Genomic DNA, 60,948 nt, shown 5'->3' with positions numbered 1-60,948 from the left:
CCAGGCCGTGTGGCTCACACGGTCAAGAGACACACCCATATCTTAGGTCATGTCCAAAATTGGGTGCTCATTGACTTATGTCACACGGCCAAGCAACACGCCTGTGTGCTAGGCCATGTGCCACACACGGCTGAGACACACGCCCGTGTCTCTGCTCATGTGAAAATACCTGAGCATTCTATTTTGAAATTTTTAAGTTGCAGGAGACACACGGCTAAATTACACGCCCATGTGTTAGTCGTGTGTCTCACACAGTCTAGTCACACGCTCGTGTGTCTGGCCGTGTGAACTTAAAATAAACCTTAGACATCAAGTTTACCAATCCCCTGAAATCTTGAACACCAAGCAACTTTAAAATCATTTATTCAACCAATTCAAAATACGATCAAATACCTTCAAAACATGTCAAAATAATCAACCTAGATGTCTAACCAATGTACCTCATAGGTACCACAATTATATTATCAAAACATATTAATTTAAACATTTTTTCAAATCAAAATTGTAAAGATACCAAATTCATTCTTATTTGCCTATATCATATTCATTTATGCACTAATTTAAAACATGCCATATTATAGCCTTAACATAACACATACTCATATGTATATAACCAACCAATATTAACTTATAATCTTATTTACAATCAATCCACAAAATATTTAACATTTAGACGCCCTAGGTACATGCCGACACAAAAAGAGATAAACATCACCACGTTTTGAGTTCGGGATCGTTGATGAATACTGAATCGGTAATCAAACTTAAGTACCTAACCCGCGCATGGAAAACAAAACCATACGCTGAGTATAAACGCAGTGGTATTTCTATAATCCGAATAATTTAAAGGCAAGATATTACAATATATACATTTAATCACACCGCAACATTAATCATTCAATTAATCAATTTCATAAACTCATCATTCATAACATATCCAATTCTCTTCACTTGCTATTTCAAATATCATATTTTCTATTCAAATAGCTTTTCATAATATAAAATACAATTCATGTGTCTCATTTTCATTTCACATTCAATGTTTTCCAATACCAATCATAGTATCATTTCATTTAATTACCCCTATTAACACGACTCGGACTCTGACGGATACACAGACCCAACCAAAACACACTAGTTTGGTACCCAATACCTCATCGGATAATTTGAAGAAATAAATTGACACCCAGTGTTTTATCAGCTAAACTAAAGTAAATCGACACCTAGTACCTCATCGAATTAATCTGAAGTAGTAAATTGACACCCAGTGTCTCATCGACTCGAAGTCGAAGAAATCCCTAAACTCGTCCAATCCTATGGCATGCCATCTATATCTGACTCTGCCCGATACAGTTAATAAGGTTTAATTTCGCATTTCAGATATAATCAATATCCAATACTGATTTTTTATATAATCACATAATTACACATATAATCATTTCAATTAAAAATTAATCTATTCAATATATATCTACCAATTCAATTCATTCAATCAATTATCAAAATATCAATTACTTACCTCAACACTTACCATATACATTAAATGAAAATTACAACAATTAATAACTAGTTTCGGATTATAGAAATACAAACCAGAATTTCCGAGCTATTCCTCGTTGACTTTATCTTTTCCATTCTTAGTCGAGGTTTCCGGCACAACGTTAGTTGCAAAATTAAAACAATTAAAATTTACTAATACAATACAATTCAATTTCACATTGAATATTTTCAATTTTTATTCAACATTTGCTTAAATTCCAATTTAGTCCCCAAATCGAGACTAACTTTATTTCTTCACAATTAATTATATATTTTCATTTAATTTCCACTTTAAACTAGATTTAATTCTCTAATTTCACTTAAATCCCTAAATTTCACAATTTTCACAATTTAGTCCCTAATACTCAAAATTTATAATTTATTCTACAATTCAATCCTTTTTCATTTCTAACTTAAAATCATCAATTTAATCCCCAATACTCAAATTATTCAATATAAAAACATTTAAAAACTCAATAATTTTTAAAATTTTGACATAGGTTGAGTAGTATTTAATACCGGGATTTCAAAAACATAAAATTACAAGAAAAGAAACTAAATTAACTAACCAATTGAGATTTGAACCCTTGAAACCCTAACTTTTCTCCTTTCTTTCTCTTTTCTTTTCTTTCTTTCCTTCTCTGTTTCGTTTCAATTTTGTTTCTTTCTATTCTTTTCTATTTCTTTATTTGTTTTGTTTTAATTACTTATTTATTTTGTTTTATTATTATTTCATTTACTTTATTATTATAATAATATAATATATATACTTAAATATTAAGTAATACATATTTTATTATTATATACATATGTATATTATTTTTACACATGTATTCACCAACACTATCCACTTGTTGGAATAAGGTTTAATTGCTTATTTAGTCCCTTTACTTTTCTTTAATCTATAATTCAACTTTCACCCTATATACAATTTAATCCCTATACCTAATTACTCTTAATTTATACAAATTCACCTAACCAAAACCTAATTAACCACACAACTAATAACTTCGTAAATATTTTTAATAAATACTTATGAATCCGTTTTACGAAAATGGAGACCCAAAAATACACTTTTCGATACCTGTGACTATCGGGTCGTTACATTTCAATGAAAAACAAACCTCCTTTTAATAGAAACTAGTATAATTGTTATTCCGAACAATAGAATTTATACTTAGAAAATAAATTCTCACTATTTTTGGGCAGAATAACTATATCTCAAATTTGTGTATTTAACTCTATCAGTGCCATCTATTTATACAGAGAAAAAGTGAAGCCCTTGTTGAATTAGTAGAAATCTATTTCAATAGAAAAATAAAATCCTAATTTAACTAGGAGAGAGAGGGGTGATAACCCTAGTTAAATAAATTAGGATTTGCCATCCCATGTATCAACATGGGGGGGGCTTTTGGGCCTCTTCCGTATCGAGTCTAATTATAAGTACTTCTTGGACATTTAATCCAGTATTTTATAATTCAGTCTAATCCAATACTTGTTTTTCTATTTCCTAAAATAAACATAATTAATTAATTTAAATTAATTAATTAATTAAATTCTTAACTAAATAATTTTATCAACCCAATTCTAATTTCATTAAAATAATTGCAACTTTACCGTAAAAGAATCGTGAGAAAATATATTTAATATTTCAACATTCAACGAATTCACAATGACCAATTAATTTAATTCTATTTTGAACTTCAATTATTTAATTAAATAAATAATAATTCAAAAACCATAAATTAAATTTTAATTCATTTTCATTTAGAGAAAACCACATTCATTTCCAAATATTTTCCATTTTTCTAACTTTACCATTTTTATTTATTTATGTTTATTTGATTTTACATGCAATTTATTTTTTTTTGTTTCAATGAGCTAGCGGAGACATCGATTGGATATATCTGATTAGGACTCAAATGATTTATAATTAAGTTCAAACTTTTCACCTATTAATTATAAACTCATATTGTCACGAAGTCAGTCCACTATAGTATCGCGATTGAGCTCTCCCTAATGACAAATTGTTACAAAAGCAACTCGATCAGTGCTTGTCCAATGACCTTGTCATAAGCGTGTTACCCTTATAGGATATTTTTAATCTCTTTGGGGTAAATCTGCTCTCCCAATATGACTCTACTTTATCTCGTGGTAACCATTATATCTTCTTTCATGAAAAGTCAATTACTATCAAATAGTAATCAAGTCATTCATAACAAATACGAACAACTCATGGTAATGTTTACTTTTTGTCAAAACCATTTTTTTGAAATCAAATTTTTATTTAAAAATGAAAATGGGAGTTGCCACTAATCTTTTTTTATGAGGTGTGATCGGATCACCTCATAATTTGATCATTTTGATAAACGGTTCGATTTACTAAAACAATACTTTTAAGTCTACTAAAATCTAGAAAATGAGTTAGAGAGTCGGTTATGCACAAGGAAGAATTAGCACCCTCGTTACGCCCAAAATTGGTACCTAGTTGATTAATTGGCATCTTTAGTGTCGAGAATTGAAAATTTGAGGAGATTTTAAAATACGATTCCTTTTTGCATAATGTTATTAAGATACGATTTAACTAAATTAAATTAAATGAAAAATGCCTTATTTTGAGTTAATCGAAAAGAAAGACCATGCCCCGTAAGTTAGGACACAATACCTTAGATTTTTGAAAATATCTTAATTAAAATCTCATATGTTTTAATTTTAAAAGGAATGTTCGGTTATCTTGGTTCAAAGAGAAAGTCGAACCCTGTAAGTTAGGGCACGAGTTCCCGGATCTCCAAATACGGAACATTGCCTTAATTTTAAAATTTTCCTTTTTTTTTATGTATTGGATAAAAATTAATATGACACTTAAAATGATATATATTTAATTTATTCGGGTATGATATAAAAAAACGACTAAAAAGTAAGAAAGAAAATGTCATGCTTAGCGAGTAATGATAATGTGACAAAAATTTGTAGTAATAATGGCATAATATGTATAATAAAATATACAATATAATAACAATAATAAATCATGATACTAATATGCATAATGAACAATGATAATAATGAAAATGATAATAATAATAGTAATAATAATATTAATAATAACAAAATAATAAAAATAATACTAATAAATAATTTTTAGAGTTTATATACAAAAAAGTGATAAGTAAGTAAGTAAATAATGGAGTAATAATAACAATAATAAAAGATAAAATAATATAAATAAAAGAATGCACAATAAATGGAAAATACAAGCCAATTTGAAATTAAAAAATAATAAAGGAGATAATAAGTAAATAAATAAGTGAATACTAATAAAAATTTGATTAAAATTGAAAATAAATAAATAAATAAATCAAACAAAATAATAAATGAAACTGTTTAAAATAATAAAAGTTGAACTTAAATAGACTAAAGATTGAATTGAAATCGGAATGAAATTAGGGGTACAAATTATAAATCACAAAAAAATTAATAAAATAGAAATAAGGATCAAAACAAAATGCGTGAAATATAACAAGGGCTAAATGGGAAATTATTCCCTGTCCCCAAAATGGCATCGTTCATTTAAGGACTAAAATGAAATAAAAATAAAATTATAGGGTACGAATTAAAAAACAAAAAAAAAGACTGGATTAAAAAACTAAAAAAGCAAAAGGGCTAAATGCGTAATTAGACCCTTCGTCTAAAAACACGCGGATCTTAGGGGTCCTGGGTCGGATCTCGGGTTGGCCCTCCAAAACAACGTCGTTTTGGGTGTTTGGGGGGCTGAGTGAAATGGCGTCGTTTCACTAGGTTATTTAAGCCAAAAATTCTTCAAAAATTTTATTTCTCCTCTTTTTAAAAATACTGAAAGTCTTCCTATTTTATTCTTTGAACCAATCCTACATCCGATTGTCGGGGTAGCGGGCTCATGTGACCGCCATCCACGATGGTCGACAAAATAAAAAAAAACCCTTTTTATTGTTTTTCTACCCTCGACCCCGATTTAAAACCAAAATGCCCAAAAACCCACCAAAATTTTGAAAGAGAAAGAAAAAAAACGAAGGGACATTTTGGTTCCCAGTGGCCGCCGACGAGATTTTCAGCGAACCACAGACTCGGCCACCCTCCAGACTGGAGAAAACTCCGACTATGGCGATTAAGGTAACCAGTTTCCTTTCTTTTTATTTACTTACTATTATTTCTTTACTTCAAAAACAAAATTGCTACCTTTTGAAATTATCTGTTTGCTTTTGATTATTCTCATGTGTATATCTTGTCCCCAAAATATTACATGGATTCGTGGCTTTTTATAGCCGATTGATACATGTTTTACTTTTTTTTATACTACTGTTTGCTACTACCCTTGCTACTTCTGTTTGTCTTTGCTTCTTTTTCGTTTATTGCGCTGTTTATGCTTTCTTTTCTGTCATTTTTGCAAGTGTTGACGGAGGCGGAGAAGAGGCGCCTTTGTCGTTTTAGTGTAAGGCAGCAAATGAAGGGTTAGGCCTCGGGACGAGGCGCGAGCGGCGAGACCGAGGTGAGGGGTGCGGCACGCATGGGGAACTTAGGGTTTCTGAATTAGTTTAGGTTGTGGGCTTGTAATTGTTTGGGCTAGGGTTTTTTATTTTAGGTTTGTAATAATTTTTCTTTTGGGCTTGTAAATATTTTTGGACTTTTTTTTTATTTCTTGGTTTATTTTTTGATGGGCCCGGGTAAAATTGGGCATTTACACTTTTCATTTACCATGTAATGCCTATAAAAGGATATCATTTACCAATATCTCGGGCTATGAGTTCCACTGTTGTGAATGACACTATATACTGCAAAAGCCGTATACCCAACACACCAACTTTTGATTCATTATCTATTTGAACTCAAGCTTTTACTTACATTAAAGTATATGAGTCACGCATACATAGTCCATCATCCATTCAGGATTAAGGTATCTCACACTTTGAACGTCACAAGTGAATAAATCCATAAACAGATTCAGGGTCAATTATTCTTGGGTCCAGTTTCATGTATTGTCAATCTAGTTAGTTACATCTATGTCTCTATCTTCTAGGAGTCATTCGCTCCGATGCCTAAGACAAGGCATCTCCCCAATTGGACTTGATTGACGACTTATTAGTCTTTCAATCGCTTTGCTCATTACGATTAAATTAAGAACATGTTTAGGTTCAGGTTTGTCTGTTAATACAAGTTATCTTTCTGTATTATGATCCAATCACATAATACCGCTTAGTATTAGTTTAAATATTAGACAACCAATGAGCCAATATTTGCTTCTATTTTACTTTGCATACAAAAGTCACATAAGGACATTATACAAAGTATATTAATGTAATCCATGAATTGTTTTATTAACCAATTTGTTCAAAAAAATACAAGTTTACAAACGTATATATTACACTTAGGGCACCATATCAAACATGAAGTTCATTGTACACACATCTCAATCACCATACAATTGTTCCATCGCCATCTGTTTATCCTACCTTGCTTTCCTGTCTAACACTCTGTATTGAAATCGAGATTGCATGTCAGCAATCAAGACCGATTAAAGGTGCTCATGGGTCGGATTGAGCCATGTTTAAGCATGATATTAACATATTTTCTGTTTGCTCAAGTCCAGCCTAACTCGCAATATGGGCTTAAAATTTTGCCCAAACCTATCCATATTTACAAAAGACTAACCCAAGCTCATTCTAGGCTCACCCATATTATTTTTAAAATTTTTAAATATTTATATTATATTATTTTAATATTTAATTATTTTATATATTATATTTTTATGTAGTCATCTTAAAGTTTTTTTAATGTTTACATTAGAGTAGTATTATATATTTAGTATATACTTATTTTTTTAATGTGTTCTAAATAACATAATATAAATAATTATAAACTTAAAAATGGACCAGGCTTGAGCCTAAAATGTCCAAACCCTAGTTTGACCCATATTTTAAATGAGCATATTTTTTTTTGGCCTAAACACATTTTTCAGGCCTAATATTTTTACCCAAACCCTCCCAAATTTCGAGAGGACCTACGGGCCTGGACTGGTAGCCCGATCCATGAACAGGTCTAAGACCGATATAGGAATAGTGGGCATGTCTTTCACCAGTGACATGATGCAGTTATAGATTATTTTTGCATCAAGTTTCCTATAATCTTGTGTCATTTGTGCAGCAATGCATGTACAAGGCCCTACATATTTCTAAATCTCCCACAATTGTGACCTCTACATCAATACAACTCATACCTACCAGTTGCAACCTTCTACAAGCCTCCAACATTCCCCGATATATAATGTTAGTTTAGATACAACAACTTTGTAGTCCATCGACACTTTCATGTTATACTTCTTGATGACAAATACACATTCCTTCTTGTTTGGGAATTGTTGACCTACAACCAACTTTTTTGATTCGGGATTTGGTGCCAACCTATGGAAAGGTATTATATCTGGGTATTCAGGGAACTCGGATGCATACACAACATCGGGATCTACGCTCAACATGTGGCCTAAAGGATCATTTTGTATAACAATGCCATGTGTCAGGTTCTCGAGCAGAAGGGCGTATACATTATCATCATCGTCTGCGCCTTTGTCGTTGATATCATCTAGGACCTCATCGAGATTGGGATCACTAAAATCTTCACCCTAATGATCAAAACCACCATCATTATTGGATCCATTTTCACATATACATCATACCAAACACTAATGGATGTATCCATAAATTTGAAAATAAATAAATAAATAAATCAAACAAAATAATAAATGAAACTGTTTAAAATAATAAAAGTTGAACTTAAATAGACTAAAGATTGAATTGAAATCGAATGAAATTAGGGTACAAATTATAAATCACAAAAAATTAATAAAATAGAAATAAGGATCAAAACAAAATGCGTGAAATATAACAAGGGCTAAATGGGAAATTATTCCTGTCCCAAAATGGCATCGTTCATTTAAGGACTAAAATGAAATAAAATAAAATTATAGGTGCAATTAAAAACAAAAAAAGATGGATTAAAAACTAAAAAAGCAAAAGGGCTAAATGCGTAATTAGACCCTTCGTCTAAAAACACGCGGATCTTAGGGGTCCTGGGTCGGATCTCGGGTTGGCCCTCCAAAACAACGTCGTTTTGGGTGTTTGGGGGGCTGAGTGAAATGGCGTCGTTTCACTAGGTTATTTAAGCCAAAAATTCTTCAAAAATTTTATTTCTCCTCTTTTTAAAAATACTGAAAGTCTTCCTATTTTATTCTTTGAACCAATCCTACATCCGATTGTCGGGGTAGCCGGGCTCCGCCGTGACCGCCATCCACGATGGTCGACAAAATAAAAAAAAACCCTTTTTATTGTTTTTCTACCCTCGACCCCGATTTAAAACCAAAATGCCCAAAAACCCACCAAAATTTTGAAAGAGAAAGAAAAAAAACGAAGGGACATTTTGGTTCCCAGTGGCCGCCGACGAGATTTTCAGCGAACCACAGACTCGGCCACCCTCCAGACTGGAGAAAACTCCGACTATGGCGATTAAGGTAACCATTTCCTTTCTTTTATTTACTTACTATTATTTCTTTACTTCAAAAACAAAATTGCTACCTTTTGAAATTATCTGCTTGCTTTTGATTATTCTCATGTGTATATCTTGTCCCCAAAATATTACATGGATTCGTGGCTTTTATAGCCGATTGATACATGTTTTACTTTTTTTATACTCTGTTTGCTACTACCCTTGCTACTTCATTTGTCTTTGCTTCTTTTTCGTTTATTCTTATTGTTTATGCTTTCTTTTCATCATTTTTGCAAGTGTTGTGAGGCGGAGAAGAGCGCCTTTGTCGCTTTAGTGTAAGGCAGACAAATGAAGGGTTAGGCCTCGGGAGACGAGCGAGCGAGACCGAGGTGAGGGTCTGCACATATGGGGAACTTAGGGTTTCAATTAGTTTAGGTTGTGGGCTTGTAATTGTTTGGGCTAGGGTTTTTATTTTAGGTTTGTAATAATTTTTCTTTTGGGCTTGTAAATATTTTGGACTTTTTTTATTTCTTGGTTTATTTTTGATGGGCCCGGTAAAATTGGGCATTTACACTTTTCATTTACCATGTAATGCCTATAAAAGGATATCATTTACCAATATCTCGGCTATGAGTTCCAATTGTTGTGAATGACACTATATCTTTGCAAAAGCCGTATACCCAACACACCAACTTTTGATTCATTATCTATTTGAACTCAAGCTTTTACTTACATTAAAGTATATGAGTCACATACATAGTCCATCATCCATTCGAGATTAAGGTATCTCACACTTTGAACGTCACAAGTGAATAAATCCATAAACTGATTCAGGGTCAATTATTCTTGGGTCCAGTTTCATGTATTGTCAATCTAGTTAGTTACATCTATGTCTCTATCTTCTAGGAGTCATTCGCTCCGATGCCTAAGACAAGGCATCTCCCCAATTGGACTTGATTGACGACTTATTAGTCTTTCAATCGCTTTGCTCATTACGATTAAATTAAGAACATGTTTAGGTTCAGGTTTGTCTGTTAATACAAGTTATCTTTCTGTATTATGATCCAATCACATAATACCGCTTAGTATTAGTTTAAATATTAGACAACCAATGAGCCAATATTTGCTTCTATTTTACTTTGCATACAAAAGTCACATAAGGACATTATACAAAGTATATTAATGTAATCCATGAATTGTTTTATTAACCAATTTGTTCAAAAAAATACAAGTTTACAAACGTATATATTACACTTAGGGCACCATATCAAACATGAAGTTCATTGTACACACATCTCAATCACCATACAATTGTTCCATCGCCATCTGTTTATCCTACCTTGCTTTCCTGTCTAACACTCTGTATTGAAATCGAGATTGCATGTCAGCAATCAAGACCGATTAAAGGTGCTCATGGGTCGGATTGAGCCATGTTTAAGCATGATATTAACATATTTTCATTTGCTCAAGTCCAAACTTAACTCGCAATATGGGCTTAAAATTTTGCCCAAACCTATCCATATTTACAAAAGACTAACCCAAGCTCATTCTAGGCTCACCCATATTATTTTTAAAATTTTAAATATTTATATTATATTATTTTAATATTTAATTATTTTATATATTATATTTTATGTAGTCATCTTAAAGTTTTTTAATGTTTACATTAGAGTAGTATTATATATTTAGTATATACTTATTTTTTAATGTGTTCTAAATAACATAATATAAATAATTATAAACTTAAAATGGACCAGCTTGAGCCTAAAATGTCCAAACCCTAGTTTGACCCATATTTTAAATGAGCATATTTTTTTTGGCCTAAACACATTTTTCAGGCCTAATATTTTACCCAAACCCTCCCAAATTTCGAGAGGACCTACACTGGACCGGTAGCCCGATCCATGAGCAGTCTAAGACCGATATAGGAATAGTGGGCATGTCTTTCACCAGTGACATGATGCGATTATAGATTATTTTGCATCAAGTTTCCTATAATCTTGTGTCATTTGTGCAGCAATGCATGTACAAGGCCCTACATATTTCTAAATCTCCCACAATTGTGACCTCTACATCAATACAACTCATACCTACCGGTTGCAACCTTCTACAAGCCTCCAACATTCCCGATATATAATGTTAGTTTAGATACAACAACTTTGTAGTCCATCGACACTTTCATGTTATACTTCTTGATGACAAATACACATTCCTTCTTGTTTGGGAATTGTTGACCTACAACCAACTTTTTTGATTCGGGATTTGGTGCCAACCTATGGAAAGGTATTATATCCGGGTATTCAGGGAACCGGATGCATACACAACATCGGGATCTACGCTCAACATGTGGCCTAAAGGATCATTTTGTATAACAATGCCATGTGTCAGGTTCTCGAGCAGAAGGGCGTATACATTATCATCATCGTCTGCGCCTTTGTCGTTGATATCATCTAGGACCTCATCGAGATTGGGATCACTAAAATCTTCACCCTAATGATCAAAACCACCATCATTATTGGATCCATTTTCACATATACATCAGTACCAAACACTAATGGATGTATCCATAAATGGGGACCTAAATGAGGGTTATTATACACAATAAGAGCATTGTGTGGATTGTCACCCCATGTCGATGTTACTCCATAATCGCATGATTTTACCTACCCAACATTCAGATCAAAATCAAACCCATGTACAGAAGATTGCCTGTTGACAAACACTCTCAAAACATCTGTATACGAGGTCATGAACTCTATATTATTGATTTAACATGGTGACATTTTGTACGGGCTCAACATCCGCTAACTCAGCAAACATCTCAACTAGTTCAATGTTACCAGGAGAGCAATATAGTGCGGTCATAGTCTCTACGTCATCATCCTTTAGAAGTTCCATCTCCCTCTATTTGTACGGATTGGATGAAATTGGAAATTTGTAGAATAGTCTAGACATCCTCCTCCCACAACATCGAGCAATTTTTGCACTAATCTTTTATTTGATTTCATTAAGTTTTATAGTCTTGTTAAACCTCGTTTCTATTTGATGGCGTGATTCAAATATGAAACCAACTTTTGTTTGAAAAATTACCCTATCAAAATGGACGTATACGAAGAATTAGTTATTCATCTTCGATACTAAATTTATAAAATAAGTTAAAAATAAAAATATATGTTAGTTCTTATTAAAATTATCATACAAATTTAAAGCAACAAAACACTTTTTATCAAACAATATAACTTGCATCTCATATCAATATATAGTCACATAATTATACATAATAGTAAAATAAAATAAAATTACATAAAAATAATTACAAACTGACCTTATCAACTCAAACTTGATTTTTGAAAAAAAAAAACTTAAATTCTAAAATGAAAAACAAATATTGTTGATCTTTTATTTTGATTTCTAACAACTCGTTTTTTCTCTCCCGTTTTGTTTGAAACCATAAACAATCGAAATTTACTTTTTATTTGGCCGAGAAGGGGTATTTATTGGGGTTTTGGTGCCACCACACTATTAGGCAATATCCATTAAAAGTCACTTTTCATCTCTTTTTTTTTCTTTTCACAACTGTAATTTTTTTTTTAAATTTTAAATCGGTGCCACCTGACATGTTGGCAGGACCCTTTGACATCAACTCTTTTTTTTCTTTCTCGTCTTTTTTACCCCTTTTGCCACATTTTTTAAAAAAATCACACCGGTGTTGTCAATGTATTAGGCGACACCACAAAAAAATTAATTTTTTATACCCGTATATTAATTAGGAGAAAATACATGTATTTCTTTAATTTCAAACCAATGTCGCCAATGTGTTAGATGATACCACAAAGTTTTTTTTTTTTGAACGACATAATTGGTTGATCATTTGGGGAAAATTTAGAGCAGTATCGCCTCATAGGTTGACGACATCCAATAACATAGTAGAAAACATCCGATTTTCGTAGATAATCTAAACCCTATATATTTTTGTAATTAATTTTTTAAAATATTATTTTACTTAACAAAAAAAGGCACATTTAAAAGAAAATCTCCACCGGCCATTGTTTAAGAAATAAAAAAGTAGTAATTATTATATAAAATTCCCTGAAAAAAGAATGTAAATTACCTTTCTCTTTCTAAAAGTGCAAATAAATAAAAAACTAAAAAAAGCAAAAATAAAATAAAAAAGACAAAACAGCCACGGCCGGCACCCGCAATTCCATCTCATTAAGGAACCTCAATGTGTGAGTTAAGTAATAAAGCCGAACTTTGGCATAAAAAGGTAATTAAGGTAAATGAGATTGAGTTCTATTTGGGTAAAATATGGACACGTGCAATGTTACATTTGTACCTCCAATTTTATTATTTATTGTTGTTTTATTTTATAAATATTTATAATTATATTATATTAATTAGGGAATTTTTAAAAAAAATGTGGAAAAAGATAATAAACTATGGTGTAGTGTTGGTTGGTTAAGAGGGTAGTTAATGATAAATAGGCGGGAGCTGGTGGTCATTTCATAAAGTCCGAATTCGTGTTGGCTAAGTTTCCAGCTCTCTCGTACAAATTACAACCTTATAAAAAAGGGTAAAATAAAAACGAAAAAAGAAAACATACAAAAATTTCCCCTATTTTCCCCGAAGTTAGTTTCCTCCTATTTAAGTCGCTCTTTGTCCCTAAACCAGAAAGGTTAAGGCAGAAGAAAAAGAGGAATAGAAAAGGAGAATCTAAGAAGCAGTCGTGTTGGATTCTTTCGCTTTTACAATCAAACCCAGCTACAGTTTACAGTGTTATCTAAGTTTCAATGGAGGACGATACTTGGAGCTTTGCCTTCTCAGCTTCATCCAGGAGCTATCAATCCACTGTTAAATCCCAAAGTGGTTAGTATTTTTTTTTATATTTCTTTTGTTTTCTAGGTTTTACGTGGTTACTGAATGTTGAGTTCTTGATTTTGGAAGCAGATCTTTGTATTGATTTTGAAGAGATTGAAGAAGATGACGAATTGATGACGGAATACCCCTGCCCGTATTGTTCGGAGGATTTCGATTTACTGGGCTTGTGCTGCCATATTGACGAGGAGCATCATCTTGAAGCTGGATATGGGGTATGCTATGCACTCCCCTTCTGGATTTTTGTTAGGCATAAATATTTTTTTTGAACCATTGTTAGAATTGATATTTAGGGAATGTTTTTAGTCTTCCTGGATATGCTTTTACTTTGGTGATCGTGGATAATGGTTAGAAAAGAAGGCATCCTTTAGTGGCTGTTTGCTTTAGTTGACCCAACATAAAGAATCCCTTGGAAGTTAAACTCGGTCAACGATATAATATTCTACTGTACGGATCCATGTTTTAGTGCTATCTATGCTTTTGCTATTTGGGGAAGAAGAATGATTCTTGATGGTGTTTGGTAATCCAGCTGGAAACTTAGATTCATGAATACACTTTATCCCCAACGCCCTTCTTATTCACCACTATATCTCTAGTGTCACTCATTTTATCCCCAACCCCCTTCACATTCTGACTCGTAGAAGCTTTAGAAGTGATCATTTGCTTCATCCACCTTTCCAAATTATATGACTTATAATTTCTTCTATCACTGGTAGTGCATAGATGATTGCTAAAGCCACTGGACAATATTTGTTCCCACCTTCATCCATTTAATGGTGAAATGTCTTTTATTATTGGACCATAATGGCCACTTTCTTATGATATTTGTAGAGTCCCTTTTGGTATATGTGCTTTGGTTTAATTTACTGAAGGTGGCAGAACCCATTCTCTCTCCTTTTTTTGTGTACGTGTTGGCTAGTTGGCAGGAATAAGGGCTTTGTACATAGTCAGGGTATATTATAGCTTACAGAACTTTCATTAATATGTGTCCATATATTATAGTTGATGCTGGTCTTACCAGACGGAAGTGTTCTTATTGAATCTCAGAATAATCAGGGCACTTCAAGATAGCTTAGTTTTAATTACACTTTTGACATAAAAGGAGTTTAAAATCAGTTAATCAATATTGCTTATAATTGCAGGTATGTCCCGTTTGTGCTCAGAGAGTAGGGATGAACATGGTTGACCACATAACAGCACAACATGGGAATATTTTCAGGATATCCTTTTATTTCATTTGAGTAGGAGATTTTAATTATTCCTTTCTTTTTTTTCCCCCTTTTATTTCAACTACCTGTTCTAGATTATGTCATTGTGCTTGAATTGTTTCTCATGACATCCTCTTTCTCTTAGTAAATAATCTCTCTGAAAAACTCCCTTTTATGTTTCTGAGACCTTGTGATGCTTTGAGGTTCATGAGTTGTGTTCCTTGACCAATGATTACAGTAACCACAAATTAGATTTTGGTAAAGGCGACTCTTATTCAACTCTTTCTTCCTTGAGGAAGGAGTTGCATGATGCACATTATCAGTCTCTTCTTTCCAGGTCGTGGTCTTCACTCTCTTCGTCCAATACAGCACCCGATCCATTGCTTTCATTTCTTTACAGTGCACCTCCAGCTGATTCATCCGAAAGTGTACAGCCTGTCACTCCTACTGAAGTGACCATGGAAGAAAAAGGCTCCAATGAGAATATATTAGAAAAGTAAGTTATTTTATCTATTTTTAAGATTTTTTCTTCCGTGGTTGAGCTAAGCTACACCCTTTGGAAACCATGCTGCAACAGCATGATTATGTTATTCTCTTTCAATTGTTAAAGAGGTATGATACATGAAAAAATAAGAGATAACTTTTGGTTTTCTAAATTCTAGAGCTTAACCAAATTGCTACACACCATAACGACATTGACTTACATGTTGAGGAAAAAGAAGGGACTATAAAATCCAGCGATGGTTAGTGGGAAACTAAGAATGAGAACAGTGTCTTATGAGGCTTTGCTCCCATTTAATCTTCTACTTAATGCAATCCTGATAGCAAGTTTAAGCTCCTACAGTCAAGTAGATGTTTCATTTTTCTAATTGATTTCCTTTGATTCACCTCTTTTGGGACATACAAGGTTAATGTTGTCTTCTGCTGTTAATGGTACCGGGATATGGTTTTACCTTCCTGTTTTTCTACCGGTGGTTATTACTTTAAAAGCTTTTTTCCCCTTCACCGAATACAAATTCATGATAGTTCTATGGTGTGCAGAGATGCTCACCCGTCGCCATTGTCAGATAAGGAGCACTCGGAGAAGGCAAATAGGTGTGAATTTGTACAAGGGCTATTATTATCCACCATCATTGATGGTGGCTTATAATCAAGACAGAAAAGAGTAGACGGTTGGTGACTTCAAAATTTTTAGCGCACATGCCGTTGCCCGTCAGCCATGTTCTTGCATTGAACATTCTGATACTTCAATATAGAAGCTAGGATAGATTCAAGAATGTAATGTAATTTATTTAACTGGTTGATGCTTATCAATTAGGCTACAACAGAGTTCAGACTCTTGTATTTTTCCCGTTTAAAGCATCGGTTCATAAATGCCAATAGCAGCTTTGTTTAAACCTTACATTTGCTAGTGAATGTAAAGCTTCATAGGTCTTAACAAATTGAACAATGTGTTTCAGTAATGGCACGTGCCTTAATAATATATGTGCTATGGTGTGTTTATGTTTCTTCATATTTGTAATTCAAAGGTCTTCCGTGTCCGATCTGATGCAATTTGCTCATTTTAATTAAGATTTGGTGCGGGTTCAGTCAAGCAGGCTACGTATCTCACATGACCAGGAATAACAATAACCAGTATTCCCTTCATTACAGAACTAAAGAAAGCTTTATAAAAAGTTATTAAAAAAAAGGGTGATAAGTTATATGAGTATTTCCTTTTCTGGGAAGTACAGGTATGCGTATAAATCTGCAAATACAGGACAGGCATCTCAACTTTTGTCGATATTTGTAAATGTTCATTAGAGAATCATGTTGATGCAGAGAAACAAGGTTACATGCTTATGATTCACAACCATACCATGACAAAACTTGAACCAGCCACACAGCAAAACAATTGAGTGATGATCAAGATTCCAATGAGCAAATCATAGTTTCTTGGATCCTGCCAGTAAATATTGCAAAACAGCTGTCTTGTACCCATCGTTTCCAATGCCTGGGAATCTCGATGAATGCTATCTAGTAGCAGAAGCTGATCTCCTCCTCCACATCATGCAACCACAAGCAGTCTGTATCAGGTTTCAAGTAAGTTCATATCAGCCCTCACCAAATATCATTCCAACTGAGCTTTAGGATTCTCCCGACTTACTCAAATGTTCAGTTACAGAGAATTAAGGTACCTTTGTTATCTCCACTGTGAGTTATGTGATAAAAAAAACTGGAAATCAGGATGTCGGACTTGTAAGCATTGCAGCCAATTGTCAGCAGCCTGTAACAGAGAGCTTGCTTGCTGCGATTCTTGGATACCACCGGGAGTCAAAATTGAACCTCGCAATTTATAGGAAGCAAGACCAAAAACAGGTAGAGAGATATTTGAATAGGGATCAACACCACAGGCTTTCCTACTGCTAGAAGCAGAATACTCCAGCTGATTTTTACCTGTTCCAGACGTAAAATAATGGGCAAAATTAACTCAACAAAATATGTACTATAGCCCAGCAATGCGGGTTTAAGCCCCATGATCTTAAATGAGAGAGAATGGGGTATACTTTGAGAACGTGTTGACAAAGAATGGAACGTCAAGAAAGATGCATCCAGATTTTGGAGGGTTGGACCCATAGGTATTCTGTATATTGGGTACCTAGACCAAAAATAATATAACCAAACAAAGATAAAGTTTAAAAAAACAGTGACTTGGCAATCTTTAGAAGTATAAGATGTTCTACCAAGCCACCGATATCCAACTTGCTGGCAATAGTTCACAGCTCCTGTACATCCTGATCTCTGGAAATTGAGATGCAAGACTTGAAATCTGTTGGGTCAGAAAAAGGTGCCACAAGCATCCAAGTAAGGACAAACAAACAGTTTAGGAAAAAGAACTCTAACATTGTAAATCACCACCATGTGAACTTGCCTTGTCATATAAAGGTTTCCGATGATGTGGTTGCTCTTGTTCAAAGTATTCAAAAACCAGCTGCCCATTTGACTTGCCAACCTCCACTTCATCACTAGAGGTACTCATAGGAGATCCATTTGTCCTCTCGGAGTTGTGATGCGCCCAAGCTCCATCAATACCACCTTTCACTCTCCTGTCTGTTTCAGAGTCGCTAGTTCCAGCACTACTAATTTCTCTTGAAGACTCAGCATCACCGATGTCACTAGTCCTCCTGATAGTTCAGCACATTGGCAAATTTTTGCAGATTAACAGTAAGGCAACTCAATAGCTCCATAGTTTTTTACATGCGTATCACCTAATATCAGGTATGCTGCTCAACTAGTACCCAAAATAAGATTTAACAGACCAAGTATAACAGAATCAATGCCTGGATGTAGCAGGTAATTAGTCACTCATTTGCACAAAGTCAATGATCATTCTCCTAAGCATACTGTCACAGTTACAGTTCTGTCAAATAATAGTCATAGTCCAAGAGAGAGAGCAAAGCAAGGCAGTGGTATTTGTGCAGATCAGATGTAACATCATAAATTAATAATTTAACAATTAAGGAACCATTATTTTTCAGGTGCATTTCAGTATGTATAAAGTATAAAATCATGTATGGGAAGCATATTCCCTGGTTGATGACAGTGCAACTAGAGAACACGTCAAATCAACATTATCTGTCAGCAAATAATATTGTAGCAATGGATGCATTATGTAGGACAGCCAACCAACCATTCCAAAACAAGTTAGGTGGTTTAAGAGAGAGCATTCAAGGTTTCTTGTCGCCAGATAATAAGGAAAAAAAATCGATAAAGATATCAACCATCAATTTAACTTACTACATCGTTGCAATATCAAGAGGAAGCATAAGAACCAATAATGTATAAGAATCTAGAATATTCATCGCTGCCACATAGTTAAGAGAGCAATCTGACATGACAAAAAACAATAAATACAACTACCATACTAACGGGAATTTATGAATAGGGAAGAGGAAAATTTAGGAAGGATATAGCAGCAAGAAGCTCACCTCGGCTGATGTGGATCTACATACAATTGTATGCCTGACAAGTAAGGAACATAGTATTGCTTAACAGAATCACTCCCATTCAACAATAGCGGCACTCCGACTCCGTATACACTCCACTCGCTAAAACATTCCCAAAGATCACCGAGCCAATAATATAAGCGTAAATCCACTTCACGGGTTTCCTTTCCCCTCAGTTGTGCCTATCAAACCAATAAACAGAAGGAAAAACACAAATGTTGAAATGAATGCCGTGAAGTAAGAACTTAAGATTCCTGATCCCCAACAAATTGCTAAGAGAATATATAATGAAACCTCTTTCAAACTCTCCCTTAAATATAGCTTGAACCAATTAAATCAATCTACTTTTTGATCATTAATATATGAGAAATATAAATCCGCTGTTTTTATTTTCATTAACAAGACGTAATGTTGATTCGAACCAGATAAATCTAAATCTTTCATAGACACACAGTAAAACCCCCAACACCATTAATTAGCATAATGCAGCTAATTCTCACAAGTTGGAATTTGTACCAAACTTCTGACCATTACATTTTAAATTAGAAATAAATAAAAAAACATTTGCATTACTTTCCCAACATAAGCTCTTCTTTTTCTCAGCCAAATGGTAATTAGCTCTCTTTTCTTTGTTCTTGTATAGCCATTAAAAATTTCAAAAAAAAAAAAAAACCTCAAAATATAATTCTCCAGAACTATGTTTAGCTACGACGAAAGTCTTCCACAATACCTCAGAGAAGCAATGAGCCGGGACAAAAGGGGTGACTGATTCCATGAGCCTATCCAAATTGGTCAATTTAGCAATATTCGGCGAAGAGTAGCAGACCGAGTTAGGCCTCGACAATGTAGAGTCGTCAGAATCTGCCCGAGTCTCAGCCACTGAATCGACTGAGTTGACTCGGCTCTCCTTATCCGACGGTTTCCGTAGCTCACTCAGCAACGGTCTGTGTGTGAGTTGCCTCCTCTGCAACTGCTGATGTCGCCTCAGCGCTGGCGGATTGTAGAATCGGTCCCTCGTCTGAGTTCGGGCTACCGCGTACCCGCCCGAGTTTGACATGCTACTGCTATGGGGAGAAAAAATTAAAAGTCTTAGCTCCTTTTGCCGGAGTAGCGTTGAGAGGGATTTTGGAGGGGTTTTAAATTTGAAGAGGTAAAATAATGAGGACGAAAGTGAAAAGGCAGCCCACGTACGACCCACGAGTGTTTTTCTCTTTGCGGCGTTGGTTTTTTTCTTTAAAAGATTTGAAGAAGGAAATTAGAAATAAAAACATGTAAAAGAAAAAAAGGTTTGAGCAGAAAAGGGCTTTGTCGTCCTGAATTCTGATTTCGCTTGCGTTTTCAACGATGGTTATAGCGTGATTAAAAACGACCGAAATGACGACGTTGACCCTCTCTTTCCTAATTAATTATTGATCTTTCTTTTTTTTCATTGCATGGTTATATTATGAAACAAATACATAAATGAGACCATCAATGACGCTGAGCTAAATTTGATGCATCCATCACCCTCCGATCTATATTTTTTTTTCTTTTTATTGTGTGTTTGACTTGAATTAGTATTAGTATTTCATATATGAAATAATATAACCCACCAAATAGCAATAATAATTTGTGCTTTTATTTAGGGGAGAGGAGATTTACGTTATCTGGTGTCGCAACAAAACGAGTATCACCAAACACTGGAAAAAAGTGCTAAAAACCTTGGCGAAAAAAGGTATGGAAATAATGAAAGCATGAACAAAATGTGAATCGCTAAGCGCTTCTCTGCTTGCAATTACTGACGTTTAATTTAGTATTATTTTTTAAAGTTATAATTTTTTTGTTCTCCTTCCTTCTAGTTTAAAAATTATTTTTACAAAGTATCTTTTGTCTTAAAAGTACTTTTTAAAGAGACAGATTATATGAAATTATGATTTCACATCATCTATATCTTTTTTTTAATAGGAAAATGACAAATTAAATTTTTTTTCTGATTTTTAGCATTTTCAATTGGATTTGAATTTTTTCAGGAGAAAAAAACATCTTGTTTGGCAATGCTTTTATCTCAAAAGTATTTTTGTCCCACAAGTTTTTTTTTTGTCTCAAAAGTGCTTCTTAGAAGCAATGCTATATTGATCCTAACTCTTTTTTAAACTAAGTTCAAATTCTTCTTTCGTTTTCGTTTCTTGAAACCTTATAAAAAAATTAATATATTGTTTGCTCCCTTAATTTATTTAAAAGCACCTAATTAATACTTGAATTATATTTCGTTATTTAGGTTGGTAACTTCACACTAACGTTGTTAATTTGTGCTAACATGGCACTGATAGCCAATTCGATAGTGACATATGGTAACCTCTCAGTATGTCATGTGTAGAGGTAATCATGGGTCGGGGCCAGGTTCTGGTCGGACCCAAGCAAAACAAATAAGCTCGTTTGCTAGTCCTGGGCTTGACTCGAAAAAATGCTAAAACCTAGGCCTGACCCGGCCCACCCATATTATTATTTTTTACATTATATTTTTTACATAATTTTTAAATATATATATATAATACATCAAAAATACTAAAAACATTAAAATAAATATTTTCGAACAATTTGAAAATAAAATTTACAAAAATTTATACTTAAATAATACTAAGATAGATGTAACTTAGCAAGAAAATGTCTTTAAAATAATAACAAAATTAACAATAAAACAAGTGTTATACAATAGCCAAACAATAACAACAAAATAGTAGCAAAATAATAGTGAAATGATAGCAAAATAAGGAGAAAAAAATAAGAAAATATCATTAAAATAATAAAAAAAAGAAAAAGTAGATTTTTTTGTCATTTAGCGAATTCGGGCAGGGCCGGGCTCGGGACAAAATGTCTTACTCGATACCTGTCTTGTTTTTAAAAGCAGGCTTTATTTTTGCCAAGTCTATTTTTCGGGACTATATTTTTGCCCAAACCCTCTCATTTCTAGGGCGGGCCTTTAGGCCAGGCCGGGTTGATCAACCCATGAGCAGGTCTAGTCATGTGGCAGGTATAAAATAAAAAAATTAAAGTCTTTAAAATATATAAATTAATAAAACTTCAAAAATATTTTTTTAATTTATGCTTTGCCACATGGCATATTGAGAGGTTGTCATATGTCTCCATCGAACTCGGTTATTAGTGTCGCGTTAAGCTAAATTAATTATGTTAGTGACTTGGATAACGAAATACAAGTTTAGGTATTAATTAAGTTTTAAAAAATTAGATTCCAATTAGATACTTTTAAACAAGTTGAGGAGACAAATTATATAATAATTTTAGAAAATATTTTATTAAAATAAATTAAAAATTCAAAGTTTATGAAAATACCGAAAATCAAATCGTTTGAAAATTTCTAAAATGGACTAAATGGAATTTAAAATTAGCATTTTACCTAATTTTGAAGAAATTAAGTTGGAGGAATCTGTGAGGTCGAGATCTCTTTCTTCCATTTCTTTATGTTATTATATATTAAGAAATGAAATCACGTGTTAATCTTATCTTACTTAAAATAATTGTGGATTATTAAAATACCTTGACAAAAGAGTATAGATAACACTATCCTGCTGAGTGAGGGATAGGGACACTTCCAAATATATAAAGGATTACAAGCTGTTTATGCATGGTGGTTGGCTCCTCTTTTGCAAAAATAAAAAATCACTCCAAATAAAATATTTATAAACTTTTTTAAAATATGTTTATTTACTTGAGAGATTGATATTTTAAAATATTGATGAAAAATATTTTGATACTTCATCAAAATCGTTTCGTTAATATAATTTTAAAAGTTAAACCCTAAAATTAATATAGAATATTGAAAATGAAATTTAACTGAATGATTTAAACAAATAAAAAATGGAGGATGCATGAACAGGACAGGACGGAGGGGTTGCAGCACCGCTTTGGCTTTAAGGGAGTTGAATGTGGAGGCAGCTATTTTCACCTATTTTCGTCACGATAGCTTTGGTATTTGTGAGAGTAAAAAGTAAAGATAATTGCACTGAAACTAATGGAAAGATGGGGGGTTATTTGGACCCTAGGTGCGTTGCTCCGTTGTTTTAGTTGGTGAGGAGTACAGTCTCTACAATTCGGTCAAACCTCGAAGTACGTAAAACTTTGTTTGGTAACGAGTAAATACTTCTTTTAATTCATAACTTGACTATCCATGTTTAAGAAAAGTGGATGAGACATCAAAGTTAGGGTTAAGTGAGTTGACGCGCAAAGCCATCATTTGGTTTGTTCTCAGAGTGAGACGATTGCCATTGTCGTTTTGAACTATTTTGACAAATTAATTTGAGGTCTTAAACGTCTTGAATACCACAAAAGTTTTCACCGTACTTTCGAGTTATGGAGACGGATATTAGCCCATTGCCTCTGAGCTAAATTTGATGCATCCATCACCCTCCGATCTATATTTTTTTTCTTTTATTGTGTGTTTGACTTGAATTAGTATTAGTATTTCATATATGAAATAATATAACCCACCAAATAGCAATAATAATTTGTGCTTTTATTTAGGGAGAGGAGATTTACGTTATCTGGTGTCGCAACAAAACGAGTATCACCAAACACTGGAAAAAGTGCTAAAACCTTGGCGAAAAAAGGTATGGAAATAATGAAAGCATGAACAAAATGTGAATCGCTAAGCGCTTCTCTGCTTGCAATTACTGACGTTTAATTTAGTATTATTTTTAAAGTTATAATTTTTTGTTCTCCTTCCTTCTAGTTTAAAATTATTTTTACAAAGTATCTTTTGTCTTAAAAGTACTTTTAAAGAGATGATTATATGAAATTATGATTTCACATCATCTATATCTTTTTTAATAGGAAAATGACAAATTAAATTTTTTTCGATTTTTAGCATTTTCAATTGGATTTGAATTTTTCGGAGAAAAAACATCTTGTTTGGCAATGCTTTTATCTCAAAAGTATTTTTGTCCCACAAGTTTTTTTGTCTCAAAAGTGCTTCTTAGAAGCAATGCTATATTGATCCTAACTCTTTTTAAACTAAGTTCAAATTCTTCTTTCGTTTCTTTCTTGAAACCTTATAAAAAATTAATATATTGTTTGCTCCTTAATTTATTTAAAAGCACCTAATTAATACTTGAATTATATTTCGTTATTTAGGTTGGTAACTTCACACTAACGTTGTTAATTTGTGCTAACATGGCACGATAGCCAATTCGATAGTGACATATGGTAACCTCTCAGATGTCATGTGTAGAGGTAATCATGGCTGGGGCAGTTCGCTGGACCCAAGCAAAACAAATAAGCTCGTTTGCTAGTCCCGGCTTGACTAAAAATGCTAAAACCTAGGCCTATCCCACCCATATTATTATTTTTTACATTATATTTTTACATAATTTTAAATATATATATATAATACATCAAAATACTAAAACATTAAAATAAATATTTTCGAACAATTTGAAAATAAAATTTACAAAAATTTATACTTAAATAATACTAAGATAGATGTAACTTAGCAAGAAAATGTCTTTAAAATAATAACAAAATTAACAATAAAACAAGTGTTATCAATAGCCAAACAATAACAACAAAATAGTAGCAAAATAATAGTTTTTTTTTTTTTTTTTTTTTTTTTTTTTTTTTTTTTTTTTTTTTTTTTTTTTTTTTTTTTTTTTTTTTTTTTTTTTTTTTTTTTTTTTTTTTTTTTTTTTTTTTTTTTTTTTTTTTTTTTTTTTTTTTAAAAAAAAAAAAAAAAAAAAAAAAAAAAAAAAAAAAAAAAAAAAAAAAAAAAAAAAAAAAAAAAAAAAAAAAAAAAAAAAAAAAAAAAAAAAAAAAAAAAAAAAAAAAAAAAAAAAAAAAAAAAAAAAAAAAAAAAAAAAAAAAAAAATATTTTATTAAAATAAATTAAAAATTCAAAGTTTATGAAAATACCGAAAATCAAATCGTTTGAAAATTTCTAAAATGGACTAAATGGAATTTAAAATTAGCATTTTACCTAATTTTGAAGAAATTAAGTTGGAGGAATCTGTGAGGTCGAGATCTCTTTCTTCCATTTCTTTATGTTATTATATATTAAGAAATGAAATCACGTGTTAATCTTATCTTACTTAAAATAATTGTGGATTATTAAAATACCTTGACAAAAGAGTATAGATAACACTATCCTGCTGAGTGAGGGATAGGGACACTTCCAAATATATAAAGGATTACAAGCTGTTTATGCATGGTGGTTGGCTCCTCTTTTGCAAAAAATAAAAAAATCACTCCAAATAAAATATTTATAAACTTTTTTTTAAAATATGTTTATTTACTTGAGAGATTGATATTTTAAAAATATTGATGAAAAATATTTTTGATACTTCATCAAAATCGTTTCGTTAATATAATTTTAAAAAGTTAAACCCTAAAATTAATATAGAATATTGAAAATGAAATTTAACTGAATGATTTAAACAAATAAAAAAATGGAGGATGCATGAACAGGACAGGACGGAGGGGGTTGCAGCACCGCTTTGGCTTTAAGGGAGTTGAATGTGGAGGCAGCTATTTTTCACCTATTTTCGTCACGATAGCTTTGGTATTTGTGAGAGTAAAAAGTAAAGATAATTGCACTGAAACTAATGGAAAGATGGGGGGTTATTTGGACCCTAGGTGCGTTGCTCCGTTGTTTTAGTTGGTGAGGAGTACAGTCTCTACAATTCGGTCAAACCTCGAAGTACGTAAAACTTTGTTTGGTAACGAGTAAATACTTCTTTTAATTCATAACTTGACTATCCATGTTTAAGAAAAGTGGATGAGACATCAAAGTTAGGGTTAAGTGAGTTGACGCGCAAAGCCATCATTTGGTTTGTTCTCAGAGTGAGACGATTGCCATTGTCGTTTTGAACTATTTTGACAAATTAATTTGAGGTCTTAAACGTCTTGAATACCACAAAAAGTTTTCACCGTACTTTCGAGTTATGGAGACGGATATTAGCCCATTGCCTGTCTGTTTTCGTTGGCTTGCGAGATGGAATTTGGAAATCTATTAGCATGGAGGCATATATATCTTTAACATGATTGTAAAACGTTTGACCACAATGCACAACACGTTGTCTGACTGCGGCAACATCTACTCCAAATGGATCATGTCACTGTTCCTTCTTCTTGTTGCGCGAATAAAGTGTCTTGCTTTATTTTTCAGGACTAAATTAATAAATTTGGTAAATTCATTGTAGATCTTTGGAAGGAATGATATTCATCCCATCCCACAAACCAATGCATTATGGAACATATATATGTGTTTAAAATTTGAAGACATTACGGATGAAATATTAGTATTCGTGACGAATAAAGTGATTTATAGTAATATTAACGAGTTTATTTTTGAATTTTATAATGTGTAAAGGCTTCATTTTATAATTGAATTTGGATATATTTTAGTTTTATGTAAAGTTAATTTTAATTATAGTTTGCTACGATGCATTATAATGACTGTTTTATTTGATAATGGCTAAAAATATCATCAATCCAAATGACTGTTCCAATTTCTAATGTGGGATTTGGAGTCGGCAGTTTGCTTAACTTCCCATTACCAACAGGGAAGCCTATTTTGCGTATAAAATGGAAGCGTCAAATCAAGGCTGTATTGATTGGGTAGCGAATTGAAAGCCTCCCTCGTTTTGTGAGGAGGGAAAGTTCAATGAAGAATAAAAGAGATGACAACAAAACGTGATTGGACCTGCACCTTATGAACAACCTTATCTTTCTTTTCCCTTCATTTGTGATACAAACGTACTTCTTTACAATCATTTCATTTCTTTATGTGGAAGTACAAAATATGTAGATTTTTCACTTGACAAAAACAGAGAGAATTCATTTGAAGAAACAGAAGGACTAAAAAGCTTCAACGGGGTTCTACATGGCTTTAAGCCTAGTTTTAATAGTTTTGTCACAAATCAGGGGTAGAGCTTATTCCGAGGAAACTTTTTAAGTGATAACTTTGCAATTCAACCTAATGAGGTCCCAGGTGGCTGGAAGAAGAAATTTTCTACCATTAGCACCATATGCATTATAACTAGCTTTGCTCATTTTATCCACCAACAAAGCTCCAGGATACCCTGGATAAGCTCCAGCGCCAAATATTCCAGGACAAGCTGTCACAGCCTCCAATGGTGCCAACGCGTCCCCTTGAAAATAACCGGTCTTGAAGGGGTTAGTGGTAGCCCCTGCAAGTAGGGTGGCGATGTTTATGATCATGCCATCGGTTCCAATTCCATTAGGTGCCACCAAGGCTGGGCCTGGAGGACCATAAGCCGGCAGAGCATAAGGCCAAGCACAAAGACCAGGGCATTGGACTGTAGGGTCTCCCACGTGTGCGAAAACCACTCGAGTTGATCCCCTACTAATATGCTGTCATGGAAACCGCATGATCCCAATTTTGAACAATTTGAAAATAAAATTTACAAAAATTTATACTTAAATAATACTAAGATAGATGTAACTTAGCAAGAAAATGTCTTTAAAATAATAACAAAATTAACAATAAAACAAGTGTTATACAATAGCCAAACAATAACAACAAAATAGTAGCAAAATAATAGTGAAATGATAGCAAAATAAGGAGAAAAAATAAGAAAATATCATTAAAATAATAAAAAAGAAAAAGTAGATTTTTTTGTCATTTAGCGAATTCGGGCAGGGCCGGGCTCGGGACAAAATGTCTTACTCGATACCTGTCTTGTTTTTAAAACGGGCTTTATTTTTTGCCAAGTCTATTTTTCGGGACTATATTTTTGCCCAAACCCTCTCATTTCTAGGGCGGGCCTTTAGGCCAGGCCGGGTTGATCAACCCATGAGCAGGTCTAGTCATGTGGCAGGTATAAAATAAAAAAATTAAAGTCTTTAAAATATATAAATTAATAAAACTTCAAAAATATTTTTTTTAATTTATGCTTTGCCACATGGCATATTGAGAGGTTGTCATATGTCTCCATCGAACTGGTTATTAGTGTCGCGTTAGCGCAAATTAATTATGTTAGTGACTTGGATAACGAAATACAAGTTTAGGTATTAATTAAGTTTTAAAAAAAATTAGATTCCAATTAGATACTTTTAAACAAGTTGAGGAGACAAATTATATAATAATTTTAGAAAATATTTTATTAAAATAAATTAAAAATTCAAAGTTTATGAAAATACCGAAAATCAAATCGTTTGAAAATTTCTAAAATGGACTAAATGGAATTTAAAATTAGCATTTTACCTAATTTTGAAGAAATTAAGTTGGAGGAATCTGTGAGGTCGAGATCTCTTTCTTCCATTTCTTTATGTTATTATATATTAAGAAATGAAATCACGTGTTAATCTTATCTTACTTAAAATAATTGTGGATTATTAAAATACCTTGACAAAAGAGTATAGATAACACTATCCTGCTGAGTGAGGATAGGGACACTTCCAAATATATAAAGGATTACAAGCTGTTTATGCATGGTGGTTGGCTCCTCTTTTGCAAAAAATAAAAAATCACTCCAAATAAAATATTTATAAACTTTTTTTTAAAATATGTTTATTTACTTGAGAGATTGATATTTTAAAAATATTGATGAAAAATATTTTGATACTTCATCAAAATCGTTTCGTTAATATAATTTTAAAAGTTAAACCCTAAAATTAATATAGAATATTGAAAATGAAATTTAACTGAATGATTTAAACAAATAAAAAAATGGAGGATGCATGAACAGGACAGGACGGAGGGGGTTGCAGCACCGCTTTGGCTTTAAGGGAGTTGAATGTGGAGGCAGCTATTTTTCACCTATTTTCGTCACGATAGCTTTGGTATTTGTGAGAGTAAAAAGTAAAGATAATTGCACTGAAACTAATGGAAAGATGGGGGGTTATTTGGACCCTAGGTGCGTTGCTCCGTTGTTTTAGTTGGTGAGGAGTACAGTCTCTACAATTCGGTCAAACCTCGAAGTACGTAAAACTTTGTTTGGTAACGAGTAAATACTTCTTTTAATTCATAACTTGACTATCCATGTTTAAGAAAAGTGGATGAGACATCAAAGTTAGGGTTAAGTGAGTTGACGCGCAAAGCCATCATTTGGTTTGTTCTCAGAGTGAGACGATTGCCATTGTCGTTTTGAACTATTTTGACAAATTAATTTGAGGTCTTAAACGTCTTGAATACCACAAAAAGTTTTCACCGTACTTTCGAGTTATGGAGACGGATATTAGCCCATTGCCTGTCTGTTTTCGTTGGCTTGCGAGATGGAATTTGGAAATCTATTAGCATGGAGGCATATATATCTTTAACATGATTGTAAAACGTTTGACCACAATGCACAACACGTTGTCTGACTGCGGCAACATCTACTCCAAATGGATCATGTCACTGTTCCTTCTTCTTGTTGCGCGAATAAAGTGTCTTGCTTTATTTTTCAGGACTAAATTAATAAATTTGGTAAATTCATTGTAGATCTTTGGAAGGAATGATATTCATCCCATCCCACAAACCAATGCATTATGGAACATATATATGTGTTTAAAATTTGAAGACATTACGGATGAAATATTAGTATTCGTGACGAATAAAGTGATTTATAGTAATATTAACGAGTTTATTTTTGAATTTTATAATGTGTAAAGGCTTCATTTTATAATTGAATTTGGATATATTTTAGTTTTATGTAAAGTTAATTTTAATTATAGTTTGCTACGATGCATTATAATGACTGTTTTATTTGATAATGGCTAAAATATCATCAATCCAAATGACTGTTCCAATTTCTAATGTGGGATTTGGAGTCGGCAGTTTGCTTAACTTCCCATTACCAACAGGGAAGCCTATTTTGCGTATAAAATGGAAGCGTCAAATCAAGGCTGTATTGATTGGGTAGCGAATTGAAAGCCTCCCTCGTTTTGTGAGGAGGAAAGTTCAATGAAGAATAAAAGAGATGACAACAAAACGTGATTGGACCTGCACCTTATGAACAACCTTATCTTTCTTTTCCCTTCATTTGTGATACAAACGTACTTCTTTACAATCATTTCATTTCTTTATGTGGAAGTACAAAATATGTAGATTTTTCACTTGACAAAAACAGAGAGAATTCATTTGAAGAAACAGAAGGACTAAAAGCTTCAACGGGGTTCTACATGGCTTTAAGCCTAGTTTTAATAGTTTTGTCACAAATCAGGGGTAGAGCTTATTCCGAGGAAACTTTTAAGTGATAACTTTGCAATTCAACCTAATGAGGTCCCAGGTGGCTGGAAGAAGAAATTTTCTACCATTAGCACCATATGCATTATAACTAGCTTTGCTCATTTTATCCACCAACAAAGCTCCAGGATACCCTGGATAAGCTCCAGCGCCAAATATTCCAGGACAAGCTGTCACAGCCTCCAATGGTGCCAACGCGTCCCCTTGAAAATAACCGGTCTTGAAGGGGTTAGTGGTAGCCCCTGCAAGTAGGGTGGCGATGTTTATGATCATGCCATCGGTTCCAATTCCATTAGGTGCCACCAAGGCTGGGCCTGGAGGACCATAAGCCGGCAGAGCATAAGGCCAAGCACAAAGACCAGGGCATTGGACTGTAGGGTCTCCCACGTGTGCGAAAACCACTCGAGTTGATCCCCCTACTAATATGCTGTCATGGAAACCGCATGATCCCATGCAGAACCGCTCTACTGTAACATCTTTAGCAGTCAAAACCAAGTAAATTCCATTAGGGTCTAATGGAAAGATTTTGCTCTCTATCTTGCTTTTCACAGAGTTGGCTAATTGGGCGCGCTTCAGGGTTTTCCCCGAAGAATATACATCACCAACTTGTTTGACAAGTCTAACAGTGTCGGAAACAGGTTTCCCAGTTTTATCCTTGTATGTACTGATCGTTCTCCACCATGTCGAAACCGAGGGTCCTTGGCGACGACCAGGGCTCGCGAAGGAAGCGAAGAAATCAGTTATGGAGTTTCTGTCTTTCAGAGAGAACCCTCCATACCATATGAGGTAAACGTTAATGCCATTCGGCTTGGTCAAGAGAGGGCCTCCATGGTATTGGAGTGTGTTGGATGCAGCGTCTAAAGAGGAAGGTCGCTGTTGCCCTCGGCTCATCCCGTGTGACCATGTAGCCAGGGCCAAGACACAGATGAGAGGCAATAGCAGAGATCTCAAAAACATGGTGGACATTTCTCGATTGAAATATGCAGATTGGAGATGGTGGGTTTTATAGCTAGGCCAAGGGGACGTCCTTTTTATAGATGCTAGGAAGTCCTTAGACGTAATCAGCAATGAACATAAGAGCCTAATGTTGGATAACTATTGCATTATTGCAATAAAGGGCTGCCTAATAAACCTGAACCTAAATGTTGCAAAAAATCCGTGGAATCGTGTACTGTCATGAAAGCAGTATTTTCCAAACCGCAGGAGATAGATGACAAAGACATATGAGAAAAGGAGTAGGTTGAACAAATGGATTTCTAGGTGCAGCTGGTAATTATCGTGGTTAAAGTTGACGTGTAAGCCTGCCCATTCCTCATCCTATCATTTCTAATCAATCGCTAATGGCCCAACAGTACTACTTCAGACGTTCGAGTTGGACTTTCTTAATTAGTTGGCGTTTAGACATCTTTTGATATCAACCCTTTATTATTATTATTGAAATATATCATATGGATCTTTTATTTCTCTTTTAATATGATCCAGGTCTTAAAATCACTGTTCCACTCATTGCATAATATTCTACAGAGGAGTGTAGAAGTATTACTGAAATCTTAATTTGTATTAGAAGTGAAATTATTTTTGATTTTTTACTTAAAATATGGGTAAATTTATCTCTGTACATTAAATTAATAAGCGAATGGATCATTTTGTTAAGAATTTCATCTATTTGAACTATTAAAACCGACGTGATTAATGTAATGTCGATCTATTTTATCGACCTAAAAGACTAGTTTTTAAAAGTAGAAGTGAATGTACTTTTTCACCGAAAGACTATTTTAGTCTTTTAATTCAACATATATTTTTTATTTTTAAATAAATGAGGTGAGGTGCAATTTAATTCTTAATACAAAGGGCTTATGATACTTTTTATCAACAGATGAGATATTGGACGTACATGGTACATATATAGCATACACCAAAACATTCAATCATTAAACTTCATGCATTTATCTTATGGTCGACATAAACCCTAAAAAGTTAATTAATCAAATTCCAACCTGTATTAATTTGCAACTTAATGATTAGATAGGAAATGTTAAATCATGTGGATGCCGCCATGCAAAAGATAAGGTGGTATTGAATGCTAAGATAGGCACAGTTAGCTGCCCGGGTTCAAAATTACCATTCCCTCGTATTTGTTGTTTCGGATAAAGGTGAAGACCTTGAAGCTTCATTGACAGCCTACCAACTAATGCGGGAGACGCCACTAGCTAAGTCTTTTCCAAATGAATATGATTTGCGACATCAGAATTTACTCTCCTAATCTGAAAGATTATATTCAATTTTGTCCTACTGATTAAGCGCCCTTCATCTTCAACCTTGTAATAGTAGCACAGTAGATAACCTTTTTTCCAATGGGAGTTTCAGCTTTATACATGGATTCTCCGACGTCATCAACTCCTATAATATTACATTATTTTAAGAGCCGGAGAGAATAATGTTAAAATGAATGTCTAATCTTGAGCAGCTCTAAGAAAGCTTATAATCTTTTGCATTTTATTCAAAATTATATAGTTTGTCTATAAATTCACGAAGTTGGTATATTTTAAATATAGTATAAACAAAAAATTCTACTAAAAGGAAACGAATTCATAATTTAATTTAACCAGGGAGATACTCAACACATTTTGGTCGCCTAATCTCCTCCTTTGTTTGGGTTTAACAAATCAACATCCCATTTAAAGTCTCATTAAATATTAACCCACATTTAAAGCCCAAACGTTTCAAAAGAAGAAGCCTTAGTTTTTCCTTTTACAATGATTTATTATTATTATTTTTATTTTGTTCAATTAAAAAAAACACATTCTAATTTTTTAAAACTGCTTATGAAATAATAATAAAACACTCACCTTATTATTATTTGGTTAATTTTATCTTATTATCCAAGAAGAAAAACACCTACTAAAAATCACCTTTACATGGTCTTTAGAACTGTACAAATCAGTTTGTATTGCATTCAAATAATGCCTATTAATTATTTTACCAACTAGCCCTTTTTCTATAAAATGTTTAAATAAAAGATAAGCGCATTTTAATTATGTCTTTTATATTAACAACAATAGACTTAAAGTGATACTAACCCACATTCATTTGTAAACTCTTAAATTACCTATTATTACATTCCTTCCAAATAATATGAATGTATCCTCTTAAGCAGGGGTGGATGGAGGGGAATTAGCAAGGGTCTCGACCCTTTAAAAGGTAAAATTTAATTTTTAGTCTTTTAAATTTTATATAATTTTAAGTTAGTAAATGATAAAATTAAATATAAATTGTTAAAAAATAAAATTATAAAAAATACAAATTTATTCAAATCTCTCTTCAAAATTTTCCTAACTTCCCTCGATATTTTAAATTTATTCAAAATTTTCAAAATATTTTAAAATACAAATTTAGTCAACACCTGCTATTAGCGGCTAAGTCTTCTACAGCCATGCAAAGGTTCAAAACTTGCTTCCAATACTCTTACTTGAAAAACAAATGATTTTAACTTTCAACCCGTTACAGCCTTTTTATTATTTATTATATAAGTATACTTGTAAAAAGTAACCTTTAACGTTTATAGGTTTTGGGGTTTGAGCCTTTAACTTTTTTTTCTTGGATTAACATATCAAAATTACGATTATTTCATAAATCAACCTAGGTTTAATGGAATGTCAGGGTTGATTTTGAAAATATCATAACATTAAAAATGTTAAGAATTCAAACCCAAAATCCATAACTATTAAAGTATTTTTATAATTATGCTTATTATATATAAAAACATATATTGTGAAAATGCTTGTGAAATGTTTTACAAACAATATATTATTATTTGTAATAACCCATTGCAGCCTCTAGGTCCATTTATCATTTATTTAATTTTTAATTATTATAATCAGAATGTCCAAAACTTCATTGACAGTTGTATGTTGACTTAAAAGCTTAAATCATCAATCACAACTATATATATATATATATATATATGTAGATTTTAAAATCAAATGTGACATTAGAAAATGGAGGTGTAATTGTAAGACTCCCAATGGCAATGGGATGAGGCACGTTTGTCAGGCATATTCAAATTCATTTCATCTTACCATAAGAAGTCGCTTTCGGTCTTTCAAGTTTCCGCCAATCATCGGCTCTTGGGTATGCCTGTATGTTACGTATCCTATTTTCTTTTAGCACTACCTGCACAGCTTTAGATTTTTAAGTTTGGGATCTCAAATTAAATTAATTATTTTTGTTTTAAAAATCGAAATTCTCATTTTTCCCTTGAATTTCAATCAGAATTTTATGTTATAAAATTAATATTTTGGCGGAATGTAATAGATAATATTAATATAGTTAAGGAAAATAAATCAAATAATTAAAAATGAAGTAAAATTAGTTTAAAAATGTGATATCAAAATTATCCATAAATTATGATTTTTTTTTAGTATAACAAGAGTTTGTGAAATCTTAATCTGTGTAATATTATATTATCCACTCAAAATAACTTTCTTTTTCAAAATATGAAATTACTATCATTAATTTTAAATTACTAAAATCCAACCTTGTACCACAAAGTTGGCTGTGCCAAATCCAAGACTATGGCATTCTTTGGTGAGAGATTATAAATTTGACTTCACAATTCGGTGGGCGAGAGAGAAGCCCCAATCCTCGGCAAACCATTTGACAAGCAACACTCCCCTTTCAACGAAATCGCACGCCTCCACTCCATGGTTCAGGAACAAAATAATTATGTGGCTTCGCGGTTTTTATACACTAACCATCTGATATCAGAAATTTCAGTTTAAGGTTAATTTTAATTAAATCAAATTAATTAAAAAATTGAATCAAATAAATGTGTTGAATAAAAAACTTTAGGATCGAATTTTAATGTGGAATTAAATTAAATCGGTTGTTAATTATAATATGGGACTAATTTACAAGGTGTTATAAAGAGTGAAATTTGATTAACGAAATAATTGAGGCCTTTAATTGCTATTAAACCATCTTTGAAATAAAGATAATGGGATGGCTTGATCATAACCATTATGGAAAACATATATCATCTCAGAACGACAAAAACAAAGGTTTCAGAAGTTAAGTTAATAAATACAATTAAGCAAAATAGTCTTAAAAATGTCGTTTGGCATATTATAATTTTTAGAGCAAAAATCAAGGGAAAATAAATGTACGCTAGAACACATGTGACTTAAAAGGAAATTCTTTGGCGAAGTACTATCATTCAATTAATACAAACTATTCTTTTAAGAAACATCCCAAAATAATTTATACATTGTTCTAACAAAAGAGGCTAATACTATAGGCCACCCCGTATGATATACATGTTACAAACTAATTAATGAATGGCTCACAACAAGTCCATAGGGTCTGGCTGAGTCCGCAGTTTTTTACCAAACCTGAAATGGTAAGAGGAAACTAGGTAAGTTCAAATGAACTTAATGAGTTCCAAAGTAACTGGCTGACCTTCTGATCAAGATTTCAAGAAATGAAATTAGGTTAAATAAATAAGCAATGGATATCATCAAACAGTTCACACACGGATGCAACATTATAAATGTGTACAACTCGAGGGCTGAATCATAACGTAAAATGAGTATTGTTCCTTGGCGAATACTGTCCGCTTTTAAGTACGAATTACTATAATTTCAATTTACACGCGAACATCATCTATTTCTGATTTCAAATCACAAGCAAATTTCAAAGTTCAATCAGATTTAGTTCACATGCGGATACTTATCACAATTAACACATATCACGCGGATACCCATCATTTAAGCACCATTCATGTGCAAACGCTTTTACGTAAAACATGCATGCTTTGCATGGATAGTCATGGACCCTTGTCTTAGCTTCTGATCCATTTAACGCTTTGAAAAGCTACGGTTTCATATACATGATATTGCTCCGTAGAGCCAGTATTTACATATCCAACCAAACCTCTGCAAATCCTCCTTGTTAATTTGAACACTAACGTGTACCCTTGCAAGGTCGGGAATTTGCCTTTCACAGTTTGCATTTTCATGCCCTGCCGGAGGCAAATCACATATCATTTCAAATTCTCCATACATTTCTCCCATCTCATCCACATCCCAACAGTTTCCTAAACACCAGTTTAAAAAAGATAGACTCTTAGTGCGTAGTCCTACTAAACACCAATTTTTTTTTGAAAACATCCGTTGTATGCATAATGTCCCATTCACCGCATTTCTGGCACGTTCCTAGTGTAACAATCCAATTTCAGTGGTGTCAGAAGCAATGGTTTCGGGACCACGAATCCGACGAGTGAGTTAATATTTTAATGTTTAGTTAATGTCTATAGGATTATTATAAAGTCGTATTAAATTTTTGTTAAGAAAATTTGAAGTTTAAATGGTTAATTAATTAAAAATGAGTAAATTGTAAATGTTGTGAAAGTGAGATTCTATTAGTTAAATAGGTTAAATGGCTATAGAAATGAAAGTTAATGGACTTAGATTATATTTATACCATATGAAAAGTTAATGTACCATTATGAGTTTAATTTTTTTGTCATTTTGTAAGTTATTAACTAAGGGTAAAATAGTGAATAAATAAATAAAGTTTAATCTAAATAAAACAAACCAATGCCATATTTCTAATTGTTTCTTCTCCACCGAATTTAACAACAACAAAAAACACCATTGTTTAGCTTTAGGTTCCGACAAGCTTAAATCAATTTGCATGGTATGTATTCAAGTCCCGTTTTTAGTGATTTTTATGTTTTCGAGCTTGTTTTAGCTTAATCTAGTTAGCCCGGGGGTTATTTTGTTAAGTTGTTAATGGTTGAGGGACTTGCTATGGATGCATTTTATGTATTTGGGAAGTTAATTGATAGATAGTTAAATTTGATTGTTAAATCAACATGTTTGGTTATAAGATTTTTAATGAATTTAAGGTTTTGAGATTTGTTTGTTAAAATGGTAAATTTCCATGTATATTTTGTGAATTTGGGGAGAATGTGGGTTAATATAAACCTAGAGGGAAAATGATTAATATGTGTTTTAATTAAAAATGGTAAATTTGCAAGTTATAAACCAATGGACTAAATTGTATAAAGATTAAAATATTAGGAGTAATTTGTAATTTTTGATTAATTTGGATTATAGGTTTGAATTGAATGTTTGAAGTTATTTGAAGTACTTAATTAAATGAAATATTATTTAGATCAAGATACGCAACAATCGGACTTAAATCGGGGAAAAACTAAAGCTTTGGACTAGCATTCGACTCTGTTTTTGCAACCATAGTTATCGAGGTAAGCTCGTATTATACAAATTTTTATATTAAATTCTTAGCTAATTGTTCTATTCAATTATTCATGGTGGTTGTGTTTACAATTTTGTTGATTGATGGAAATTGAGTTATATTGGAGACATGTATTGGGTTTTGAACCTAGTAGGCTTCGTGTCGGTGTAACAATTCAGGCCTTGAGCCTAGCAGGCTTCGTGCCAGTGTTGTGAATCAGATAACCGTTGTGATTCTATTAAGCTCAACAGGTAAGTAAAAGTTGAAGAAAGTCATGTTTACAATTATCTGTTGTTCATGACTTTATGAAATGTTAATGGTTAGTTTTTATCATGTGATGGAAAAGATGAATTATGGAAATTCATTTCCTATTATATGCTATATCACATAGATATTATGTTTATATGTTGGTTATTAACCATGTGGATTATGGTGGATAGGAAGGTATAATGTTTAAATGTTGAAATGAACTTGGGTGAATGGTTTATCAATTGATGTTCTGTAAGTTGAAGTTAATCTTAAGCGAGCTTACCAAGCAATTAATGCTTACATAGTTGTATTTCTTCTGTTTTGTAGTCTATTGGAAGCTCGATCAGTTGGAACCCTATCAGATTTGTAGTCTATTGGAAGCTCGATCAGTTGGAACCCTATCGGAGTCTTATCACACTATCTTGAAATCACCTTGGTAGTTTTTAAATATTTTGGCTTTGGTTATAAATAGCATGTATAAGGCTTAATATACAGGGTTTAATTTCATTTATACTTTTGTTGTGTTTTGGTTACTTTTGTAAACGGTTATATGCATATATGGTATAGTTGACTTGTACATGTTAAAATTTATATATGTAAATGGTTATTTTGGTATGCTTATTTTGAATGGTAATATGGGATGATAATGGTTTACATTAGGTAGCTATTTTACCTAAGTTTTGTGATTGAGAAGTGGCATTATTACTTTGTTCTTAATTGATTTTGTTTTGGTATGAAATAAGGTGCCTTTGATTGGCATATTGGTTAGAAGACTTAGGTTGTTTTAATTGGTATGTTTATGAATGTTTGAGGTGTGTTTGGGTCCATTGATTGCGTGTTCAAATAGAGTAGCTTTTTGGGCAAGGTTTGGTTTTGTAATAGCTTGTTTTAGAGGCTAATTTTGGAGTATATGGCTTGGGACACGGGATGTCACACGGCCGTGTGTCGCTTTTTATTTTAGGTGCAAGTTTCACACGGTCTGGCATACGGTTTGAGACACGACCGTGTGTATCAAGTCAATGAGTTGCACGGTCTAGCACATGACCTTATTTCGAATATACACACAGGTGGACACACAAGTTGGGACACGACCGCGTGACCCTTCTTTGCTTGTAATCTTTTGAATGAATAAAAAATGATGAAATAACATTGCACATCGGAAAATGCTAATTTACAAACTAAAATATACATTAGTGAGTTACAAAGAATCATTAACACATACGAATAAATTATGCCATAAGCAAAAAAAAAAAAACAATCATATTCCACATTAAGCAAATATTAACATTCATATTGGCAAGGTAAATGAATTAAAAGTTAATTAGGGAAACAAAAATATTTGAAATCCCCAGTAATAAATTATATGTATATGGAAATAAATAACAAAGATATAATAGGAAATCAACAATAAATTATGAAATATAAATTATATACGATTAGAAAATGAAATTGGTTTAAAACATATAAATAAATTTAAAAGACAACTTAAAGTTAATGATATGAAAATAAATGATATATACATAAAATAAAAGTAAATATTAATAATATTATATATAGGTGTATCATATAAAAATATTGTTGTATAAATCTTTAAAGCATAAAATGTATATAAGTGAATCTTAAGAATATACTACAAAGTAACCATTAAAGTATACATATTACATTATATTAATAATAAATAATTGAATGATACATTATAAAATTAAATGATAATATATGATAAGTAAAAGCTCAAAGTAATAACATGTCATAAAATATGATTACGTATATAAAAGGTTATTTAGGTTAATAATGCTAAATAATAATAATAGTAACAGTAAAGTAAAACTAGTAGTAAACTAATAAAAATAATAAAACAGAGGATCGATTTAGAATTAAATAGAAATTTAGTAGCAAATCTTGACATAAATAGAAAAGAAAGGACGAGATTGAATCATGGTGCAAAATAATAAGGACCTGCAGCATAAATAACCCTCCCCATACCAAAAAGCTTGGGTCAAGCTGCAAGCGGATCGGGTCATCGGGTCTGAGCCTTATACGACGTCGTTTTGAGGCTACTGAAGCAAGCCACAAACGATGTCGTTTCACAGTTGCTTTAAGACTCAAAAAGAAAGGGAAAAAATCAGTCTGTATCAGCAAAATAATAATAATAATAAGAACAAGAGAAACCCTAAGGGTTTCCCCCTTTTTTCTCTCCGCCGCTTGAAGCTTCTCTTCTTCAACACCGATTTGGACGGAGCAAAGAAGAGCTTCGACGGCTCCAAGGTAAGAACTCTTCATCTTTTCTTCTTTTTATTTATATATATATATATATATATATATATATATGCTAAAAAACGAAAAAGAAAGAAGTAAATCGGGAGATAGAATGAAGAAGAGGAAAGAAGAAAACCTTTTCTTCAAATTTTCGATTTTTTTTATTGATTCATCAATGTTTTTTTTTTCAATCAGTTTCAGCCCCCTTTTACATTTGTTTCATATGGCCTTTATAGCCGAAAATAATAATAAAAAAGATGCCACTGTTGATTGCTGCTACTTTTTTGCTCTGATGTTGCTTCTTTTTTTGCTTGTTTGCAGGTCTTTGGCGAAGGCAGAGGAGTGGCTTGCCATTTTGGTGCAAGGCTGGCTGGCGGTGGCAGACCTTGGGCGTGGTGCGCACTGAAGGTGCACATGGGGTAGCAATGGCGCAAGGCAAGGCAGGGAACCCTAGGGTTTCCTGATTGTGTTTAATTTTTGGGCTTATCGGGCTTGCTTTTTTTTTTGGGCCAGTTGTAATTGTTATTTTGTTTTGTTTGGGTTTGGGCTTTTGTTTATTTTGTTGGGCCCGGGTCAAAATGGGCTGTACACATGTCAGATATTATTAATAAAGTCCCTTATGAAAGCCCTGGAGACCCAAAACATACATTAGAAACAAATCGGGACTAAATCGAAAACTTAGAGAATTTTTCGCGAAATTTCAAAATTTTCCAAGATGCAAGGGTCACATGCCCGTGTGGTCAGGTCGTGTGGTTCACACGGCTAAGTGACACACTCATGTCTTAGGCCATGTGGTATTTGAAGTAGGGCACACAACCGTGTCTCCAGCCTATGTAACTCTCTGACTTGTAATATTTTTAAGTGCAGGGGTCACACGGCCAAGTCACATGCCTGTGTGCCAGGCCGTGTAATTAATTCTGAGCATTCTGTTTTGAAATTTTAAGATGCAAGGGACACATGACCAAAACACATGCCCATGTGCTAGGCCGTGTGTCACACATGGCTGAAACACACGCCCATGTCTCTGCCCGTGTGGACAAAATAAGGCCATTTCTAAGCCCTATTTCTCACCCAATCTTGTCTTCCACCTACATCAACACTTAAACACATTCCCAATCCAATACAAGACACTTGAATCAAACCAAAACCAAGTCATATACATGATATTTTCATTACATGTATTCATAAACTTTATCTTACCTAATTGATCAAATTCACATATATGCATATTTTACCAAAAATGCTATCTTGATCCATTCATCCATATACTTACCATTGTTTAACCATTTCAAACACACATAAAGTATATTAAGACTATTTACACATCAAAACATACCAAACATATTCCTTTAAATGGCTATTTACAACCAAAATATGTATATGCCATCAATTGCCAAGTTAACCTATAAATGCCATTACAAACAAAATTAGTTTCATACTTGTACCGAAAATGGGCCGATGGATAGTGTGAGTGATCTCCGCCAAGCTTCCAACCCAATGAGCCTCCGAGAACTATAAAACAGAGGAAATACAATTGAATAAACACTTAGTGCTTAGTAAGTTCGTATAACAGAAAATTTACTTACCATTCATTTACATTTATAGTAAACATACAATAATACATCCAAAGCAATTTGGCCATTAGCCTAACACACATAACCTCAACAAACATGTTAGTCATGTATTTCATGTAAATATCAATAACAAGGATGAGCTCATCAAATATCAGGTTTGATGCCCAAGACAAAATATCTCCCCAATTAGACTTTATAGATGACACATATTAGTCTTTCAATCGGTTTACTCATTTCCGATCAGACTAAGGACATGTTTAGGTTCGCCTACTAATATAATTTATCTTGTTGTATTACGATTCGACCACGTAATACCGCTTAATATTAATTAAACATTAGACAACCAGTGAGCAACATTTGTTTCCATTTTGCTTTGCGTGCAAAAACCATGTGAGGACAAAAATATTATACTTAGGGCACTAGATCCAACAACCAATGCTATCTTCAGTAGCAACCCTAACTCTCTTATTTACCATCATCTCCCCCTCCCCATGTATCATTCTTTCTTTCCCTTCATTTGTCCTTCCCTACCCTCCACCCTTTCTATTGCCATTGTGTCACAGATTGCTTGTTCCTTAACTTGAAATAACATGATTCCGCGCAGCATAATGATTATCTTTAGCCATGGTTAGCCTTCTCATGTCCCATTTTCTATGGACTATCTCAGTTCCCATTAATGTCTTATTGATGTCTCAAAGGCCTATCACTCGGTTCGACCTCAGTAGGCCATTCAAATCCAATTGCTTAACTTAATGGAAAACATTGACTCCCAATGCGCATTAGGCACTCAGACCAAGCTCGCTTTGATTTAAGTTGCAATGTATTTTTTCTCAAGGCTTGGTGGAACCCAATACCAAGCTCGCTTGACACATTTCAAGTGTCGTAACACAAAGTGCCATTCAATCGTTGGCCATTACCAAGAGTCATTTCTAGCCCAATAAAGCTTTTCGCACATTGCATGATAAGTAGGCCCTAAATTGTCCTCCCAAAAAGACAACGAGTATTCCACTTGCTCGATGTTTAGACACCATGGCCCCTCGCGAGCCATAGAGTAGCTCACTTGCACCAAAAAAATCCCACTAACTAGACAATGTGAGAGGGAGGTAGAGAGTTGACACCTATCACTACCCCTTAAAAAGCATAATAACTTTTATAGCTTTCTCCCATGGAATATTAAAATGTTTTAACAAGGACATTTTTATTAGCACCCGGGGCTATCTCATAGCATTCTTTAAGCACAATTGGTTCACACTTCCTCATTACCTCATCTTGTTGTATAGGATCACCATCCCTCTCGATCTCACCTGCTTATGATTCACCACCATGTTGTTTGTTTGTTGCTCGCGTGATGTTTTCCCATCTAGACTCACCATTGGAGAGCTCTCATTGCAAGGCTTGGGCCTTATCTAGGCCATCAAGTGGGTTGTCATGACAATATTGTGACACAACAATGTCAGACTATGCCACATTACCTTTAATACCTTATTGTTGGCCTAGGGTTTGGCCCTATACCCATATCATCAGGGAGGTCTTCCCAACGCGGTGAGGATTTGTAGTTTTCTCATGCCATTAGTGACTTGATTTTCTTGAGTTCATGGTGACTCGATTACTTGAGTCCGAGTCAACATGTTTTTGTCTATATCTAATATAGAAGATTTAATATTTTATAAGTTTTTACAAACTACTTAGAAAGCACAAATTATTGTTGTCGAATCTAATATACTTATCCGAATCTCTTTTGGCCACAGAAAACCCAATAATATAATTTTGTATCCATGATATTTGCATTCTTCTTGATATTTGGAGAATAAAATGTTTTTCCCATAAACATTCATACAATTTTCTTAGATTGTAACATTTCCTGTTCGAAAGAAAAAGATTGACCATATATTTTAACAAAAACCAAACTATAAAATACTAAAAGAAAAAAAGAGAAAAATCCAAATCACTAACTGCACGTGCAAAACCTCCCTTTGAATTCGTGCGTCGTCTTCTCTGTCCGTGATTCGTGAAACTTTTGCCTTGGCTTTGGCCTTTTAGGCATTGGCTTTCCGCCTCCTTCCACTTTACTAATTTGTCCACCTTCCTTCCCCCTTCTTTCTCTCCCAGTTGCAACTTGCAACTCAGCTTTGATAACATCAAAGAAAGGTGGGAAGGATAAAGGGACAGCTCTCTCGTCGCATGGACGGCTTGGATCACGCGCCTTACCTCTGCAACTAATCTCTCGCCCTCAATCCTCCTTTTCTGTCTTCACTAGCTTGGTATTCCATTTTCTTCTTATTTCTTTAGTCATATTTAATCGTAGATTAAGTTTTTGAGATTTATTTATTTATTTATTTGTTTAAGATGAACTATGTTTTGATATATTAAATCCAAGGTGAATGGGTTTCAGGCTTTATATGCTTTTTTTTTGCGTGGTTTGAGTAGTTCTTAAACCGTGTTTGATTAGAGGGATAATATTTGCATTAGACAAAATAGTTTTTCTCTAGTTTTGCTTTCATATCATTAATTTAGTGATGCGGTTACTGATTAGCTATGCAAACTTTTAGGAACACTTCTTCCCCCCCCCCCCCCCCTTTTTATTTCACGGATAAGGATGGAGAAGATGACGGTGAATATTTATGGAAATAGTATATAGTTTTTATAAAAAAGTTGTAATGGATCTTATGCTAATGTCCTCATAGGAAATTTTAAGAGTGATATATTCTGTCTAAATACGGATATATGAAATTTCGGTAGACATCCTAACAAATTAAGCAGATCTGCAGGATATTTGTGAGCAGAACAAACTTCTCATTGACTTTATTGAATTGGAAGTTATATAATCTTATTTTTTCCTCCTCGATTTTCTTTTCAGATTTAGAGCTATTGTTGTCACGTTATGGAGGCTTGTTATTGTATCGATTCTCAGTGGCCACCTGATGAACTGCTGGTTAAATATCAGTATATATCGGATGTCTTAATCGCCCTTGCTTATTTCTCAATTCCTCTAGAGCTTATCTATTTTGTTAAAAAATCTGCATTCTTCCCATATCGATGGGTGCTTATGCAATTTGGTGCTTTTATCATTCTTTGTGGAGCAACCCACTTTATAAACTTGTGGACATTCACTATGCACACTAAAGCTGTTGCTGTGGTGATGACTGTTGCGAAGGTTGCATGTGCTATTGTATCATGTGCAACTGCTTTGATGCTTGTGCACATTATTCCTGATTTGTTGAGTGTTAAAACTCGCGAATTATTTCTGAGGAACAAGGCTGAACAGCTTGACAGGGAAATGGGCCTTATTCTCACTCAAGAAGAAACTGGAAGGCATGTAAGGATGCTAACACATGAAATTAGAAGCACGCTTGACAGGCATACGATATTAAAGACTACCCTTGTTGAATTAGGTAGGACCTTGGGCCTGGAGGAATGTGCGTTGTGGATGCCATCGAGGACCGGTATGAATCTGCAACTTTCCCATACTCTAAACTACCAAATACAAGTTGGATCTACCGTGCAAATAAATCTTCCTATCGTCAATGAAGTCTTCAATAGTGCCCGAGCAGTGCGTATACCCTATAACTGCCCTCTAGCTAGGATCAGACCACTAGTGGGAAGATATGTGCCGCCAGAAGTTGTTGCTGTTCGGGTTCCCCTTTTGCATCTCTCAAATTTCCAAATTAATGACTGGCCTGATCTATCTGCAAAAAACTATGCAGTCATGGTTCTTATTCTCCCCACTGACAGTGCCAGAAAATGGCGAGACCATGAATTGGAACTTGTTGAAGTTGTGGCAGACCAGGTCATCTTATGATTTATGTGCTTTCTTTCATTGGCTCATTTTACTTACTGTGATTTATGAGCCTTTGATTCTTAACATGGCTCCAGTGCTGAACTTATGGTAGTGTTTGTATAGGTTGCTGTTGCTCTCTCTCATGCGGCTATTCTGGAGGAATCTATGCGGGCCCGTGATCAGCTCATGGAGCAAAATGTTGATTTAGACTTGGCTCGTCAAGAGGCTGAGAAGGCAATTCATGCACGGAATGATTTCCTTGCTGTAATGAACCATGAAATGCGCACACCAATGCATGCAATTATTGCATTGTGTTCCCTTCTTCTGGAGACCGAGCTAACCCCAGAGCAAAGAGTTATGATTGAGACAGTGCTAAAGAGTAGCAACCTTTTGGCGACACTAATTAATGATGTTCTGGATCTTTCTAGACTTGAAGATAATAACCTAGAACTAGACTTTGGAATGTTCGATCTTCATGGAATCTTCAGAGAGGTAGTTAATTGGGATATTGCACTTTTCTTTTTAATGAATGAGATGGAAATAATTTCGCTTTTGCAGTTCAACTTAGGTATTAATGTTGATATTTTTGTATTTTAGGTCATTAATCTGATAAAGCCAATCGCGTCTGTAAAGAAGCTATCTATGACTATGATTCTGGCACCTGATTTGCCGATGTTTGCTATTGGTGATGAGAAACGGCTTATGCAAACTATTCTAAATGTTGTGGGTAATGCTGTGAAGTTCACAAAGGAGGGTTACATTTCAATTATAGCTTCTGTTGCAAAACCGGAGGCTTTAAGAGACTGGCGACCTCCAGAATTTTACCCGGTGTCTACCGAAGGCCACTTCTATCTAAGAGTGCAGGTTCTCAATTGCTTCATTTAACTTTTTTTTCATTTCAGTTTACTCCTATTTAGGTTTTGACAGTACGATCTCAAAGGCATCTCTAGATTGTCTGTTGCTATCCAATGCTTTAAATTTCAATTCAAATCATGCCAGTTAGGATTTACATTGAAGGCATCACCTGTTGTTTGTTTATTACTTACAATCCAATGAATTACTATCATCGTGTTCTCCTTGTGTAGATTGTGTGGATCTTTTCTAGCTTACTACGTGATGTTCCTGTTGATCCTATCATCTGGTCTTGCAGGTTAAGGATTCAGGCTGTGGTGTTCTCCCACAAGATATACCAATTCTCTTTACCAAATTTGCACAGCCTCGAAGTGGAAATAGCAGTGGTGCGGGGCTTGGACTTGCCATTTGTAGAAGGTAAAATTAGAAACATTCAATTCCCTCGCATGGGAAGATTTGCCTGTTTCTCTTATAATCAAAATGACCTTTGTTCTTAAATGTTTGAATTCAGGTTTGTAAATTTGATGGGAGGCCACATATGGATTGAGAGTGAGGGCCTTGACAAAGGTTGCACAGTAACATTCCTTGTCAAACTTGGGATCTGCAGCAATCCCGATGATTCAGCTATCCATCAAGCTTCATCGCAAGTTAGAGCATATCATGGAAGTGCAGATCTGAGTGGACAAAAACCTATATTAAGAGATCACGGTCATCGAGCTATCTCATCCAATCCCAATGCACGATACCAAAGAAGTCTTTAGAGTTACAATGAGAGAAATACGACTTACACTATTTTCTTATTTTCATATCATTTGAAGGGATGATTGCTGATTAAAGAAACTTCTATAATAGTCTTATTTTTATTCATAAAAAAGAGCTATAAGTAGCGAGCTAGAAGCGGCATTTTCTTTTTCTTTCCTTGACATGTTATGAATTAATTGGTTGCCGATGTAGCAACAATTGGAATGATAGAATTGTTGTACGGTTTCGAGGTTGTAACCCATCTTCCTCAGTTTGTAAACGATAAAAAATTGCGTGGTTGTTTCGGAAGCGACAGGCAAGCATTAAGCAGTCGATGAAACGATGGTATTTAGAATTCAATGAAACCATAGCAAAAATAAATAAATGTCACTAAAAAGTAAACAAAACAGCATGGAAACTGAGAACAAAATCATGAAACCTTAATCCAACTTAAACAAGTTCATATTGGCCAAAAACAGCAGACTGGCTCGACAAAAAAACTACTTGAACATGTTTCTCTCTAAATTCATGGCTCACACTTCTTCGCTAGATCACCTCCTTACTTCTTGGACTTCTTGGAACCACTGAATAAGAAACATGAGAGAAATTAATCACTTGAACACTGATCCTTTTAGGAAAATAAGTAGAATATCGAAGATATACTTACCCAGCTGGTTGAGCAGTGGCGGCAGGTGGTGCTGCAACTGGCTTCTCTACTCCTCCAGGTCCCTGAAGAAAAGAACTCCAGCCATATAAGTAATCTACTCAACATTATTGACATTTTGCCCGCTGTAGTGCATACCAGAAACACTGCACCATACAAAAGTTCTTACCTGGGCCAATCGCTCCTCCCTCCTAGCATGTTTCCTTTCCCTGCTTGCCTTATTCTTAGCCCTCTTAGCTTCAAACTGGTCAGCCAATGTCTTTTCTCTGGCCTTCTCAGCCTTGGATTTGTGGATGCTCTCCATGAGGACTCTCTTGTTCTTAAACACATTACCCTTGACTTTCATGTACATGTCATGGTACATGTGCTTGTCAATCTTCTTTGATTCCCTGTACTTGCGGAGTAGGCGTCTAAGTACACGCATCCTTCTCATCCACAAGATCTTTGTGGGCAACCTTGCCTCCCTTGTACCCTTGCGCTTACCTAGAATCAACATAAGACTTAGCACCCAACTAATAAAATTCAATACATACATGTACTTTCTGATAGCTAACAATAGATTCCTAGCAGGATAAAAATCTAAATTATACATCATTCCATACTTTTTTTAGTATGTTTTGGACATCCTAACGCCAAAAACATGAGCATTCAACAATATACTAATAATTCAACATTGTACTTAATGTGCAAGCATGTAACCAAGTCCATTTAATGCCACAATCATAATTAAGATAACCAACCATATCCAGAGTGACGTCCCTTTCTCTTGGCTTCCTTCATGCGACGAGCACGAGATCGAGAGTGAATCTTGGTTGGCTTCCTGATGATAAAACCATCTTTAACCAACTTCCTTATGTTCTGGCCTGCAGGTTCCAATTCATGTACGAAAATGAAGAAAATTAAGCAATAGCAAAAAATAAAAAACTTCTTTTTGCTAAAGAAAAAACAATACCCTAACATAACATTAATGTGTGGATGTTATATTCTCTTATGAACAGAAGGTTGTATAAATTTTGAACTTGCAATCAATTATTTTAGAGTTGAGTAATATATACTATATGAACTACAACAAACAAGAAAGTAAATTTTTGTTCAATTAAAGTAACTTTCACTTGGAAAAGGCAAAATTGATACTGCTTCAATAGCATTCATAATCCCTGCACAGAAAGATGAAAAAGAAAGGAAACTTTCGGTTTTTCTCAGTAACCCCCAAAATTGAGTGATGTATTCACCAGAGGATGCGTTTTAATAAAAAGAGTGATATTTTTTTCTAACAAGAAATTGGATACTGTAAAAAAATTAACAATTGCATAATCACAAACCTACGTCTACATAACCTAGGCGCATACGCGCTAGCTACACGAAACTCTGCGTTTATAAATTACTAGAAAAACCATAAAAAGGAACGCGCTTTAATTGAGATTTGAATTACCGAAGTTGTTATGGATCCGATTCCTAAAAAAATTGAAACTTTAGCTTTTCAGCTTTCATTTTACCACCAGCTGCTTATACAAACATGCTGTGAGCTTCATATCCACCATTTAATTGGCAACAAACGATTCAAAACCAAGGCCAAATAGCACTTAAAACAGATATAAGGAAAGTGGAAGATGTTGGGAGAATGAAAAGAAGGAGAGAAGAGGAAGACGTACGGGAGTTTGCCATAGAGATCTCGTTGACTTCATTAGGATCGAGCCAAACCTTTCCTTTTCCACACTTTAGAACGCTCGCGGAGAGCCGCTTCTGTAGCTTCAGAGAAACCATTTCTCCCTCACTGTGTTTCTCTCTCTCTCTATGTCTTAGGTAGCGGAGAAGGATAAGAAACAAGTGATAGCGGCAGTTTTATAAGAGTTTTAACTCCTTAACCCTAGGGTTTGGAACCGCTGCTACTTTGTTTTCTTCTTCCTGTTTGGACCGGGTTGAGACTTCAATTTTTTCATGGGCCTAATTTTGGTTAAGGCTTTGAGCTTGTCTTGGAGAAACCCTAAGCCATTTAAGTGCAGGCTAAAATGAACGTGCTCAAAAATCCTTAATTTCGACGTACATGGATGGTAAGATTAGAGTAGAGAATTCAAAAGAATCTTGCCGTCGACAATAAATATTTAGAAAGAAAAAAGGTCAGATTTTAAGAATTAATTTGAATAAAAAATTTCGTTAAAAGACCCCAAAAGAGCACGGTATTGGCTCAATTGGATTAAAACCCGTACTCCGGTGCATACAGCCAGCGGGGCCATTGGTGGGCTTCAATGGTCATCCCTGCCATGTTCAAGAAAATGATCTGGTACATTAAGGAAGTTGAAAATGATACTTTTGTTAACATTTTTTGGCACATCATAAATTAGGGGAAGGAATGTTATTGTAAGGATTTAAACTTTGGTTATTAAATATCAACCACATGCTCCTTTAGGTTGTTTGCAAAAATGACCTTGAGAAAGTTTGAAGAGAGAAAATTCACCGATAAAACAATGTAGATGATATTTCGTTTATTGGGGTGACACCAAAAGGAAAAAAAGACCAGTCGTATACATGAGAGAGAATTAGATAGTGGCACTCCATGGATGGATCGTGCACCCAATTTCATTTCTACGTTTAGTTTTAAATTGGTTTCTGTCCTAATCTTAATAAAAATATATCTATCAGTATTTCCCTATAAAATGCAATGGGAGCCCCTAATATTCTTCATCTCTTCGTCTGATTTATTACATTGCAGAGTTGGCACGAATAGTCAGATGATCATGGCTCTCTCTCGTCTCTCCTTGCCTTTCTCATTACTTGTGTTGTCGTTGCTAGTCATTGCTTCCGCTGGTTATGATGATTCATCTAAATATGGTTTTGATGGAATACCAGCTGACAGCCCCCAAGCAAACCCTATTTATGGCACTAAAGAAGATATCTACACGCCAAAACCTGAGGAAAAAGTAGAAGAAAAAGAAAAGCCTTACCATGGCACACAAAAAGAAGAAAAGGAAAATCGTCTCACCATAGGTGTTCAAGGCCTTGTTTTATGTAAATCAGATTCCGAGTATTCTCCGGTTCAAGGTAAGGTTTAGTTAGACAACAACAACAACAAGTGTTTTCATGATAATCCCTTTTGTTCATTATGTATATGAATTTATTTTTTCTAATTTAAGAAGATTTGAGTTGAACTGGATTCATATATGAACAGGTGCTTCAGCAAAGATAACATGTAAAGCAGTTGATGAGGATGGAGTGGAGAAAAGTGTTTCCATTTGCAGCGAAGCAACTGATGAAAGAGGTTACTTCATTGCTCCACTATCTAATAAATTAAGTGGCCTTGAGAAATTAAAGGTTAGAGAATGCCAGGCTTATCTTCACAGCTCTCCGTTGAAGAGCTGCAATGTTCCCACCAATGTCAACAGAGGCATCGATGGTGCTCTTCTTTCTGCTTTCCGTGTTCTAAAGGAGAAGAAAATGAAATTGTACTCTGTGGGGCCTTTCTTCTACACTCCCCAACCTCAATCCACCCCTACTGGTTACTAAAATTTCACTTCTTTCTCCCCATTTTCTATAATTTTATCTTCTGTATTCAACCTCTTTTGTGTATTGAATTTTGTTGCTTCGTAATGTTGTCATTATAAGCTGGCTGTTGCAATCTCTACCAGAGATTTGCTTTATCAATTGTAACATTTTGACTTTTGAATATCATAATTATAAGGCGCTTTTTTCTTTTTCATTTTTTGGGTTGGTAAACAATTTAGGTTAAGGACGATATCAGAATTTTTATATTGATTAAGGGAAAAATTAAAAAATATTTTAGAGCTATGAGTTAAGAATTTAAATTAAATAACTAATTTTTGTAAGGGACTAAAATACAAATTTTCATTTAATTAAAAACTTAAATTAAATTAATAATTTTGAAAGGAGCTAGAATTTTAATTTTAATTTTAATTTTAATTTTGCATCTAAATCTATATTACATGTAAAATTTACACATGAAGTGACACCAAATTAATTGATAAAAGTAAAAATAAAATCAATTAATTAAATTAAAATCAATTAAATCAAATTTTTATAAAATATATATTTCTAATTTATCAAATCCTCCAAAACAAAAAAAAATGAAAAAATAAAACCCCTAAAACTACAAAAGAAAAAAATCATTTAAAAATTCATTGCTTCTCGAAATAAAATTTATATTTAAAATGAATTTTTTGGAAGAAATTCTAGTTATTATAACATTACTACTTGAGTTATCACTTGGCTTAGTGACACTACTTTAAAAAAAATAAAGAGAATCATTTTACAATTAAATAACATAATAAAACTAATTTTATAGAATATATTTAAAAATATCTTTTAATGATCATCCTCTTATAAAAACTACGACTTTGATAGAAAATCATTTATTTTTAAAATATATATATCTTATTTATTTATTTATTTCTTTCATACATATAATTATTGTGATATACTAATAATATTATCCAACTGTATTGGATGTAACATAGTTTGTGAAGCATAAAATTTTAAGAAAATCAACATTAAGGTATAGAGTTTTTAGTTTTAATCTTTATATCCCTCATCTATTTTATTTTATTTGTAATCCACATATATTTGGTTATCGAAAATATTAAGAGTGTATTTGATAAATTATTTAAAATTTCATTTCATTTAAAATGGAAATTTTCAGATAACTATATGTTTTTATTTAATATAAGTTTTCAATAAAAAAAGTGTTAAATAGGATAAGTAAATAGATAATTAATTGATATTATTTTTCAAAATTTTATTTTTAAAATAAATTATTCACATTATTATCTTTAATTTTTTCCAATACTATTCAAAATAAAATAAATAATACAATATTAATAAGATTAAAAATATAAAACTAGTAAATTTACAAAAATCAAGATTTACTATATCAAACAAAATAATCATATTTATTTTGTTAAATTTTAGTAATGTATGAAACAGTTTTATAAGACAAATTAATTGTTTTATAAAATTAAAATTCTTTTATAAAATTTAATACTAAAATGAATATTTTATTTTTAAATTTATCAAATAATAGACATTTCAGATCCATTTCCGATTGACAACGTCTAATTTTCGTTCACACTCATTTTTAATTGCGAACGTAATTTATGCCAAAAAGAAAATTACAATACAATAAAATAGAAAACTGGACAGCAGTGCACCGTCTAAAATAATGTCTTAGCTACTACTAATGGTCTAAAGTCAACGAGCTGATGGATAAAGTAATTGAGAAACATCCTCTCTTTTCTCTATAAAATTCTTAGGATAAATGAAATAAACTTTTTTTTAAAAAATAAGAAGCAAATACACGGATTATTAGCTGGGTTTGCACGTCGCATTTAGATAATTAGATCTTGCATGCATGGTTGATTTTTTGGTGCTACCCTCCTGCCTGTTAAATCCATCGTGCACCCAAGTCTTTCCCATACCATCCATCCATCCATCCAGCAAGTTTTGTCCCTTCTCCTTAGAAAGGCCAATGTTGTGCATATATAAACCCTATTACCCCCCCCCCCCCAAAGCAATTATCCATCGTTTCAATTTCAACCATATTACTTGATCAGCACATGAAAATGGTTCTTGACAATTTCTTATTTTCTGCGATTTTTATGCTTCTTTTGTCAATTGTTTCGGCCAGTGATGCTGAATATAACCTTAAGAACCCAAATTCTGAACAAGAAAGGCTTCTCTCCACAATGATTGGAATTCAAGGCATTGTTTATTGCAAATCGAGAAGTAAACTCACCCCGCTCCAAGGTAAATCAATGCCCTACATTATCATTTAACTGTTTAGCAAATTGTTCTAGAATGTGTTTTATGGGTGTAGGCGCTGTGGCGAGGATCACCTGTGAGGGTGTGGATGAGTATGGGTACGAAACAGAGTCATTGTCCATCTTGAGTTGTGCAACAGATGAAAAGGGCTATTTCATTGCAACCATATCTCCTTACGAGGTCAAAGATCAAAACCGGAGGTTTAGGAATTGCAAGGCTTTCCTTGAACTCTCTCCCACCGAGGATTGTGATGTTCCCACTGATGACAACAAAGGCATTTCCGGTGCTCCTCTCGCCTCCTTCCAACTCCTCCACGACAAGAACATCAAGTTATTCACTGTGGGGCCTTTCTTTTTCGTTCCAGAGCAGGAGGCTAAATCGATCCCCGACGATGGATACTGAAATAAACGCTGCTATAAAACATTCATTTTTGTTGTACTTCTTTCCAGTACTGGGATTCCATCAGTAACAGATTGAAAATATACTTCTTAGGAACAATGTAAAGAATTACAGTTGTTCTTGTTTGGATGGGAGAAAATTTATTTATATCCCAAAGTTTTCAGTTACTTCCCATTAATTTTCGAGCTACAAGCAATTATTTTCTACTGCATTTTTTGTAAGAAAATTTTTTCTTTTAGATTTGCGTCAATTGCTTGGGTTACGTATCGTCTTGAGAGGTGAAAACAACGGAATCTGTAGAGAGGAGCGTGCGTGAAGCAAAATAAGATGCTGAATAGCCTCACCAGAGAATTAATGTATGCTTCAAGAAACGATTTTGATACTCTTCCCCTCTTCAAGAATAGAATCCCTTTGTGAGAGACTAAAGCCAAGAATCAGACACAACAAAAAAACCAGCAATATTAAACCAATTAATCTTCACGAAAACAAAAACAATATGGAGGAGCATAAGAGAAGTTGTGAACAAGGGAGAAATAATGCAGGTGGCAGCAGTATTGAAGGGCTAGATTTTGTAGTGCAGGAGGTATCTTCCTCAATTCTATATCAAATTTCATGGTGAGTATTTCATATGTTAACATTCCACCATAGAATTACAATACCAAGGTTTGGAATAACAGGTATTTTAAACATATATGGTTCCGCCTCTAATTTTTTTAAATCTTTATATTTTTTTATTTAAAATTTTTTATGTCATTAGAATTAACATTTTTAACCATTTTTGTCAATTTAATTTTTACTCTTTAAAAATATATAAACAATTATAAAATGATTTTAAAATTTAAACTTTTTTATTTTGTCAAAATTACAAATATAATAAATTAAGTCTTGAATTTTTAGGGTATTTGAACAAAAAATTTAAAATTTAATTCAAACGGATTAAGAATTTGTATAATTATTAAAAAATATTTTACACTAATATTTCATATACTTTATAATTAAATTTAATTAAAAATATTTCGATATATAAATTATTTGAATTAAATCAAAAAACTTGTTCAAGTATGATTTAATAAGCACTATATGAATAATTCAACTTTGAAGAGACCGTATTATAATTAGAGGTCTTCATGTATGAGGCCAGATCGTCACCCAATTTCAAAAATTTTACAACTTTTAATTCGTTTTGAGTTTTAATATTTTATATTATGTAAATTTTTATATATTATGTAACTTATAACTCATAAAAATTAAATGTATAGTAATCTATAAAAATATTAAGATAATTATATATAATTTTTAATAAATAAAACATATATGAAATTATTAAATATTAAATTAAAATAATATAAAGCTTTTTTTAAATAATATAAGTAAGCCTAAAATGAGATTGGGTTAACCATTTTTAAATATGGGTGAAATTTTAAGCTCATATTTTGAGTCGGGCTTGGACAAGCATAAAATGTGTTAATATCATGCTTAGACCTATGAACACCTTTAATCTCTAGCACATTTAAATCTCACCAAGTTCTATAGCCAAAACTCTTTGTTATAAGATACTTCTAACTGTTGCATTGCATGTACAAATTTCTCAAAATACCGCTGGCATGTTTCTTTTATAAATGATGTTGGATGATTGTTTATTTGCAGTTGCTCAAACCATGGAACATCAAACTTTGGCATCGTAGAGATTCCAATCCATAATGCAGAGCAAGAAATTATTGGAGTGACTGAAAGTTATGATGCTATTGAAGTGAGCTCTCGATCATTAATTGATCATAATCCGATAAACATGGTAAAAAATGAGAGCAATGACTATTTGATGGTGGAAGCCATTGACATAGAGATAGAGAACGGAGAAGTCCATGATGATGCAAAACAATCAATGGTTGAAGAAAAGTCAACACCAAAACGATCATCTTTGTCATCATCCGAAGAGGATGATGATGAAGAAGAAGAAGAAGATGATGATGATGATGACAACGACGACGATGATGACGACGACAACAACAACGACGACAACGATGATGATGATGATGATGATGATGATGATGATGACGACGACGACGACGACAACGACGATGATGATGATGACGACAAATATTCACCAATGGGATCATTTTTAGAAGAAGAAGAAGATGATGATGATGATGATGATGATGATGATGATGATAACAGCAACAAATATTCATCAATGGGATCACCATTTTCAGAAGAAGAAGAAGAAGACTCACTGTTACAATCACCAAATTCAACAGAAGAAGATGAAGAACATTCACCGATGGGATCAACACTTGAAGAAGAAGAAGACTCGTCATTGCAATCATCATTGTCAACAGGGGAAGAAGATGAAGAAGAATATTCACAAATGCAATCATCATTTTCAACAGAAGAAGAAGATGATGATGATGATGATGATGATGATGATGACGACGACAACGATGACGACGATGATGATGATGATGATGACAAATATTCACCAATGGGATCATTTTTAGAAGAAGAAGATGATGATGATGATGATAACAGCAACAAATATTCATCAATGGGATCACCATTTTCAGAAGAAGAAGAAGAAGACCCACTGTTACAATCACCAAATTCAACAGAAGAAGATGAAGAACATTCACCGATGGGATCAACACTTGAAGAAGAAGAAGACTCATCATTGCAATCATCATTGTCAACAGGGGAAGAAGATGAAGAAGAATATTCACAAATGCAATCATCATTTTCAACAGAAGAAGAAGAAGAAGAAGAAGAAGAAGAAGAAGAAGAAGAAAGCAAAAAGATGTATAATTAGCCTTCCACTATCTGTAAACAAAGACTAGGGGCATGACAACAAAGAAACGTTTCATCACTACTTGGCTAAAACGTTTGACAAATGAGATTGCACTAATGGCAAGAACAACAAAGAGACTTAGAAGCTTGTCGTCATGAATGGTCTAATAAAACATTCAACAAATTGGCATATTTGGGCTTGGTTTGGTTTAAACTTGTCGTTCCTTACTTCTACTTCTCAATTGCATAATCTAACCTAAAAATCACATTTTATTAAACTCCTCCCTAACTTGAGTATGGAGAAGGGATTGATTGAATGAATATATGATTCCATGTCATCCCTATCCTGATAATTAAAAGAAAAATCTGATTTGTTATTCTCTTACTGAAAAGGAATAGAAAAGACGTGAAATTACGGTTTTATACAATCTTTTCTCATTAAGAATGTAATAATGGTATAAATATTGTCTAATAGTGAGAAATTAGGATAAACTACAAAATAGTCATTTATGTATGGTTTAAATTACATTTTAGTCACTAAACTTTAATTTGTTATGAAATGGTCACTAATATTATGTATGGTTTAAATTACATTTTAGTCACTAAACTTTAATTTGTTATGAAATGGTCACTAATATTATCGATTTGTTAAATTTTGATCATTGGATTGTTACAGTCCATTAAAGGTGTGACGGAAGTCTCGTGTAGCACAAATATTATTGTTAAATGTCTACATGTAATCCACATTGTCGAAACCATTTTTATTTTGGTTTTGAAAAAATGGGGATCGACTTTGAAAATGAAAATGGGAGTCGCCACCAATCTTTTATTAAGGTGGGATCGGTTCACCATGAAAATAATTTTTTAGTCTGCGAAATTTTGAGAAAATAGATTCGGGAGTCGATTACGCACGAGGAAGGGCTAGCACCCTCGTGACGCCCAAAATTGGTACCGAATTGATTGTTTAATGTCGTAATGTCGAAACCTTGAAAATATTTTAAATACGTTCCTTGATAAAAGACTTTGAACAAACTAGATTGAATAATGAGATGCACTTATCTTGAAGAAATAAATTATCACACCCAGTGAGTTAGGGTGTCACAATTCTATCTTCGAAATTAAAAGTGTACCCCTTTTTAAGAAAATCATGTATTCGAAGAAGGATATTCTATTATTCAAGTCGATCGGGAAATCCGAAACCAATAAGTTAGGGATCAATTTTCTCGAAAGTCTTAAACATCAAACATTGCCTTTATTTTAAAATTGAGATAACAGAATTTCGTATCCAGTAAGTTAGGATCCAACATTTTGAAATCTTAAGAATTTTATTTTAGAAACCATGTGGTTTTTTTTTTAATTACCAAAGAGATGCTCGATTACCCAAATTCATCAGAAAAATTGAAGCCCAATAAGTTAGGGCACAATTCTCTCGCGAACTATGAATGTCGAGTATTAACATCTCAAAGGGATTTCGAAACTTAAACCATATTAAACACAAAAATTTAACTAAAGATATTCGGTGGAATAATGTACAATATTACGCAGTCATTTGTAATTAAAATGCAATCTAATGATCTATGAATAATTAACAAATACAAATAAGCAATACAATACACCCAAAAGCAATTCTCACATCATATATTATGTTAACATTTAAAAGCTAATGAATCTAAAGTACATCAAAACACTAAATAAATTAATGCACATGAAAATGTACAAATTTTTAAAATAATTTAAGATGTATGAAAAAGGATTATAATTCAAATAAATTGAAAATAAATATTATATATAAGAATTTGAAATAAATCACAATTATAGTTAAAAAGTTGTCAAATGGAATAATAATACCGAATAAATAAAAATATCATAATTAAAAATAACATATATTTATTAATTTAAATAAATAATATTTGTAAAAAGGGTAATGACATATAATACATAAAATGAAATAAGTGAATTACACCAAGGAGTTTTTTGGAATAAATTATGTATGTTTAAGTATAAGTAGAAAATACAATATATAATAAAATCAATAATATACATTTGTATGCAAAATAAACATATTTGATGTAAATTATATATACATATGTGTATAAAATAGTATTATAAGGGCATTATTACACTATGTTTGGTTGGGTGTATTGGCTCCCCCCTCATTCCTATGTTTGGTTCATGGTATTGCTAATACCATTGTAATCGGTTACTGATATAATCGGTGGATTTCACCGATTTGTAATCCTTCCATTTTGTCCAGATTAGGCGCCGCATAGGTTTACCATCCCTGTTATACCCTCCCATCTGCTTCCCCTTTGTTTCTCTTCTGTTCCTTCTAGCCTCTGCCGATTTGCTCCCTCCGTTTCTTTTCTTTTCTTTTCTGCCCTCTGTTTATTTTCTTTTCTTTTCTACCGATTTGCTCCCTTTGTTTCTTCTCATTTTTTTCTGCCGATTTCCGAGTTAATGCAACTGAAAGGTAGGTTTCTAACTCTCTGTCAACCTTGTTACTGTCTTTTGTTTTTTCTGCATGTAAGCAGATTCGAAACATGTTAAATCTGCTATCTATAAACTTTAGCCTTTATTCTTAACTGCTTTGAGTGGATTAAACATGTTTTGTTTGGTTTAAGATTGATTCGTATCGATTTGTTTTGTAATTATCGATCTTTGATATTCATTCATGGATGATTTAAAAATGTTCCTTCTAACTTACTGGTTGCATTTATGGGTCTCCCTCTTTCATGGTTCTGTTTGGTGTTGCAAATTTTAATGCATTACTGTGAATTTTTGTTTTCCATTTTGTTATTTATGTAATGGGAAATTTGAGGAAAGTGAATTGGGGCTTCCCATACTGAAGGGGGCATACATGGTCAATCAACGGCCAATTTTTCTTTTTATGACAGTTCTTTTTCCCTTTCTTTTCTTTCCTCTTTGTATGGGATTCACAACATTTATTGGTGGTAAAATGTGGTTACATGGTCTTACAAATATGTTACTAGTAATTCATTTTGAAATTAATGTGCACAAGAAGATTAATGCTTGTTTGTCTTTCCTATCAACTACCAATTTCTTTTTTATCATACTCTTGACCATGGCATTGGGCCGTACTTCTTGTTGCAAGGATGCTGGAAGGCTGAATTGTGGCTATAAATTGTTTTGGTCACCCCAGTGAGTGGTGAAGCTAGTTAACGAGTCTTTAGTTAACAGTAACATTACTATCTGTCAGTGAAAGGATTATGTGGAAGAGTATGGTCTTGTACACATGCACACTAATTTAAGATTTTAGTTTCAATTAAGTTATCTAGGTGATGGATATTTTTATCTGCTTTCATGCTTGAAAGAATGCTGATATATGGTATTGTGTTTAATTTATTTATTTTATCATGCAGCTGAGGAATCTGTTGTGGGCTACATCAAAGCACGATGTGTACCTCATGCAAAACTACTCGGTAATGCATTGGTCATCACTGCTACGCAATGGCAAAAAAGTGCTGAATGTGGCTAAGCCAATTGTTCCCAACCTGGTTAGTGAATATGGCCATGATTAATTTAATTTGACTTCTGTTGCTTTGTTTGAAGAGCAGTTGAGATAAACTTTGTATTTTGATATGTTTGTAGAAACGACAATCTCAGCAACTCTCTAGGGTGCAGATTAGCACCATGGCAGTTAAAGAAAATTTAATGGTGGCTGGTGGTTTTCAGGGGGAGCTTATTTGCAAGGTATCTGTTTGCTTGTTTGACAAATGTTTATGGGATAAAGTATTATGTTTGTAATTTGGCTCATGCTGTTGAGAGTATTTTTCTGCTTGGGCAGTATATAAATCAACCGAGGGTGGCATTCTCCATAAAAGTAACCACTGATGATAATGCAATCACTAATGCGGTGGATGTGTATCTCAATCCTAGGTGAGAAATATTTTGATCCTTTTTGAGCAGTCTAACAAAGAGAAATATTTTGGTTATCTTGAGCAATATATTACTTTGACTACATTTTAAAATAAAACTGAATCTTCTTTATTTCTGCAGTGGTGCAATGAGAGTTATGGCTGCAAATAACGATGCTCAAATCAGAGTTTTTAATGCCGAAACTTTTTCAACCCTCAACCGGTTCTCTTTCGACTGGTCTGTAAATGTAAGTGCTAGTCTTCAAATCCTTGCTGTAGAATTCCATTTTTTCGGGTGTTTTTCTTACTTTTATGGTTGTCTTCTCTTAACAGAATACCTAGTTAGTCCAGACGGGAAGTTGCTTGCAGTCCTTGGAGACAGTACCGACTGCCTAATTACCGATGCTCAGTCTGGCAAAGTATGTCACTCTTGCTAGACATCCAAATAAATGGTGCGTTTTGA

General features: G+C 33.2%; 10 protein-coding genes across 11 annotated transcripts in view; 6 read left to right on the top strand and 4 right to left on the bottom strand.

Annotated features, from left to right (window-relative positions):
* The first annotated feature begins 13,639 nt into the window (after positions 1–13,639).
* Positions 13,640–16,644, top strand: LOC105802995 (protein DEHYDRATION-INDUCED 19 homolog 3). The gene is made up of 5 exons (XM_052623876.1): positions 13,640–13,914; positions 13,996–14,138; positions 15,066–15,144; positions 15,369–15,627; positions 16,173–16,644. Exons 1-5 carry the CDS (start codon positions 13,839–13,841, stop codon positions 16,279–16,281), a joined length of 666 nt encoding a protein of 221 aa, XP_052479836.1. The 5' UTR covers positions 13,640–13,838; the 3' UTR covers positions 16,282–16,644.
* A 261-nt stretch (positions 16,645–16,905) lies between these two features.
* On the bottom strand, positions 16,906–20,448 carry LOC105802994 (uncharacterized). Its single transcript, XM_012634924.2, has 7 exons — positions 19,848–20,448; positions 19,100–19,299; positions 18,043–18,295; positions 17,855–17,940; positions 17,678–17,769; positions 17,309–17,567; positions 16,906–17,197 (listed from the first exon to the last, which is right to left on the bottom strand). The coding sequence occupies exons 1-6, from the start codon at positions 20,172–20,174 to the stop codon at positions 17,314–17,316; spliced, it is 1,212 nt and encodes a 403-aa protein (XP_012490378.1). The 5' UTR covers positions 20,175–20,448; the 3' UTR covers positions 16,906–17,197; positions 17,309–17,313.
* A 6,607-nt stretch (positions 20,449–27,055) lies between these two features.
* Positions 27,056–29,366, bottom strand: LOC128034835 (protein EXORDIUM-like 2). Its single transcript, XM_052623690.1, has 2 exons — positions 29,283–29,366; positions 27,056–27,478 (listed from the first exon to the last, which is right to left on the bottom strand). The coding sequence occupies exons 1-2, from the start codon at positions 29,364–29,366 to the stop codon at positions 27,056–27,058; spliced, it is 507 nt and encodes a 168-aa protein (XP_052479650.1).
* A 691-nt stretch (positions 29,367–30,057) lies between these two features.
* On the bottom strand, positions 30,058–31,334 carry LOC105802996 (protein EXORDIUM-like 2). The gene has a single exon (XM_012634927.2). It carries the CDS (start codon positions 31,257–31,259, stop codon positions 30,297–30,299), a length of 963 nt encoding a protein of 320 aa, XP_012490381.1. The 5' UTR covers positions 31,260–31,334; the 3' UTR covers positions 30,058–30,296.
* A 12,259-nt stretch (positions 31,335–43,593) lies between these two features.
* Positions 43,594–47,258, top strand: LOC105802997 (ethylene response sensor 1). The gene is made up of 6 exons (XM_012634928.2): positions 43,594–43,890; positions 44,487–45,416; positions 45,531–45,899; positions 46,005–46,271; positions 46,558–46,676; positions 46,771–47,258. Exons 2-6 carry the CDS (start codon positions 44,511–44,513, stop codon positions 47,018–47,020), a joined length of 1,911 nt encoding a protein of 636 aa, XP_012490382.1. The 5' UTR covers positions 43,594–43,890; positions 44,487–44,510; the 3' UTR covers positions 47,021–47,258.
* A 65-nt stretch (positions 47,259–47,323) lies between these two features.
* Positions 47,324–49,493, bottom strand: LOC105802998 (60S ribosomal protein L19-1). The gene is made up of 5 exons (XM_012634929.2): positions 49,317–49,493; positions 48,405–48,527; positions 47,834–48,147; positions 47,668–47,729; positions 47,324–47,584 (listed from the first exon to the last, which is right to left on the bottom strand). The coding sequence occupies exons 1-5, from the start codon at positions 49,426–49,428 to the stop codon at positions 47,560–47,562; spliced, it is 636 nt and encodes a 211-aa protein (XP_012490383.1). The 5' UTR covers positions 49,429–49,493; the 3' UTR covers positions 47,324–47,559.
* An 851-nt stretch (positions 49,494–50,344) lies between these two features.
* LOC105803002 (protein SEED AND ROOT HAIR PROTECTIVE PROTEIN) lies at positions 50,345–51,358 on the top strand. The gene is made up of 2 exons (XM_012634934.2): positions 50,345–50,703; positions 50,831–51,358. Exons 1-2 carry the CDS (start codon positions 50,394–50,396, stop codon positions 51,163–51,165), a joined length of 645 nt encoding a protein of 214 aa, XP_012490388.2. The 5' UTR covers positions 50,345–50,393; the 3' UTR covers positions 51,166–51,358.
* Positions 51,359–53,192: 1,834 nt separating this feature from the next.
* On the top strand, positions 53,193–54,070 carry LOC105803003 (protein SEED AND ROOT HAIR PROTECTIVE PROTEIN). The gene is made up of 2 exons (XM_012634935.2): positions 53,193–53,418; positions 53,489–54,070. Exons 1-2 carry the CDS (start codon positions 53,229–53,231, stop codon positions 53,833–53,835), a joined length of 537 nt encoding a protein of 178 aa, XP_012490389.1. The 5' UTR covers positions 53,193–53,228; the 3' UTR covers positions 53,836–54,070.
* Positions 54,071–54,134: 64 nt separating this feature from the next.
* LOC105803000 (uncharacterized) lies at positions 54,135–56,800 on the top strand. 2 transcript variants are annotated; one of them, XM_052624123.1, is made up of 2 exons: positions 54,135–54,447; positions 55,480–56,800. In XM_052624123.1, the coding sequence occupies exons 1-2, from the start codon at positions 54,191–54,193 to the stop codon at positions 56,630–56,632; spliced, it is 1,410 nt and encodes a 469-aa protein (XP_052480083.1). In that variant the 5' UTR covers positions 54,135–54,190; the 3' UTR covers positions 56,633–56,800. The 2 variants fall into 2 exon arrangements, with proteins under 2 accessions (XP_052480083.1, XP_052480084.1); XM_052624124.1 differs by having other exon boundaries at positions 54,183–54,415.
* Positions 56,801–59,969: 3,169 nt separating this feature from the next.
* The window catches only part of LOC105803001 (uncharacterized WD repeat-containing protein C2A9.03), a 1,524-nt gene continuing 545 nt past the window's right edge, over positions 59,970–60,948 (top strand). The window contains exons 1-5 of the mRNA XM_052624125.1: positions 59,970–60,125; positions 60,220–60,321; positions 60,416–60,507; positions 60,628–60,743; positions 60,828–60,904. Coding sequence (XP_052480085.1) covers positions 59,985–60,125; positions 60,220–60,321; positions 60,416–60,507; positions 60,628–60,743; positions 60,828–60,904 — 528 coding nt within the window. The 5' untranslated portion in view covers positions 59,970–59,984. The remainder of the gene's footprint in view (positions 60,126–60,219; positions 60,322–60,415; positions 60,508–60,627; positions 60,744–60,827; positions 60,905–60,948) is intronic.

The sequence above is a fragment of the Gossypium raimondii genome, chromosome 11, assembly GCF_025698545.1.
Source record: "Gossypium raimondii isolate GPD5lz chromosome 11, ASM2569854v1, whole genome shotgun sequence".
Lineage (NCBI taxonomy): Eukaryota > Viridiplantae > Streptophyta > Magnoliopsida > Malvales > Malvaceae > Gossypium > Gossypium raimondii.
The sequence above is the reverse complement of the archived record's forward strand: the minus strand, read 5'-3'. Positions and strand labels throughout refer to the sequence as shown.

What these genes read in the sequence shown, in the direction of transcription:
- LOC105802995 (XM_052623876.1), top strand. Translation starts at nt 13,839, where the DNA reads ATGGAGGACGATACTTGGAGCTTTGCCTTCTCAGCTTCATCCAGGAGC. An exon ending in CACTGTTAAATCCCAAAGTG is followed by an intron (nt 13,915 to 13,995) that starts GTTAGTATTTTT and finishes TTTTGGAAGCAG; the next exon opens with ATCTTTGTATTGATTTTGAA. An exon ending in AATGAGAATATATTAGAAAA is followed by an intron (nt 15,628 to 16,172) that starts GTAAGTTATTTT and finishes TATGGTGTGCAG; the next exon opens with AGATGCTCACCCGTCGCCAT.
- LOC105802994 (XM_012634924.2), bottom strand. Translation starts at nt 20,174, where the DNA reads ATGTCAAACTCGGGCGGGTACGCGGTAGCCCGAACTCAGACGAGGGAC. An exon ending in CGGCTCATTGCTTCTCTGAG is followed by an intron (nt 19,300 to 19,847) that starts GTATTGTGGAAG and finishes TTGGTTTGATAG; the next exon opens with GCACAACTGAGGGGAAAGGA. An exon ending in GGAAACCTTTATATGACAAG is followed by an intron (nt 17,941 to 18,042) that starts GCAAGTTCACAT and finishes CTGACCCAACAG; the next exon opens with ATTTCAAGTCTTGCATCTCA.
- LOC128034835 (XM_052623690.1), bottom strand. Translation starts at nt 29,366, where the DNA reads ATGCTAATAGATTTCCAAATTCCATCTCGCAAGCCAACGAAAACAGAC. An exon ending in TCCGTCTCCATAACTCGAAA is followed by an intron (nt 27,479 to 29,282) that starts GTACGGTGAAAA and finishes TTTCCATGACAG; the next exon opens with CATATTAGTAGGGGATCAAC.
- LOC105802996 (XM_012634927.2), bottom strand. Translation starts at nt 31,259, where the DNA reads ATGTCCACCATGTTTTTGAGATCTCTGCTATTGCCTCTCATCTGTGTC.
- LOC105802997 (XM_012634928.2), top strand. Translation starts at nt 44,511, where the DNA reads ATGGAGGCTTGTTATTGTATCGATTCTCAGTGGCCACCTGATGAACTG. An exon ending in TTGAAGTTGTGGCAGACCAG is followed by an intron (nt 45,417 to 45,530) that starts GTCATCTTATGA and finishes GTGTTTGTATAG; the next exon opens with GTTGCTGTTGCTCTCTCTCA. An exon ending in GGACTTGCCATTTGTAGAAG is followed by an intron (nt 46,677 to 46,770) that starts GTAAAATTAGAA and finishes GTTTGAATTCAG; the next exon opens with GTTTGTAAATTTGATGGGAG.
- LOC105802998 (XM_012634929.2), bottom strand. Translation starts at nt 49,428, where the DNA reads ATGGTTTCTCTGAAGCTACAGAAGCGGCTCTCCGCGAGCGTTCTAAAG. An exon ending in GGGACGTCACTCTGGATATG is followed by an intron (nt 48,148 to 48,404) that starts GTTGGTTATCTT and finishes TGTTGATTCTAG; the next exon opens with GTAAGCGCAAGGGTACAAGG. An exon ending in GCCACTGCTCAACCAGCTGG is followed by an intron (nt 47,585 to 47,667) that starts GTAAGTATATCT and finishes TTTCTTATTCAG; the next exon opens with TGGTTCCAAGAAGTCCAAGA.
- LOC105803002 (XM_012634934.2), top strand. Translation starts at nt 50,394, where the DNA reads ATGATCATGGCTCTCTCTCGTCTCTCCTTGCCTTTCTCATTACTTGTG. An exon ending in CGAGTATTCTCCGGTTCAAG is followed by an intron (nt 50,704 to 50,830) that starts GTAAGGTTTAGT and finishes ATATATGAACAG; the next exon opens with GTGCTTCAGCAAAGATAACA.
- LOC105803003 (XM_012634935.2), top strand. Translation starts at nt 53,229, where the DNA reads ATGAAAATGGTTCTTGACAATTTCTTATTTTCTGCGATTTTTATGCTT. An exon ending in TAAACTCACCCCGCTCCAAG is followed by an intron (nt 53,419 to 53,488) that starts GTAAATCAATGC and finishes TTATGGGTGTAG; the next exon opens with GCGCTGTGGCGAGGATCACC.
- LOC105803000 (XM_052624123.1), top strand. Translation starts at nt 54,191, where the DNA reads ATGCTTCAAGAAACGATTTTGATACTCTTCCCCTCTTCAAGAATAGAA. An exon ending in ATTCTATATCAAATTTCATG is followed by an intron (nt 54,448 to 55,479) that starts GTGAGTATTTCA and finishes GTTTATTTGCAG; the next exon opens with TTGCTCAAACCATGGAACAT.